Source organism: Aricia agestis, chromosome 5 (assembly GCF_905147365.1).
Source record: "Aricia agestis chromosome 5, ilAriAges1.1, whole genome shotgun sequence".
Classification (NCBI taxonomy): Eukaryota; Metazoa; Arthropoda; class Insecta; order Lepidoptera; family Lycaenidae; genus Aricia; species Aricia agestis.
In genome coordinates this window covers 19743948-19816036 of record NC_056410.1, presented here as the reverse complement: position 1 = coordinate 19816036, position 72089 = coordinate 19743948, and the positions used below count along the sequence as shown (strand labels likewise).

Below are 72089 nucleotides of genomic sequence, written 5' to 3'. Positions count from 1 at the left end.
AGACCTCTGTAAAAAAGGGATTCCTATTTTGCCAACAGAGGAGAATGATTTAAGCTTCCAAAATTTGTACATAAATTGATTCAAGCATACACTTTAATTTGCCCATAGCTTATATGAAATGTATTTATGGTTTTTAAATTACGCGACAATAACCATTTTGTGGCTTACGCCCTTTCCATTTTTTGCTGTTCCATTGCTTGTTTTCTATGAGAGGCCGGGCCGGCCACTCACAGAAAACAACCAATCTAAAACATATCCAACACTTTAGGCGGGGATTAATCTCAATCCAAAACGATAACCTTGCACACAACTAAAGACCAAGCGTATACGCATCGCAATAAGATTCATTTTAGCTTAGCATAAAACTGTAGTTACTCGGGCGGATCTTCTCTATTTTTCAATGTTTTTTTTAAATATCTTTGGAAATAAACCTTTTAATCCCCAAGCGGCCGGATCCGGCCGCCACAGATTATACTGCAGCCATTCCGTCTACACCCAAGCGGCCGGATGTGGCCGCGCTCTTTCGTTCGATTGAATTACGTATTTCGTTGACTTAGAGACTACTTTTGTATGAAGAAGTTTGGTTAGTTATGATCTACGATAAATTTGCCACATTCTGAATGCAAAATATTATACAATCTGTGGTCGACGAATATTTGTCAGTCATTTGAAAATCGTGAATTTTTCGTGTGTGTTCTGCCATGTTGTGTTGTTTGTTTGATATTATTGATGGATTTAACGAATGTAAGTAGTAAAATAGTTTAATTTATTAATTATAATTTATAAATAGTTTTAGATAATCATTTGAAAGAAATACTTACATCGTAATAACTTCTAGTTTACACGAGAAAATTTGGTTTTTATTTATGTGATTTGAACGCGATTTGTTTAATATTTTTGTAAATAATTGACGTTAAAAGCGTATATTATCGTGTACAAAACGATTTAGATCCTAGTAATAGTATATAATAGTATCGTTTTAGTAAAATAATCAAGATAAAAATTACCTATTTATAACGGCTTTTTGCCGGCCGCGGCCATTTTGAACTTTATTTGTATTGCACTAAGGACGAAGTTTGCTTGTGTATAATACCAAAACCGGTTTTTATTACTCTTATCTCTTATCTGTTTATTGATAACAAGTTAAGTTGTTTCAAAGAATTGTTTACATAAACAGTTTGTATAGCTCTGTGTTATTGAGATTATAATAATGTATTAATATATTTGTTGCGAAATAGTTAGAAACATAGATTTCAAAGTTTACAGTGATGAGACAAATATCACATCTGACTAAATACTATATTATGATGGCTTGATAGATAGAAAATTTAACATATATTATAATATTTTTCACACAAACATAAAATATGGATTAGATGTAAGGTTATTACATTATTTGTACAAAGAGGGTAGGCCGGGCGCCATTTTTTTTTTGCAAACCACGTACCCTACATTTTTGCAAAGATTTTGGCACTTACTGAAGGGTTAAGAAACAAAATTGTTCGGTTAAGGACATTTTAATATAGATTAACTAACAATTTATTCAAATAAAATGTATAATTATCCTAGTTAATACTTATATTTCGATGAAATAGATTTTTATCGTAGGTGAGTTTGTAAATTAATTACAGCCAAAGTATTACGTTTTATTAAAATGTTTATGGTTTAAGGTATTTTAAATATTGTGCTTTATATCTCATATTTTTTAACACTTCGTTATTATATCGGAACTAGGTAAACCGGGAGTCACGGAATAACAAATTGGGGTTTTATCCTCGCCTTAAGTAAAAGTTTTTTCTAGCTCATTATAATGGCTGTCGTTTACAACAATGGACTTTGTAAGCTAAAAAAAGTTATCACTTTAAAATAAAATGTTCATCATTAATTGTTTCGAACATAAATAAACTGAAAACTGTCTCTACTTTCAAGCATTTTACTGGTAAACAGCGTTGTAAAAAGTATTAAGCAGGTTAACCTCTAAGCAACATTGTACTAGTATTTCGCAGGTAAACTAATAAACTGCATAGTAAAAAAATTCCACAGCATTTATAAAATAATTCGGCATGTCAAACCCTAAGCATCATTGTACTAGAGTACTTCCCAGGTAAACCAAAAAACAGCATTGTAAATAATTCTACAGCGTTTATGAAAGAATTCAGCAGGTCAACGCCTAAACACCGTTGTAGAAGAACTCAGCGGCTCAACCCCTAATCAGCGTTGTAGAAGAACTCAGCGGCTCAACCCCTAATCAGCGATGTAGAAAAACTCAGCGGCTCAACCCCTAAACAGCGTTGTAGAAAAACTCAGCGGCTCAACCCCTAATCAGCGTTGTAGAAGAACTCTGCGGCTCAACCCCTAATAAGCGTTGTAGAAGAACTCAGCGGCTCAACCCCTAATCAGCGTTGTAGAAAAACTCAGCGGCTCAACCCCTAAACAGCGTTGTAGAACTCAGCGGCTCAACCCCTAATCAGCGTTGTAGAAGAACTCAGCGGCTCAACCCCTAATCAGCGTTGTAAAAAAACTCAGCTGCTCAACCCCTAAACAGCGTTGTAGAAGAATTTTGCAGGTCAACCCCCAAACAGCGTAGTAGAAGAACTCTGCAAGTGAACCCTCAAATCTGCAATGAAACAAGTGTATGATGAGGCCGTGGGCGGTTTATTACGCCTACCCACATTTGCGGAGTAACCTTTAACACGACATAGGAATAAGAAAAATGTTAATATTCCATTATATCTTTACTCCTACACGACAAACATATTTAGCGAGTTGATGAGGAAAAGACTGGTTTTTGCCTGCAGCTCCGTCTGCGTAAATACCCACGAGACCAGTACATTTTTTGGGATAGTTTTAATCCAGGGCATAGACTTCACGGTAGTTTGTAGTACTTACTGCTATTTCTGAAATGAGAAGAGTAACAGACCAGAGTATTATTTTTCGTTTTCAACCCTTGATAGTTCATCCCCTTTTGCGACAAACGACAATTTTCATAATCTAGGGATCCAAACCCAACTAAATTTTTGGGCTACCAACAATCTGGAAAATACTTGAAAATAGAAAATTCAAGAAGAAAGTTGGACTCGAAATATTTTGCTTTATTTAGTGGTAGAGTACAACGGTAGCGGGTTGCAGAATTGCTTTGTGGTTTTTAGTACAGTAGGCAATAGGCGAAGAGTGAAGACCACAAAGGACCTACAAGACCTGTGGGTTTAATTTTAATGGACTGTACCTTATTTCGAAATAGCAAAAAATATTAATTAATAAAAAAATATAGTTGAAATTTTACAATTAAACTACACACCTCTGTACTAGACAAGCCAATTGCATTATCTGAAATTGACCTAAACGCCCTTTACATAACAAAAAGTCCGCGCGACCTTTCGGTGTATCGGCCTAAGGGCGATCGCACACTAGTCGTCTGGTCAATATGAAATTGAAAAAAGAAATAAAATCGGCCGATCGATCTCCGGTGCCGGCGATTTTCCACTGGAAAATGAATTAGCTGAGAGCTCCGGCGAATTTACATTTTTATTGACAACCAATCTATTTTCGGCGCCGATGCCGATTGGAGGAGAGGTTCCATAGCGAAATGGTTGTACTGTTTACGTATTCAGATTGTTATTATGAATTAAGATGAATATAATATCTGAAAATCTAAAAAAACCTTAGTAGCACAGACAATTAGTGAAATAAAGGAAAGCCTTAATACTTTTAGAAGAAAGTCTTATTTAATCTAAATAGTATCATAATTTTAATATTGTTATTGTACTATTAATAAAATTAAGTATACAGTAGGTTTATTATTATATTTTAAAAATTTTATCACATCGAGTTTCACAGATAAGCCAATGAAAAATCCCTCCACTATCTCCCCAACCAATAAAAATACAGTCAAAATCGGCACCTGCAAATAATGACGCAATAACTGTCATCGCGCCGTAAACTGTACTCATCTACAAATTGAGCCAAAAACGCGCAGTAATTATTTAAACCGTCATATAAATTACGGCTCAAACTTTTCACGTGCGGCAGTGTGCGTGCCTCCCCCTGGGCGCCTGTGTGCGCGACTGAAAATGGTTCCATCATTGCTCCATCCTTTTTCAGCATTGTAACTCCTGTGTACAGGGTGCTCGCGTTGGGAATTCATATTTTGTGTGACTGTTTGAAAGCAGATTTTTTTAAAGTGAGTTGTTTTGAGTATAATGTATTTATCGTGCAGTAATAACTCTATGGCACTCTCTTGTAATTCTATTGTAGAGGCAAAGAGCTTCATTGTTTATGCTGAAGACATTAGAAGACCTAAGCTGCTATAGAAATTGACTTAACAGATATTCAGTACAGATACGCAGTCTATTGCAGACGAATGTAGCGTTCCTGTGAGATTTTCTGGGACCTAAGAAGAAACAAAAACAGAGCATCATTCACGTTATATTTATCAAAAATATTTTTGTCCCTAAAATAAAAATAAAGGGTCCCAAATCGACAGCCACAGTTAATTATGAAATCTGCACCACCCTGTATAAATTACAATTTAATCGAGCCTGTACACTTTTGCAAATTAATAATATAGAGGAGAAAATTCCGTGGTTTATTTTTTAATAGTGGGGAGCGAGGGTGTACTAAATACGCTGTTGACTGGTTACTAAATAATTGCTGAAAAAAGTGTAGTTTGGAAATGTAAAGTATATCAGGTATTTAATATACCAACGTAGTACGTACCTACCAAGCTTTCTGTAAACTAGCCTAAAGATTTTTCAGTTTTTAAGCTATTAATAATAATTGCAAAGATGACAGTGATACATAAATGTAAAAGAATGTTTGTGTATACGCCAATGTGTCTATTCCTAAAGATACGCATACACGAGCAATAATTGCGGCAATAATTGCCCGGCGACACGAATGGACCGATCTGGAGCAATATGGAGCAATTTCAATAAATTGCAGCATTGGGCTTGGAGATTCCAGGCAATAGTATTGCGCAATATTGCTGCTTGTTGCCGAAAATTTCTTGATGTAGTCCTGACGTCATAGTTGACAAGAATTGACTGGAATTGAGCAATTTTAGTTGCCCGTATAAGCCTACCTGTAGCCACTTAACGGATTTTGGTTAAAGCTTTTTAAGGTGTGAGAGATAAGTTTCAGTTTTTCTTTAGAATTAATTTTGAGTTCCACGAACGGTTAAAGATAATTCTGTTGTGTCCGAAAAATGCATGTTCTCGGGCGAAAAACGCAATTCGACATAGCTGAGCTTACAGTCGTATCTAGTATAGTATACTCTATGTTAAACCAGTAACGCTTACAGTAAATTACCACGCAAACTTGAAGGCAAGTCGCGTCGAGTTTCAGCTTGTTCTATCCCTTCTATCCCGCTCCCTCCCTTACCGAGAGAGGGGGAGGGGGGAACCCCCGGCCTGATGATGAAATATTGTACACGTGGTATGACTTTGAATGACAACGTTTCCTCGTAGGGCTATGTTTTATGAGAGGCCCCAATCTTTATCATCTTTTATCTACGCTGCCTTGATTTTAGCGATATCATCATCAGGCCACTTCTGGTGGAGTTTTAGCATGTGCAGATACTATTCTGTATTATTTAAATATTTCAGATTTGGTTGGCTCCAATAATATGAGCAATGTTATATAATAAGTATTATGTACCACTTATAACAGATTAATAGTTTGCTTAATTTATTGCAATTAACAAGAACTACAAAACCTTTACAGAACACAAATTAATTTTCTAACCACCAGCTCTATAATAAGCAGCAGATCTATCTAAAAATATAGAGTCAAAGTTAACTAAGCGAAATAAAATAAAACCTTAAAAAGCTTTATGAAATTGTAGATGATACTAACGCTACTCCATTGCGCCAAAATTTGGTTATCGCGCGGTAACCGTACTTTTTTCCGGGATAAAAAGTATCCAACATCCTAACGTCCTTTCCCTGGGCTCAAACTATTTTCATGCAAAATGTCATCAAAATCAGTTTAGTGGTTTAGGCGTGAAGACAGAGAGACAGACACACTATCGTATTTATAATATTATAGTATATGGATTATTCTAACGTTTAAAAACCTATCTACCTTTACAATAGCTGTAAACGATAGTTTACGGTACAATATTAATCACTTAATGCATTCAATTTCCCGAAGATGGCCGCGGCCTTGCTCCGTTTATTAATTCGTCGATACGCCTCAGTTTACTTAACCCTTAATATAGGGCGACCTGTAAACTCAATTTGCCCTACAATACACCTAAATTTGCAAATAAACCATTGTTAACCGTCTGACCTTAATAGACACCGAACACTTGGAAGTTAAGGCTGATGTCCTTGTCATTCTAATAAGCTAGATAGCATTTTGAGGTTTGAGGGAGTTTAAGGGCAACTCAAATCTAGATTTTAGTTAGTGCATATTTTCTGAATTTAAGGCAGTGGCCTTTATTCAGACCATCTACAAGTTAGCCTACACTACGATAAGAATTACTGTTATCATGCTCTACAATTTTTGTCATGACATTTCATGCTACTTTTGTACTCGAAAATTTTCAATATGCACATCTTTTTCTGGAGGACGAAGGCAATGAAAAGACTTAAAAAGAAATAAAGATTATGACGAACTTCGACTTTGTTGAGTGTTGACCTTAGACTATATTCATTGAAATACCATGCTGACATAAACGATGCCTAAGACATGATCTATATTCTACAGGGTGTAACAAAAATAAGTGATAATACTTTAGGGTGTGCACGTGTTCCTTGTAGAGAGTTCACTGTGAAAGTAGCAGCGCTGAAAGACGAAAATTTTTTTTCACTTTTGTATGGGCAAGGGCCCGAGCGTCACGAGTTTCCCCATACAAAAGTGAAAAAAAATGTTGGTCTTTCAGCGCTGCTACTTTCACAGTGAACTCTCTACAAAGAACACGTGCACACCCTAAAGTATTATCACTTATTTTTGTTACACACTGTATATCAAAGGCTACTTTGTTTAATACTGGCTGAAAAGACTTTATTCCCCGTCTACTTTTCTTCAGACGAAGCAAAGAAAAGAGATAAAAGTATATCAAGGAGAATTTCCAATCCGCATATAGGAGGCTGTGGATAAAATACGTTATAGGTAAAGTAATGAGCAGCCCCTAATCAAGTATGCATCCGTTTTCTTAATTTATCTCGCGCCGCTGGATCCCGAGTAATCTTAGCGGAGTATACCGAAGGTTTTACTATTTATTCACACTTCTTATTTTCACCTCCCAATCTGTAAATAAACCTCCCCAGATTCGCCTTTTTGAACTCTATCTCGGACGTATAAGGTTCAGATCGTGTCGGACCGGTCGTTCTAATCGCACGACTAGTCGGACGATTTGTGCAGTGATTAATTCGCTCCGTACCTCAAGAGTAGATTTATTGGTTCCGCCGTACGCAAAACTGCGGGCTGGTAAAAAAATCTCTATCGAAAATTGAATAGAAAAGCCATTTCGTAGGTCGCGAATCTGTTGGTTCGCTTTCACGGTTATCTTCATTTTATTTACCGGGGTGATATTATGCCCGAAAGTATTTTTGTAGCGACATTTTTCGTGTAATTGTAGTCGATACATACAAATTTTCCGGAAAAACTCGGCAAAAGGTTTTGTGATTCAATGGAAATTACTAGCTGTAACTTCCAACTGTTTAGACAAGGGAGTAAGGGAGTAGTGTAAGGGAAAGTAGAATAAAGAATGAACTGTAAGGTGCCATACATTAAGACATCCAGTTGGTGAATTAGATGCTGTAAGTGTTAAAATAGCTCCCACGCCTGCATTGTCCTAACCAAACTTGGAAATAACATGTTTCCAACGCGGGAATCGAACTCACGACCTCCGAGTCAAGAGCCGCGCTCTATACCACTAGACCACGGAGGCATTTTTTTTTGTAAGTGATGTAACATGATAGCCTAACCTACAGCTGACAATGGCAGAAAAGGTACCTTAATAACATAACACAGACACCTGATACTGAACATAATTTCATAATGAGTCCTAAAAATTTTACGCAATAACATTCAGGACCAGGCTGGACCGGTTTTTACGTATCAACCTCCATGAGGTTGATACATAAAAACCGGTCCAGCCCACGTTATTATGTAGAGATCACCTCCCTAGGGAGGGACCCTTATTTATACACATATTGTTATTGTTTTTGCCTCTTAGCTTTACAGTCTCCAGTCTACGGTAAAGAGGAATAAATAAAAAAAAATCAGTAATTTTTCAGGCGTATTTGTTGTAGATCAAATCTATAGTTTGTATGAAATGGAATTATAATTTTGGTAATTGTCGTTTTGGGTGGAATTTCAAATTTATATTTTCATAAATGTGGCATTACTTCAGAAAAAGCCGTCGTAAGACTATTTCATCTCATGTGAAAAAATTTGAAGTTTTCTTCTGACGATGCGCGCTGAGCGCGTATTAGCCAATAGTGGTGTAGTATAAGAGCGAAAATGGATATTTTGACTTCGGCGCAACCAAGTTACAGGCCGGAATCCTGGTGTAGGCTCACGCGATCCCGCGGCCCGCCCAACTCCAAAGGCGCATAGTGGAGTAGCGCCGAGTTTTTGTGGGTAAAGTCTGCGTCCACCACCATCTTCGGACGCAGCAGAGACCCACATTCTAGCGGATAGGAACCCCATCTCCCGCAAGATATTTTTTAAAGCAATTTCTTGGCGCAAAAAAAGGCAACTAGTGTTAAATATGACGACGCGTTACTCCGCCACAACACCTTAACACATAACAGTATCTGATACGTCGATACTGTCAATAGAGTGACACCTAAAAGCGAAGTCCACATGACGATGCGTTACTTTAACAGTCTACATTTGACTCGAGGCGCCAACACCTGAGCGTCTTTCAGTCAATATAATGATTAATGACACCTAAAAGCGAAGACCATCATATTAAATGACGACATGCTACTTATTAGCCACCTTCAGTATACATTTGACATGAAGCGACAACACGTGGATGCCCTTGTGTGTCAATATGACAACGAGCCGCGAAGGCCGCTGTAGGGCAATCATGTTAAATACGGAATCGCATGACGGACGTTATATAACCCTTGTTCTGTAGATCAAGGCCAGTTCAGCGACGTTAATTTCGCCTGACCTCTATTAAGGGTTCAGAATTCAGAGTATTTGGTATACTGAGCCTTATGTGCAAGAAATTTTGGGCCTTGAAGGCTTGAGGAAGCCGATCGATCTGATTGGACTGATCGCAGGCCGATCTGACTGGACTCGTGCACACACGGGAATGTACAAAAGAGCTGGTCAGGCTGCACTCAGTTTGACTGAATCGCCTCGATGTATATGGAAACCTTAAGTTACAAAGCGTTACGCTCGCTGTATATGGAAACCGTAACTTACAGATTCTTGCTGAACCGAGACCCAAAACTAGGCCTTTACATCCGTTGTGGATGATTTATACAGTACTTTTCAGAGCGAAGTAAACACTCCTCAAATAGGTACTTGGACAAGATTTTTTAAATGTCCATATGGTTGCCCAAGCGCATACGATATTCTCGCAACATAGTCGGCCTAGTCCAGAGGAAAGAACTAGTCAATACGTCTGGGACCAACCATGTGCGGGTTTCCTCACGATGTTTTCCCACCGTACGAGCGTCCGTATTATGTACTTGAGATCAGAAAATGTCTCATAGTACACGCCTCCACCCGGGTTCGAACCTGCACCGTCTAGGAGTGCGAACCGAAGGTCTACCCATTAGACCACGGACGGACCGAGACCCAATATACCTAACAAAAATAATAGAGCCCAGAACCAGATTTTATTTTATTTATTTTCGTATATTGGGGTCTCCAAACAGTCTTACATGAATATTAGTAAAGTATGCAATTATAATATTTACTAAATGTAGAACCAACAGCGGTGACCACAGATGAATAATTTAGTATAGAAAAAAAGAGATTAAGGAAGTAGGTAGAGAGTAAATTATATATATAATTAATATAAGGGTATATTTGCGTGTCAATTGCGTGTTAAGTGTATTTGTTAATAATAGTTAAAATAGTAGTAAAATTAAATTTAGTATAAAAAATTAATTTTAAAACGTTAATGGATGATTGTAATATAATTTTCAATTAAGATAAGATTGCAATATAATATTTCAATTTTCACGAAAATAGTGCACCAAACCATGAAAGCGCGCTTCCAACAGTGTATCATCGACCTCAAAAGTTATTAGTCCCCAAAAAACAAACAATAAAGGACACAGGGCTAATAAACATTTCAATCTAGAGATCACTTTTATTGAATGGGAGACACATAATCAGAAAAGGACAACTGCGTGGGCGCCCAGCCGTGGGCCGCGATTGAGCTCACCGCCTTCAGCCGAGTAGGCGAAAGTTCAAACCGAAACTGAAATGTCTAAATATTTTAACCTCTGCCCCATTCATTAGAGAGCTAATTTGATAAAATTATTCATAAAGTATCAAAATTAGTGGGTACCAATTCTCTGATATTGTGAAGGATGTGCGAGTCGAATTCGCGCTCGAAGGGTTCCCCACAGTCATTGAGCAAAAATAGGCCAAATATCGTGTTTTTGTATGGGTAAATACTTATTTTCTTTGTAATAGTGAAATTACACATTATAATTTAGGATTTTGTGCAAATTTAAGTGTTTACCTGCTGCCATTATTATATAGCAAAAAAGGCCAAAAAATCACGCTTGCTGTATGGAAGCCCCCATTAAATATTAATTTTATTTTGTTTTCAGTATTTGTTGTAATTTAATTCATCCCAACCAAACAGTCACCGGTGACCGAGACACAATAGAAATTCTATTGTGTCTCTTTTTTCCACGATCGACGGGATAAGAAGTCTAGCTATAGCCGTTCTTGAGATACAGCCTGGAGACAGACAGACCGACAGACAGACGGACAGACGCATAGACAACGAAGTCTTAGTAACAGGGTGCCGTTTTAACCCTTTGGGTACGGAACTTTTATAACGAACATTCTTTAACTGCACCTACAATCCTTTTCGTGTTTCGAGCTGCGATGCCACATATATACACATACAAACATGTCTGTTGAGTCCAGACCTGTCTAAAAATCTAGGTCCTAGATTCGATTTCAAACAAGAATGCCCATTGATTAAGACACTATATTTTATCAACTCATCATATAACCTAAATATATACATTTCAATAATGTACAAATTCCAGGCTGTACAATAATCAGGTGTTTACAGCTTATTGATGGATGTCGTAAAATTTTACGAACTTTATGAAGAGCAAGAGACCCGCTTGAGTTGTGCTTGCAATCATAGGTTCCGCAGGTTTTTGATACACATTTTAAATACACGTGTATAAAAATGCAACTTGCAATAATATTATGTCTGTCTGCCAGCTGCCTCATTTCAGGATCACTCAATCTAATTTTGGAAGGGAATTGGTCGATTCGATTGGACTGAACGCAGGCTAACCCATAAAGTTAAGGCGACGCCTTGATAATTTGGCTGTAGCGATATCGATTTATCTCAGCAATGACTAAAGCTAAGAAATTAAAGTTCATTGTCAGTAATCATCATGTCTTTGTCTTTGAATTACCCAAACAAAAATCATTTTGTCGCTTACGCCCTTTCCATTTTTTGCCCTTCTATCGCTTGTTTTCTATGAGAGGCCGGCCCGGCTGGCAATCTAAAATATATCCAACACGGTTTTTTACTTTAACGCGGCGTCACCTTAATATACCTAGCGGAATAGAGCAACAATCTCGAGCTGTCAAACGAGACCGAAATTGATTTACGTCTGTGTGTAAAAATTTTTGTTTACTTATACACTTACACAAGCATCTTTCTAAAATATTAAATTGCAAACGTGCCGATAAGTGCCAACTAGACGTCAAACAGATGAAAAAAATGGTTCTGCTGTCATGTATCACACGTCTCTTTCTAGATTTCGCTAGGTATATGTACTGTTTTGCAGCACCCTCTAAGTCAGTTTTTAAAAAAAACCCAAAAGTTCACCCTAAACTAATTTATTAACCCAAAATTAAATTAGTTACATTTAAGCTATGACTTCCCACACGTTACTTGCCCGGCTTCCAGAATCTAACTGAACGATAAATTGAAGTAGAATGAATACTAAACGAAAACTGCAACGCAAACGGAAAAATTTCGAGGAATAATAGAAATGCTTATTAAACGGAATGTACTAACTAACTAGGGATGTAACAGCTCCCCCCTTTTGACGAAGCTTTATCTCTTTAAGATAAGCGAAGTTAAAAAGATAGAGACGTAAAGTGTGCGAAGTCTACAGAACATATAAATATAAAACATTCAAAACACAAATGAAATAGGAAGTAAATATCTAAAAATAGAACATCATTGACATTGTTAAAAACATCATTAAAATATCATCATAATAAAACATCATTGTTATAAAATAGAAAAATCGTAGACTTCACAAAAATAAAGAAATTGAAAATAAAACGAGACAAAATTATTAACTGAAAACGAGACAAAATTATTAACTGAAAACGAGACAAAATTATTAAATTAAAAATTTAAATTTCTATTAGAAGAAGATTGATTTTTATCAAAAATATTTGCACGATGTTGCAATGGCAAGGATTTAATAGATTGCCTTTCTTCATCTGAAGATGAAATCTGAGTCATCTCGATAGAATTTGAAATTTTAGATTTATGTCTTATATTTTTCTTATTATTACATTGATTGAAAATCTGAATGCAACATCCTGACTCATTCATAGAATTTTTATTTTTAAAACATCTGAAAATCTTATACACAAAATACAAAAATAGAGACACAATTAAAATATAAGTAAATGTAGAATAATATTGGCCATATTTAATAAAATGAGATTCTTTTTCTAAATTATTAATTTCATTTTCTAAATTGTCCATTTGATGTGAGGCATATTTTAAAGAGTCTAAATTTATTTTGCTTAAGGAAATAGGAGATAAATGTGGTAAACTTTTATTAAATATGTCCTTCTTACAACAATCGTCCTCGGTAATATCAAAACTTATATCTAAAGGAGATTTAATCTTAAAAGAATAAGAATTGGTTGGCAACAATTGCACAGTCTTCGAATAGCCGACACAATCAGCTGTTAATTTAACAATACCAGTACCCTGGATAGAAAAATCATTAATTTCATCATCACAACGAATAGTTAATTTATTTGGTTTTGACTGTACAAAAATCCATTTATTATTTTGTAACTTTTGCCATATATCGATATTACCGTATAAAATTTTAGAATTACATTCAGAGGGTAACGAAAGTGTGACCTCGGTTAAGATTTTTGATTCACAATTTGGATTACTAACACAAGAGTAAATATTGAACAATTCACAAATAGAATAATTACTAGTTATTAATTTACAATCACTTAAGGAGCTCAGCATAGCATAATGCAGTCTGTCGTCGCTCAAGGCGATATATGAGTCAGAGGGTTGAATTAACGCGAAAGTATTATGAGCATCATCGTGAGGCGTTGGCAAAGGAATATTTTTATACACCATAAATTTTTCAGGTGTGACTAAAGGAATTTGTAAAATAAAAGTTATTTTATTATTTAAGAAATAGGAACTAAGCTTAGAAATATCGATTAAAGTATGAATATTCTCTATACTAAGAGAGATTGGAAACTCCAATTTTTTACTTATTTGATTACTATGCTTAATCAACTCATTATAGAGACTTATGGGACTAATTACACTAGGATGTAAAACATTCACTTTAGAAAATAAGATAGAATTTAAGGTAGTATCTAGTAAATTAGAAATAGTAAGCAAAGAACCTTCGATAATATTAAGTAAATTATTTAATTTAGAATTGTATAATAATTGATTATCTGTATCCGTAATTTTAGAAAGAATATTATTCATATTATTAATTTGCGTATTTAATTTCATCTCATTTTGATTGAGCTTGTAAATAGTATTATTAAAATTATTAATTGTAGACTTTATAACGTGTATATTATCACGCATTAAATGAAACATTTCAGATTCGCTTTTCTTACAAGACTCAATTGCAGCATCATATTTTCTAGCATCATCAGCATCTAACGTGCCGAAGAAAAACTTTAAAATTTCGCCACCAAATTCTAGTGACCGTTTGACTTTAGTAGTCTTATGATCGGAAATAATATGAGACAAAGATTGTAATTTAATACTGTTACTATGAATCAAGACCTCGATAGGGTTAGATATGTCTTTACAAAAATTTAAATCTTGCGATTGAATCTTGTTACAAATATCAATTGTATTGGATAAAAGATTTTGTATTTTATTTAAATAAGGCTCAAGAGAAAATAAATCGATATGCGTAACAACTTTCCAATAGTCATTATAAAAATTAACATAAGTAACAGGTTCAAAATAGATTCCTGGACTATGCGATATAGGAATGATATTCGACTCCGCGTCGCTGCGGCAAAAGCCATGACAGCATAATATTCTGAAAAGAAAGAGACGAAATATGTTTTTATAACATAGAGATAGAAATCTAAGAAGTGGCAGGCTTAATTTCATTAGTATGATGTTTGACATTTTTGCGACCTATTTGTAGAGTCACATTATGTTTATTATGAACTTTAAGAATTTTATATGGGCCTTTCCATATCGGAGATAAGGCTTTTCTTAATCTATGATGATGTTTTAAATACACCATATCACCTGACTTATAAGAAACTTCGCGAGAATTAGAATCGTAATATTGTTTTGACCTTTCTTTACTACTGATAAGGTTCTGAATTGCTTTTTCGCGACTAAAGCGCATTCTATATTGTAAAGCACGAATATATTCATTATAAGTAGTATTATTATTACTCTCGTATAAAGAGCTAGGAATAGAAGGTTTATAGCCGAACAATAGTTCATGTGGCGTAAAATTAGTAGAAGAATGCGGCGTCGTATTATAAGCTAAGATAGCAGTAAATAAATAACAATGCCAATCGTTTTGATTCTCATTGACAAAAGATTTTAAATATTCTTTTAAAGTTGCATGAGAGCGTTCTAGTGCGCCATTTGTTTGAGGATGATAAGGAGTAGTAAATAATGCTTTTACTTTTAAAATTTCAGTTAATTGTTTAAATAAATCAGACGTAAAGGGTGTACCTAAGTCTGTTAAAATAGTTTTAGGAAATCCGAAAAGAGACATAAAATGAACAAGATTTCGAGCTATTTCGTCGCTAGTAGACGAAACCATAGGATAAGCGCTAGTGAATTTAGTAAGATCATCTTGTAATGTTAAGATGAATTTAAAATTTTGGAAACCCGCGTCGGGCAAAGGGCCTACAATATCGAGAGCTAATCTCTCAAATGGCCTTGTAGAAGTAGAAGTGATCTCCATTGGAGCTTTGTTAGATTTTCGTAAAGGCTTATTGATTTGGCAAAGTTTACATTTTTTAACATAATGCTCAATATCAGAGCGCATTCCTTTCCAGTAATAACTGGCTTTAATTCTTTTATACATTCTTTGAGAACCTGGATGACCCGCAATAGGCGAATCATGATTTTCCTTTAAAATTTTAGGAACTTCTACCGGAGTAGGATAAATTAATTGATTTTTGTAAATACAAATTTTAATATTAGTATTGTGAAAAATATAGGAAATCATGTTATAAATTTTAGTATAAGATAACTTAGAAAATGGATCTGAAAAATCTGAAATAGCAAGATCCGTAATATTTTGGCAATCGACTAAAATATTTCTTAATTTAATTAAGAGATTAAAAATATCGTTATAATGAGTTTCATCAAAATGATGAACTTTAGTAAAAAGGAAATAGTAATTTTTATCTTTAAAATTATAATGTTTAATTGTGAACGGCTCACGTTCAGAATTTAGTAATTCGTCAGCATTTTCTAGCTGCGATAAAATTTCTTCGCAATGCGGAATAGAATAGTCGAAATCTAGAGAAACTGGACACGCAATATTATTTAATTTAGATAAATGTAAACCTTGAGTACATTCTTCGATAATAGTATTAGAAATAGGAAGTTGATTAGTAAATTGACTTTTAAAGTATTTTTCATAGGTTAAATTATTTAAGTTATTTATATTAAGAGCATTGACCGGACACCTAGACAGAGCGTCGGCATTAGAATTGAGACGACCTTGTTTATAAACAATCTCGTAGTCATACTCCTCGAGTTTCAAGCGCCAGCGAATGAGTCTGCTACCTGGATCTTTTACATTAAATAGCCACACAAGTGGTCTATGATCCGTGACGATTTTGAATTTATTACCATATAAGTATGGTCTAAAAGTTTTGACGGCAAATAAAATTGCTAGGAGTTCTTTTTCCGTCGTAGAATAATTGCCTTCAGGCTTATTTAAAGTTCGCGAGGCATATGCTATAGGTTTGTCCTTGCCTATAGGACCTTGAGATAGAATTGCGCCTACAGCATAATTACTAGCATCTGTAGTAACATTAAAAGGTTGAGAAAAATCGGGATACTGGAGAAGAGGAGCAGAAATTAATTTTTCTTTTAAAAATTCGAATGCTTGTTGCTGTTCCGCATTCCAGTGGAAAACAGCATCTTTTCTTAAGAGACACGTAAGAGGCTTAGTTAACTTAGCAAAATTATCAATGAAACGGCGATAATAGCCTATTAGACCTAAGAAGGATTTAATGTCTTTAGGATTTTTGGGAACTGGAAAATAGGAAACGGCCTTGACCTTATCAGGATTCGGAGTGACACCTTTATCGGTGATGATATGACCAAGATAAGCGACTTCATGTCGAAGAAATTCGCATTTATCTGGCTGAAGCTTTAAATTGCTTTGACGAAGTTTGTCGAAAATACGTTTTAATTTTTCAATGTGATCTTGTAAATTTTGGCTGAAAATAACAATGTCATCAAGATAAATAAAGCAATCTAGACCTTGTAGACCTGATAATACGGTATTCATTAACCGCTGGAACGTGGCTGGGGCATTTTTCAACCCAAAAGGCATTCTGGTGAACTCGTAATGTCCAGACATGCTTGAATTAGTACTAATTGTAAAACCCGTTTTTGGGGCGTCCTTGGGACTCATTTTAAGCTGATGGAAGCCACTTGCTAAGTCTAAGGTACTGAAATATTTTGAATGACCTAGTTGATCTAGGATGTCTGTGATAAGAGGCAGTGGATAAGACTCTGAAACAGTGGCGTCGTTAAGGCGACGATAGTCTATGACGATTCTCCACTTTTGTTTGCCAGAAGCGTCTATCTTTTTCGGGACTACCCAAACTGGGGCGCTCCAAGGCGAAGAAGAAGGCCTAATAATTTTCTGATCTAGCATTTTACGGATTTGGGAATCGACCTCTTCTTTGTGACACTCAGGAAAACGATAGGATTTAACATGGATAGGAGGAGTGTCACCCGTATTAATACTGTGTTCAAGGACACTAGTACAAGTTAAAGGCTCGCCATCTAAATGGAAAATATCAGTGTAAGACGAGACGCAGTTTAAGAGAGCTTTTCTCTCTTCATTATTTAAATGAGAACAGCGAATTAAATTTAAAACTTGACTTACGCGATTTGACTTGGAACTAGAAATAGAATTTATGCTTATACAATTTTTATAATTATTTAGACATTCATTTTCGAATGGTGTTAATTTTACGTGATAATCTTTAACTTCGATATCGGACTCAGTGGTATTTAAAATAGTAAGGTTCACTTTCCCATTAGGTTTGACCTTTACTATACAATTAGCGACATAAACACCTTGACTTAAGGTATGATCTAGAACTAGAGCTTCATTTTTATGATAAAGCTCGGGCGAGAAATTTGATACAGTACACTCAATACAGGCTTCCGCACGAGCCGGAATGATATATGTTGGCTGAGTGTAAACAATAGGAATATAATGATTATTTATAGTCATAGATTTAGAAGAATAATCAATGTTAGATTTAAAGAAATTGCAAAAATCGCTACCGATAATACCATCATAATTGGCTAAATTTATGTCGTCATTTGTCACATGAAACTTGTAATTAAATTTTTCGAAAGATATAGAAAATTCTAGTTGAAAAGTTCCTAATGTCTCGACAGGATTTTCGGAACTGTTAATGCCTTTTAGCTTAACGATTTCATGTGAAAGATCTGGAATTTGTGATAGACAGGACCCCTTAATGATACTGATGGCTGATCCCGTATCAACTAGAAAACATAGCATACCCGATCCTGGTGCATGCTTACAATGCAAATAAGTATGAGGTAATGATACCTTTTTAGAATAATTATTAATTTCGTATATAGATTTAGAAGAACTAGGATTTATGTTAGATTTAAGTGACTTATTAGAATTAGTATTTTGGACAATTTCGTCCTTAAAATTAATTTGACTCGGTTTATCTGACCGAGATGTAGATTTAGGATTATTTAAACTAGAATTAGTAGAAATTAATTTACTAGATTGAGACGATTGAGGCGATTGAGACGATTGAGACGAATTAGTATTAATTGAGTTAGAAAATGAGACATTTTTTGATTTAGAATTATTCTTACACATTTGGCAATTATTTTGGCCATTAAAATTTAAATGACTCTGCTCTTTTGACAGAGATGTATTATTTATTTGACTCGACTCCTTTGATCGAGATGAAAATTTAGTAGGACCCAAATTTTGGGATGAATTATGACTCAACATTTTATTTTGTTGAGATGGACTCAGCATCTTGGGCTGAGATGTAGATTTAGAAGAATTTGATAGACTCAACATGTTTTGTTGAGATGGACTCAGCATCTTTGGCTGAGATGTAAATTTAGAATTTGATTGACTCAACATGTTTTGTTGAGATGGACTCAGCATCTTTGGCTGAGATTAAATATTAGAAAAATTTGTTTGACTCGGCGTTGTTCGTCGAGATGGACTCAGCATCTGTGGCTGAGATGGACTCAGTAACTGTGACTGAGATGTAGATTTAGAAAAATTTGGAAAGTTAGTTTGACTCAACGTTTTTCGTTGAGGTGGACTCAGCATCTTTGGCTGAGATGGACTCAGTAACTTTGACTGAGATGGACTCAGCATCTGTGGCTGAGATGAAGATTTAGAAAAATTAGAAGATATAGAATGACTCAACACTTTTCGTTGTTGAGATGGACTCAGTAGCTTTGACTGAGATGGACTCAGCATCTGTGGCTGAGATGAAAAATTAGGAAAATTAGAATAAGATTTAGAATATATCGTGTCCTTATGATTTACGTTGGATTTTGGCAGACACGGAACCAAAATCCTTTTTAATTTAAATCATCGTGCTTGGATTGAGTCTGATGATCATTATGAACATTATATTCAAAGTCACATGTATGTGAAGGAATATGACCGTCGTCACGTTGCGCGTTGCCAGCGTTTACGCGGCGTTTCATATTAAATTGCCGCTTACGACATTCCATGATCGTGTGACCGACGTTTTTGCAATAATTACACGATTTAGCATTAAAATTAGAATTATTATTAGACATAGAAATAGAATTATTTTTTGGAAAAGAGTTAGAATTAAAATTAGAATTTGAGTTAGAATTGAAATAACTTTGAGGATTTACGTGATAAGATTTTTGCAAGACAGTCTTTTTATTTTTAAAACATTCAGAAGAGCCATGTCCGAATTTATTACAGATAGAGCACTGTTTTTGAGCCCTAGTGCTATTTTTAGATAAGTTAAATAATTTCTCCTCATCAGTGGCATATTGAATTGCATCACTGAGGGTTTTAGGATTTTTACACCTAACAATAATAGAAATAGAAGAATTTAAGCCCAATAAAAATGTATTTAAAGCGAGTTCTTCCATAGCCGCAATTCGACCGGGAAGTTCACTCTCGTCTACGCAACTATAATGAATATTAGATTGAATTCGAGTTAAAATTTGTTCAATTCTTAGTGAATATTTTATGACATCCTCATTGGACATTTGCTTACAATTTTGGAGATCGGACAGTAAATGAGTTGCGTGTTTCTTTTCGCCGAAAGTTGAGCGCAAAAATGATTTTAATTCCGCCCAATTTGAAAAACTTTTTAAACTACAGGCGACTTGTGCCTTGCCTTCTAATTGAGAAATAATAAATTTACATAAAATTAATTGTTGTTCTGGGCTAGCTAAAAGCATTGCATTTTCACAGTTTGTGAGAAATGCAGGAAGTGACTCTCTGTCACCAAAATAAGGTTTAATAAATTTAGTTAGAAATGAAAGCGTTAATTTTTCGGACATATTTTTGTCTTTAGATGACTCTCCTTTGACTGACATTATGAATTATGTTATGCTGAACTTGTATAAAAATTTGAAATATATAAAGATTTAGAAATTAAAAATAGAATAAACTAGGATTTAGAATTATTTTAGATTTAAGAGTTTATAAATTTTAGATTTAGAATTCACTTCACGATTTAGAACACTTTATAGATTTAGCACTTTTGATTTAGCACGATTTCTTGAATTTAGTAGAAACAGAGGATTTAGAAAAACTAGAAAACACTCACAGGAACACGACGAAAACCTGCATGCCGTGGAGACTGGAGTGGAGCCGGAGTCGCGTGCAGAGGCTACGCTTTACCCGGAGCTGGGGGCCGATGATGTGGCCCTGGCGAGTTAGACTGGAGCGGCTCAGACAGCACAGCACCGCTGTTGAAACTGCTGGGGCAGACCGAAGTCCTCGTGGGGTTGTAGCTGGAGCGGGCTCAGGCTAGGGCCTGAGGCTGACCGTCGTCCGAGTGTGTGAACCGGTTGGAGCAGGCTCGCGCAGAGGTGCGGAGGCTTACTGTCGTCCAAAAACGTGGTGCGGGCTCGCGCCTTCGGTGGCGGAGTCTTACCGTCGACCAAAAACTTTAAAACACGGGTGCCACGGGTTCGTGATCCCTGGTCTAATTTTCTAGACTTTTTACGGGATCAAATTACTGCACACTTCTGACACCAATTTGTTTTGCAGCACCCTCTAAGTCAGTTTTTAAAAAAAACCCAAAAGTTCACCCTAAACTAATTTATTAACCCAAAATTAAATTAGTTACATTTAAGCTATGACTTCCCACACGTTACTTGCCCGGCTTCCAGAATCTAACTGAACGATAAATTGAAGTAGAATGAATACTAAACGAAAACTGCAACGCAAACGGAAAAATATCGAGGAATAATAGAAATGCTTATTAAACGGAATGTACTAACTAGGGATGTAACAGTACTTTATGGGCTAATTACGTTAGTCAGTCTTAACTCTTATAACAACTCGAGTCAGAAAAAGCTATAGGGTAGTTTTATTACGGCGAACTTCAGGATAGCGTAAAGACGTATGCATACTATGAAGAATAAACTCGTCATATGGAACCCCATTTGCGTATCATGTGTATTAATTACTGTATTACGATAACGATTGAGATGTGATATTTAGATAAGTTGATTTAGTGTTTCCTTTGATGTACTAATTTTCATTCATGGCTACACTGCCTATAGTTCGAGCCGATAAGATATAATGGACATGTGGCTTTCATAATTAGTTATTACACCTTGCAACAAAATACAAACAAATATTATCCTTATTAATATAGCGTAACATAATGGTCGGTTTATATTATTCTGATTCAGTGATCCAATCCAGCGTTGGATTGCTCCTGGAATAATGTAAACGGGCACTGGAATGCAATTGAATGCAACTCAGTGCATTCCAGTACTTGTTTATATTATTCCAGCAGATATCCAGTGCTGAATTGGATTGGGAATGAAAACCGGCCAGTTTGTATGGATGTTAGAATAGATATACAGTACTCCCAAATTAATAATGCGCATGCAAATCTTCGCTAATTGTCGTAGTCACGAAAACACCCGAATCTATGAAACGTAAGAGCCCCAAACAATGCACTTGCATTTTGCACCTTGTCCAAAGGAAATAGAAGTAAATATCATAAGTAACCGACAGACAGATAGACAGGCAGACACCCTTTCCCATTTACAATATAAGTTTGATACAGTAACTATAACTACCTAACTGGTCAGTTAAACAATATATAATATCGATAACAATTAGCGATTAACCGTCGGCTGCACCCACCGCCGCGCATGACCACATCCGCTCCCATCAGGACTACGGTCTACGAAGGGTTAAAAGTAAAAGTGTGCAAAATGTGTTCAATATCCCTACTAAGTGGTGACGCCGCGTTAAAGTAAAAAATCGTATTAGATATATTAAGATTGCTTGTTTTCTATGAGAGGCAGGCCCGACCTGTCATAGAAAACAAGAAATGGAACAGCAAGAAATGGAAAGGGTGTAAGCGACAAAATGGTTTTTGTCACGTAATTTAAAAACCATAAATAAATTTCATATAAGCTATGTGCAAATTAACGTGTATGCTTGAACCAATCTATGTACAAATTAAGCTTAGATCACTCTCCTCTGTTGACAAAATTAAAATGCCTTTTTACAGAAGTATTTTTGATTGATTATTCTGTGTTATAAAAGTTGACCAATTGTGTTATGCTATGGGTAATTCAAAAACAAGACATGATGAATATTGACAATGAACTTTAATTTCGTAGCTTTAGTCATTGCTGAGAAAAATCGATATCGCTACAGCCAAATTATCAAGGCGTCGCCTTAAATTTATATTTGTTTGTTGCCATTCTCTCACCAAAATTATCTAACCAATAATAATTATCATGAAATTACACACATTTTTTTAGTAAAGGTACTTGTACTAAATTGTATTCTGTGGTAAAGGGGCTAATATCAACTAAAAATGTGAATCATAAAAATTTGAGTAATAAAAATCGCAAGTAGGTATATTTTTTTCTAAATTTATTTTTAATTTTTGCTTACCAGGACTTTACTAATTCACGTGGCCGTAGACACGGGATTAACCATTGTCCTCTAACCACAGCTCATTTCAAAACGTATATAATTGTAAGGAAACATTTTGCCTAATATGAGTACTTAACAAAGCTTTGTTATTTTTGGAAACTTTTCCGTGTAGTAAAATTGTTATAATACTCAAACCCTTGACTTTGAAAAGATCAATAATTCCAGCTACAAAGTACAATAACTAGGCTGGTAGTTTGCTCTAAGTCTTTTGACCGCGGTCATAGTGCCCAGTGCCCTTGTACAATCCGAATGGTGATTATTGCGACATTACAATGAAATATTCCGGTAGATCGATCACAGAAGACTGTGGCATTGTCGGCCGTTACTTCTCACGTATTGAGCCTTTCACTTACTATGATGTTAGTGGAGCAGATAGGCGAGCAGAGGGCACATTTAGGATGAGATGATGCCTAACTTCATAACTAAAAAGCAATATAAAAGCAGCTGGATACGGGAATTTTTACCCGCATCGTAGAACAAAAATTTACTTTTTAGGATAAAAGGTGTAAAAAGGACTTTTTTTATTTATTTATTTATTTATTGCAAAGATGTGGTACAAAAACAATATAAATTAAATGAATCCAACATTCTGCCTTTATGTGGCGTGCAAAATAATTTTAAAAAGTTATGGCATTAACATAATTATAAAAAGTACTAAAATTAAATAATTACTCATTACATTAAACCTCACATTATTTAAATCCATTGAATTATTATGAATTAATTAAATATAAAAGTTTTTTAAATAATATTTATTTATTGCCATACAGATACTTAAAGAAAACGGTATTTTCCACCCTGTAAATGGTAAAGTTATGTAGTCTCTATTTCTCTGTTGGTATCACAAACAAGACGAATTAGTCTCTCGTACTTCGCTACAATAATAATAAAATAGATAGACTATAATCATTGTCACAGAAACTTATTTAAATGAAGTTAAACTTCTCAAAACCAAGTCCTTCTAAAATATACTCCATCTTGTTGAAAGTGTACCCTCTATACATTTAGTTAATCAGGCAGTACATATTACCAAACTGCCAAAACAGAGTACAATAAGTGCAGTAGTAAAGAGGAACGCCAGTTTAAACCCTATGTCCTTGTGTTAAGGCTTATATTATAAGTAAGATTATGTATATTGAAATCATTTGTATGGAGATTAGAGGTCATTCCAAAACACATTGTTACACTTTCTCCTTAAATTTGTTAAGGTACATTAATAATAAATAAAAATTGCTTCATACTCTCAGCAATTTGTAGTAGTGCTAAACTGTAAAGTGTGACACCCATACAAATATGAGAAAGTGTTTATGTCTGTCCGTTACCTCGTCTCGCTTCAACCGCTAAACCGATTTTGATGAGAAAGAAGCTCGAGTAGTGAGAAAGGACAAGGGATATATAGTCCTGAAAAAATGTACTTTTCCCTTGCGATAAATGCAACGAGTTGTAAGAGTAATAGCTCAGAACACTGTGAGTAATAGTAAATATTTTATAATTTCAAATATATTCTGCTAAATACTATTAAGTATTATAATTAAGAGGAGACACTAGGGCAGTTTTTCCATACAAACGTTGTCCCCTGTTTCCTCCCTGGATAATTCCGGTAGAGTTATAATTTTTTCCTGAATATTTATGGCCACTATTAGCATGTCCCTACGTTTTCCTTCTTTTTTTAAAATTTAATTATTAAAATAGATATGAACGTTCAAAAACCCAAAAAATCGCCAGATTTTCCACTGTATTCAAACATCCAGAAAACTAAGGCTAGATTATACAAAAAAAAATGTTTCAACTTGCTTTAATTTTTAATGAAAAAAGTTAAGTACTTTAATTAATCGGTTAAGTTTTGGAGATGAAATCAAGGGACAACGAATCGTTGATTTTCTGTTCAGAATTTTCAATTCAAGCTGTAGAGCTCTATCGCGCTCTACGCCTCACCTGCTACCTCAAGCCTCCTAGGTAGGGAGATAGCAATATATTTTACAAATATGTACTTGTTTTCATTTCTCTAGCCCTTGGTGCTTGATGTATCCTCTTTAGTGGCAAATGTTAAGGGTATTACAATAAAAGGTAAAACTTATATTTTACCTGGGCACTTCCCACGATCAAGTAGTGCAAATCTGTGCAGGGCATTGATATAAAATAGCAAATAAAAGTCAAGAATGGGCATTGTCCAAAAAAAATTGCATGTACTTTTTATTTTTTTTTTCGTTAAAATAGGGTATTTTAAGAATATGAATTAAATAATTTTGAAATTCATTGGCTAGTTTTTTCTCAATAAATTTTTAAAGTTTCGCTCTGACGTCATCATCGGCGGATAATTGACCTCTGTAGTGTTTTAAATTTTCTTTCAATCCTATTTATAATGGCTGGTTCGTCAAATGCAAGTTCTCATTATGTGGAAGCTGATACGAGAAGCTTACCAAAAGTTCAAAACATAATGTTGGTCGAATTTATTGCTAATTTAACGCCATTGAAGGTCAAACTAAGTTTAAACATATTTGTTCAAAAATATAAGTAACTAATGGGTATTTTTTTCTTTTATATACAGAAAAACGATCACTGACCTTATTCCTCGAAATGTTTTTGTAATGAGCAAAATTAAAAAAAAATGGACAATCCCCATTGAGTATTCTATAAATTAATGTACTTAAAATACAAAATAAGAGCAGCATGTGAAGTTAAGAATTAAGTACATACTTAATTTAAGTCATAATTTTTGCACAACAGCAGTTGCACCAAAATAATGACAAAATTAACTATAAAATCAACAACATTCTAGACTCTAGACTCTAGACTCTAGAGCTTAATATAAAACCCCTTATTTCTATACTACCTAAAGCAAAATCGTAATCTAATATTAATTTATCATGAAACTACTTTATGTGAAAACCCTCATATTTTCTATACTGCCAAGAGCCAAATCTCAGTCTATGATTTCCCATCTATGCCAGCATCAGTAGCGCCCCGCTCAGGTACGGAGGAACACTTACAAATGTTTTTGTTCCCTCGCCGGATACGCTGGTTCCTGTGTGAACGTCGATTTTTTACCCTCCAAAAAGCGGATGTCCTTCGTCCGACCGGTTATGAAAGGTGTCGAACATATGTCCGATTCGATCACTAATTCTATTATACAAATTAGATTAATTACTCTTATCTAATCGATAAGTATCGATTGGATTTGAAGATTTTGGTTCGACGTCTTGATTCTTATGTGGACTTGTTTTAAATTGTTTTAATTGTAATTTCAATCGGAATATAGGGGGCAAACGAGCAAACGGGTCACCTTATGGTAAGCAACTACCGTCGCCCATGGACACTCGCAACATCAGAAGAGCTGCAGGTGCGTTGCCGGCCTTTTAAGAGGGAATACGCTCTTTTCTTGAAGGTTTGCAGGTCGTATAGGTCCGGAAATACTGCTGGTGACAGTTCGTTCCAGAGCTTTACAGTGCGCGGCAGAAAGTTACGCGAAAAACGCACTGTGGAAGACTGCCACTCATCAAGGTGATGAGGATGGTATGTTTTTCGCGTGGGACGATAGCGAAAAGTTGCAGGTGGTATGATTCCGAACAATTCCTCAGAGCACTCCCCGTGATACAACCGATAGAGGATGCAGAGTGAAGCTAGAAGCTACATCTCGGCGTAATTCCAAGAGGTCCAAGCTGTTTGAAACACATATTATGCGCGTGCGCTTAAGATACAGCTTTTATTTGTAGCTCACTCGTATGTCAAACGAATTTACCCACACGAAGAGCTGGAAAATCATCGGGTAAAGCTATCTTTATCACAATCTGATTAAGAACTGTTAAAGACTATTATCACGATGAAGTTGTATTTACAACTCGGCTAATTACGCTATCAGCACCCCATTAGCTTCCGTCAAAATTAGCAGAACCGGTTTAAATTTTGAAAGACGATCAAAATCATCGAACTTATTACATGTTGAAGTGAGTATAGCAATAGCAACTTCTATTATATTTTATTTTAATTAATTAATTAAATGTGTGGTTGGAAACACTTGTGGTAAAGATGTCTGCTCCACCTGTTCGTCACCTGCCATTATTTCGAAATGAAAGCTCACGATTGTCGTTGCGTACGATAACGTTTGAGTCGCCTACCTTGTACACTTTTTGGTCTTTTTATGCTCGAGACTCGAGTGCATATTTTCTGCTTATTTAATTTTAAGCAGAAAGACTACGAGATGTCTGGAATGTTTTAGTTCTTTATTACATACGTTTTATTGTTTTTCTATATTGTCAATGTAAATTTATAAAATAATTAAGTGTGCCTAAATTATGTACATATAATGAAAAATAAACAATTGAAAATTAGGAACATATACATACATAAATAATTGAATAGTTACCTTCATAAAATCAATTTTTCTTTAAGGTGGTCTATTACACTATTATATATTTTATCATATATTATAATATCCTTAAATATAATTTTATTTTTAACGTTTTGCGTAGTATTCTTAACATTTCTTATTACCTCTGTAGGTACTCCAAAATATACGCAAATATTTTCGCATTTTTATATAAACACAGAAACGTCTGGATAATGAATTTAGATCGATTAACTATCCGTTAATAAGTGGGCCAGTTATAAATAGGAGGGAAAAAACGCAGACGTTACGTAGACAAAAGGTGCGAGGGCACGTGCGCCGGCGCAGATGGCGGCACTACACACGACTCCGATATATTGAGGTTAAATATATCTATATTACACAATTTATGACAAAATAATATAAATACTAGATGAAACAGTAGTACTGCCTTTGCAAAGTAGCAAACAACGATGTGTGAAAATTAACATAAATCTGTCTGTTTGTCTGTATGTATGTCCGGGATAAACTCAGAAAGTACTGGATGAATTTACTTCAAATTTTGCACGGATATTACTTAGAGGTCGGGTCAACACATAGGCTATATATTATTACGATATCGCCTAGGGTGGGGGGGAGGGGCTCAAGTTTCATTATTTTTAGTTTTTTGATCATATCGCTAAATCGGTGCGTTGTACAGAAAAAAAGTGCGGTACGGAATGAAAGCTCATAAAATTTCCTACAAATTTCTCCTTTACACTTTGTATCTCCACTCCTTTTTTTGCTATGAGCTTTTATCTCTCTTATCTTTACAGATTTCGAGTGTCGTTTGATTTATATGCAGCGAGCTTCGGCACCGGTCGTCTCTTCGTCTCATGGGGGGGCTGCGCCCTCCTCAAACCCCCCCCCCCTCCTTAAAATTGTCCTCTACACAAAACTATTTCACGGAGTTATATTTCTCCTTTTTGAAGAACAAAGTTAAAAACTAAACTAAACATACGGTTTTCGAGTGTCATTTGATTTGGGGGGCTCCCCCCCAAACCCCCCTCCCCCACCATAGATCTGTTACTTATAACGAAATGGTATCGTGGCGTTTGTATTGCGTCTTATTTCTCCTTTTTAGGAACAAAGTAAGTCATCTATACATCTATACATATAATAAAATCGTAGGAAAGTCAATTCTGTACATTGAAAATTTTTGAAAAATAATACTTGCGACGTGATCTACTATGCTGACGCGGACGAAGTCGCAGGCACCAGCTAGTCAGAAGTTAAATCGATACTAAGAAGTAAGATACTTTTTATAGCTTTTGTTGTTAAGGCGAGGATAAACCCCAATTTGTTATTCCGCGACTTCCGGTTTACCTATTTCCAATATATAAATATGGCTGTAATTAATCTACAAACTCACCTCCGATAAAAATCTATTTCATCGAAATATAAGTATTAACTAGGATAATTATACATTTTATTTGAATAAATTGTTAGTAAATCTATATTAAAAATTCTTTAACCGAACAATTTTGTTTCTTAATGTTTATTTCCAAAGATATTTAAAAAAAAAACATGAAAAATAGAAAAAATCCGCTCGAGTGACTTCAGTTTTATGCTAAGCTAAAATGAATCTTATTGCGATGCTTGGTCTTTGGTTGTGTGCAAAGTTATCGTTTTGGATTGAGATTAATCCCCGCCTTAAGGTTAAAAGTTAAAAAGGTTAGAACTGTGATAGTACCAGGCTAAACTTGAACTTGTCACTTAAAAGTATTATTTAAAACGCATTGCTATCTGCTTAAAAAAAACTTAGAAAATCCTTAGAAAGAACAGGTAAAGCAGATATCAAAGACTGCAGTCCACGCATAATCGGAACTAACGAAAAAACCGAGGCAGCTGTTTAACTGGATTTGTCAATGACAGCTGCCCTTGTTTCCTCAACAGAAGCTCATATCATTAATAACAACAGAATACACGTTCTCACATGTTATAATGGAGTTTGCAGATCTGATAATAAGGAGAATCCGCTTGATTTTTTTGCCAATGTAGCCCAAAAAACAAATATCCTGAATGACGCCATTTCTTTTCAGGATAAAGACGAATCTAACGATACCTTTCCACTTGGACAAACCTTTAGGTGCTTCAAACAGTACAAACCTGATCCTTTTAGATCTGTTGGGTTAAACTTGCAAATGGGACATCCTTAAGGATATTAATGCCAGAGGCACAAGTGCAAGTCTTAACGGGAAACGCAGTTATTCCTAAAAAGAAATTAATGAAATTAGTAAAATACATTGTTACTTATAAAAATTGTTTCATCAATTGCTTCACCAATAAACGATAATATGTAATGTTGATGTACTCAATATCGCGTTACGTCCCGTTCATATAAAATTCTGTTGACCTATTTAATATTATTAATTTATCGATTGCTGTTAAACTATATGATACATTGCCTTTACTTCAAATATGAGTACATTATGTTGTTTACGAGTAGGTATACGAAACAGATAAAAAATTAGGTTATGGATCCACTAATCTTCATGTGTCTTATGCTAGATATGCTAAAGGCTTCATTCGCTAATCGCTAGTCAGGTCGGCCTACGATCAGTTTGATGATCGGCCTCCCCATAAATGCGGCCTTAGTAATCTCTCTACCATCTCTGGGGCTCTGAACGTCGGGGCTACACTGATGCCTACCACTGGTTCGGGTAATTTAAAAACCATAAATGTATTTCATTTAAGCTATGGGCAAATTAAAGTGTATGCTTGAAACAATCTATGTACTGGAAGCTTAAATCGCTCTTCTCTGTTGGCAAAATTAGAATACCTTTATTTAACAGAGGTCTTTTTGATTGATTATTCTGTGTTATAAAAGTTGACCAATCGTGTTATGCTATGGGTAATTCAAAGACAAAGACATGATGAATACTGACAATGAACTTTAATTTCTTAGCTTTAGTCATTGCCGAGAAAAATCGATATCGCTACAGCCAAATTATCAAGGCGTCGCCTTAAAGTGTGTAATGTGTATACTGTAAATTACAGTATTGAAATTGACTATGTTTCTATGAGAAAGGCTCGAATCAATTGAAAAAAGTTATTCTTTCAGCACTGATACTTTTAATGTGAACTCTATATAAGAGACACATACACACCCTTAAGTACTATCACTTACATACTACCATTTCTCAAATTGTCTTATTTAAAGCATACTAGCTGTTTGACCGAGCTTTGCTCGGTATTCTATAAAATACGAATAAAATGACATTTTCTAAAAATAATTCCTAGCTAGATCGATTTATCGCCCCCGAAACCCCCTATATACCAAATTTCATGACAATCGTTGGAGCCGATTCCGAGATTCCAATTATATATATATATATATATATATATATATATATATATATATATATATATATATATATATATATATATATATATATATATATATATATATATATATATATATATATATATATATATATATATGTCGCAGGGAAAAGAGGATATCAGGGATTTCACGATATCCCTAGGGATATCACGACATCCCGGCAGATACCGAATATTCTTGTTTATTACGTCTTCTTACTAAAAATATCTAGTGATATGTCATTTCACTAAACTAAATCTAGTGAAATGTCAGAAAAGCGGATACCGCCGAATAAAAATCGAGCCACGCATTTCTCTCGCTCGCTCTAGTACCCTCACGGGTACTTGTGGGAATGAAACAAATGCGCGTCGAGCTGGCGCGGCTCGTCTAGCTATAGCGGTTCTTGAGATACAGCCTGGAGTCAGACAGACAGACGGAGCGACAGTTTTACCCTTTGGGTACGGAACCGTAAAAACTAATCGAAGATCTGGAGTACCTGGAGTACTTACCTGTGTTTTCTAATCAGGGTCACTCTGATTAGAAAACACAGGTACTCCTACTAGAGCGAACGAAAGAAATGCGTGGCTTGATTTTTATTCGGCGGTATCCGCTTTTCTGACATTTCACTAGATTTCTATTCTATTCTAATTAGCCGTTTGTGTCCCACTGCTGGGCAAAGGCCTCCCCTCTTTCCTTCCACACGTCTCTATCCTTTGCTGTGTTTGGCCTAGCGTCTAGTTCGTCGCGCCACCTTTTCTTGGGTCTGCCCCTGTTTCGCCGACCTTTCGGTAGCCACTCCGTAACTAGATTTAGTTTAGTGAAATGACATATCACTAGATATTTTTAGTAAGAAGACGTAATAAACAACAATATTCGACATCTGCCGGGATGTCGTGATATCCATAGGGATATCGTGAAATCCCTGATATCCTCTTTTCCCTGCGACATATACAAGGATTGCTCGTTTAAAGATATAAGATTATGATTAGGAACGACAATATAATAGTGATGATGACCTATCCAGTCGTGTTGACTATCCTAAACTCGATAGCTTGTATTAATTATGGCTATTCCTAATTACAGTAATGGCGTTAGTTCAGGAGGTAGGGCAGAGGGGGGGGAGGGGGGGACTCACGTGCCCGATATGCAGTAAATATGGATAAGGCGAAGTGCACAAGTGTAGTAAATATTGACAATGAGGATTTGTTGGCGGAAGTGAGTGGTAAAATTACTGTTGATGATGGTGGTATGTTTAGTAAAGATCTATGGAAAATTTAGCTTTGTTTATTTAATTGAACTTAAACATTTGTTGGGTGTCATAAACAATTGAAAGAATCGTATCTGACATGTGTATTTAAATTTAAATTAGGAGTGACTTTTTTCTAAATTCTTAAGTTACATCCTTATTAAAAAATTTAAAATAGCAGTTAAAGTTTAAAAAATAGGCATAATCCAAATATCGCATAAATGCCTCAGCACTTTTTACGAAACAGTATATTTTTTTAAATAAGAATTAATATTTAGGAATGCTTTTATTTAGCGAAGTTTTGTACCTGTATAGGCTCGACTTCGCGCTTTGTCAATAATATTGTTTCGTGTGCACCTCCCCTAACCACAAGTGTAGGCATTTGGCCCATTAATTAGCTGAAAGCTGTACAATATTAAAATTTCAATAACAGCTATGATACGGCCCCAATAAACAATGCCCATAAATGTTTTACTTCTATTACCTTTGTATCATCATCAGTGACATAATTCACGTATAATAGAAAAATCTTAATTATTTTGGCTTTATTGCTACTGGCTTTAGTGTGTTCTTATTGTGAACGTTTTATACTGTATCATTTTTTTTAATAGAACTAGCTAGAAAATATTGTTTTTCGGGGCCAGTCGATTTACTATGCTCGGTATTCGATAAAACACGAATAAAATGGCATTTTCTAAAAATGATTCCTAGCTAGATCGATTTATCGCCCCCTAAACCCCCTATATACTGAATTTCATGAAAATCTAAATATATATATATATATATATATATATATATATATATATATATATATATATATATATATTGTTGTCGCGATCACCGGTGATCTTATGGGGCTTGATAGGTTAATAATAACTCAAATTAATACATAATATATTAATATTAATTCCATTTTAGGGATATTTTTTTATTTAATTTACTCCCTACTATATTTTCAAGATTCCAGAAATCATATTGTTCGAGATTGAAGGCATCGATGTTGAATTATAGACGTGATAGTAATTAAGGCAAGACGAGGGCGGGCGGGATCTCATCTCCATGCAAATGAGCGCGTGTGTCTCAGACTACTGCAGCCTGTACATGGTGGAGCACATTTTCTAATAGTATATATACCGGGGTAAAATCTGTTCATTGATGTCTTATAGCCTAGTAAACGAATGCCCAAAATGGGGGTCTGCTTGGAAAAGTCGAAAGCAGAAATTTTAACTTTGGTACTTTGTTTAGAGTAGTTAGGAGATAAACATACTAAAAGTCCTGACCCCTCCGAGGTGAGCCCGAGGGAGGGGGGGGCAAAGAAGGTCCCGTTTTTTGGTTTTTTGCTTACTCATCAAAAAAGGTGCTTCGTACGAAATTCTCTTCTACTACATAATAAAAGCTAATTAAATTTTCTATAACTTCGTCCTTTACACTTTGTATCTATCTGCAATCATTGCCTCGCTATGAGCTTCTAAAATTGGCCGAGTGTGTTTCTTAGGGTTTCGTACCCAAAGGGTAAAAACGGGACCCTATACTGAGACTTTAATGTCTGTCCGTCTTCCTGACCGTCTGTCTGTCCATCTGTCTGTCCGTCTGTTTGTCCGTCTGTCTGTCCGTCTGTCTGTCCTTCTGTCTGTCCGTCTGTCTGTCTCCGGCTATAACTCAAGAACGATAATAGCTAGAGAGTTGAAATTTTCAGACATTATGTATTTCTATTGCCGTTATAACAATAAATACGAAAAACAAAAGAAACTAAATATTTTAGAAGCTCATAGCGAGGCAATGATTGGAGATAGATACAAAGTGTAAAGGACAAAGGTGTAGAGAATTTAATTAGCTTTTTATGTAGTACAAGAGTTTATGATGAGTAAGCAAAAAACCAAAAAACCAAAAACGGGACCTTCTTTGCCCCCCCCCCGCTCCATCGGGCTCACCTAGGAGGGGTCAGGACTTTTTGTATGTTTATCTCCTAACTAGTCTAAAGAAGGTACCAAAGTCAAAATTTCTGCTTTCGACTTTTCCAAGCAGAATCATTCGTTTACTAGGGTATTAGGAATATATATTTTAGTTTGTATTATGTAGGTATAGGCAGCAAATCAAAAAAATCGTCATAATTAACCTAAAAATCAATGATTCCATATATTTTTCATTCCAGTCAGTCAGTCAGTATTATAATCTAACAAAACTAAGTGATAATCCATACGATGTGACGAGGGTATTGTGAGCGTTGTAGAGAGTTCACTATGGAAGTAGTAGGGGTGAAAGAGTTGCTACTTGCAATAGTCAGCGCTGCTACTTTTACAGTGTACTCAATACAAGGGACACATACACATTCAGTATGATCACTCATTTTTATTACACCTGTATACTACGAATAATATTATTCGCCACTAGCCTGTATATTTCATAATGTTACACTTTAGTATCAACTTTAATCTAAGTTAATACAAGTACGGTACTAGTATTTATGTATGATTAATATGTGATTTCATTTAAAATTAACTCAGCTTTAATGTTAGTTGGGAGATCAAGTTTCAAATAGGTTCCAAGTTAAGCCTTAGTTTCATTTGGTATTCATAGCTTATTACTTGACATGTAACCCTTACGAAATTGTCAAAAGGAGGCATGTCTCAACTCTCAGGAGATCTGATTTGAACTATCTTGATTCTGGATTGAAAATTAAATTCTGGATATTGTGTAACTTTTTAATTAGGGATTTAGTAGATAACATCATACATACTTTTGTTAATAGAATATATTATACTTTTAACACACATGAAGACGCCGCCAAATTTAAAAGATTATTAAATTGTAATTTTAAAACAAAATTTAGCTGCATGATAAGGCTGCGTTCACACGAATCTGTGCTTGTACCATGAAACTGTTTTGAGACTCAAATAATCGGACGAGGATGCCGCCTCCTATTCTAACAAACGTGAAATGACGTTGTTAGAGCAGGACGCGGCATTCTCATCCGATTGTTTGAGTCTCAAAACGGTTTTGTAGTAGGCCTACTGATAGTCAGCCGCCAGACCGTAATTCGTAGTTACTCACATACAGGTACACATATATACGCTTAGTACATCACCCACATAAGTAAACAGCCGCCGATATTTAAAGCATGTTAAGGCTCCGAAGAAACATTCTTCTTTGTTTAAAAGATCGGTTTTTTATATTTCTAATGTCAGCCAAACTTATCCAATTAGGAGAATTGACACAAACCCTTCAAATCCCACTTCAGATTCCAAAAAGTAAAGAATGAAGTCAAGCCGACTAGTATTAGCACCTCAGGTATATATAACACGTTTAGGAGTCCAATTAAGGTGCGTATTTCAAGTTAAGTACAATTCTAGATACATATGAGCGGCGAACCGGTTACGGGCGACGTCCTAGCTACCTTTAGTTTTGATATTCTTATTATATTATGCTTGGCTTCTAGCGTTGAATAAGCAGGATGGGAGCTGCCGTGTAAGAATACAGTTTGTATGTATGGGATTTCAAAGTTCCATAAGCTTGTTGTTTTAGATATTACTCGATTTTGGTTAAGGTCATCTGTAAGGTTCCAAATTTAAATTATCTTCCCAAGTAAAACATAGTAAAGGACAAAGAATAATCTGGTCAAACCTATCGACTCTTCTCCTTGGTAATAAGGTACATAAATAGTACACTAGATCTGACTTCGTCTATACTCTTATTGGCAGGGGTCACCAATTAGTTTTACTCGGGGTCCGTTTCACGACATGAAATGACCTTCGCGGTCCACACATTTTATATAAAAAAAATTGAACAAAGGTAACTTACGGAAATTACAAAGGTATTTTTCAGATATCAATGAGAAAAGTAGTTCCATTTTTTTGTAGCTAATTATCTCTCTGATGTTTGGAGTGAAATATTGGTGCTAGCTATAAATATTGACATTAAATCTTAGAGATGTTGAAGTCCTAAGATGAACGTAGATCATCTTCGAACATGCTTGGTCCGCACACAATAGGTCGGCGGTCCGGATGCGGACTGCGGTCCGCCATTTGGTGACCCCTGCTCTATACTGTTTAATGTGAATCAGAATACATGGGACAAATCTCTTACACGTGTCGTGCCCTTTGATATTATAACGTTACCCAATATTGTCGCTAATCCCATTGGAGTTCATATACCGACATTTTTAATAAAAAGATATTTTCATCATAATTCTACCTATGAATGCTTTACAAAAACCCAAGCTTCTTCCCAAATAAACCACAATTATGAGGTAAATCTGCGAGGCAACGTTTTCGAGCGTTACATTAAAATGATAACAAGATCCCCGACCCTCCAGATTATATATTAGGATACTACCGAGCTTTAACGTATAAATTGCAAAATTATTAAGTTTGCACATTTTCATAAAGTCGCCTCCGAAGTAATCGCTTTACTTGGTCCAGATGATTTTAGATATGCCGACACAACGGCCAACCAACAGGGATAGAAAATTTTAAATGCAACTGGTTTGAAAAAGACAACATTTTCCCCAGCCGCACTCGAAAGGACGTAAACTTTGTAACCCTGCGAGAGTTTTCCAACTCTGTTCTCTGAACGCAAAGGTTCAGTTTGGATTGAACGAATCCAGACTTACGGTTTTCTCCCTCTAAAAAGTATCACAGTACACATTTTTATCCCTTAAAAGAGCGGGAAAGAAAGCACGGAATGACCGAAAGGATGAAAGGGATGGAATGAGCATTTATATTCCGGGTACGTGTAAGTTTCAGGGAACGGTCGCCGTGAAACTCGTAAATGGGAAAAAAGCAACAACGGCGATCTCGACCGCCTTTAGTGAAGTGAAAATATCCACGACTGCGACGAGATTTAAACTCCACTGATTATTCGGATTGAATAAAGGAACACGTGGGTAGAATGGAGGGCCGATTCGAATGAGAACAACAAACTGAAATGTACCACATACCTGCTTGGATGCAACTCTCTATTCTCTATGTGTTTTGTGTTCAGACACACTATCTTTTAAATTCAATTTAATAAATAATTAAATTAAGAAATTAAAAAAAAACCCCGCCAAAACAACTTTAAAAAGTAATGAAATAATATTTACTGCCTTTAAGTTCAAATAATTCCTAACTTGTGTAAAGTAATATTTTAGTCCATAATTGTTGTCACGGTGTGTTGGGGAGGGGGGGGGGGGGTTTATATGAAGCTCGGTTCCTATAGAATCCAGGTGATGCTGCAGCAGCAGCATGTAAATATTTACTGTTTATACTTTATCTACTTCTTACTGGTTGTCGAAATTAAAATGAGCCCAAACACGAAACCTCTGCTCTAAGTTGGCGAGGAATTGGATAACCTATTGATTACCAGGTGATGCTGCAGCACCAGTTCACCTTTCCATTATTATGTGTATACGTATATTGTATATTCACCAATTTCACGAACTAGAATGAAATATAAAACCCATCAAACGACTACAAGTTGCTTGCCTTTCATGAACCAGATAAACCCTGATTGTCCAGCACTGAGCAGGCTGATGATGATGAATTATAGCTAAGAACACTCTCGATCATGTCAGCTTTCAAACAAAAAAAAACTAGATCAAAATCGGTCCACCCGTTTGGATGCTACGATGCCACGAACAGATACACACACAGACAAGCAGACAGACAGACAGACACGTCAAACTTATAACACCCCTCTTTTTTGTCGGGGGTTAAAAAGACAAAACATATTATGGAAATAGCTAGGAAATACCGGAGCGACTAACGATTGTGTCGAAAGAAACATCACATTACATTTATTACACAATATAATATTATGTACAAAATATCGTTAGTAAGCGAAACAGTTACAATGAAACATCTTCAGTCTTCATCTGTTATATAAAGCAAACTTGCTTTCTCAAAAATTATTACCAATATAAATCATATTTTTTTACAACGTGAAGGCCCAACCCTAGGCCCTCGTCATCAGAGCACGTTGATATTTCCACGTAGATTTTACTCCGTGAAACCTTTGCCGTTTATTTTTATATACATTTTCGGTTGGCACATCTCTTTTTATTCACGATCACTACAATATTGCGTCAACTTTCTCATACTTTTATGGCGTCTCGTGAAATTAAAATGCATACAGACGGCTCACATGCGGCTTATTACTCGTTTGAAAGTATGAAACATTGAGTTTGAATATCATATTTTTAGGTTTTCATCATTACTATCCGCGCTGTTAATTTTAACTACTTTGTTCCATAATAGGTTTTTAGTCAGAAGCAAGAATGTTATTATTCTTTGGAAAACTAAAGTTATTTTCATCATAATTTAACTAAAATTCTAGTACACATTATGAATAGCAACAAGCCATTAATCATACATTTTAGAACCAAGGACTCAATAATTTTATGTATCCAATTTGGTAGATTAAAAATTTCAGTACGGATTGAATATTTTGGCTCCAATATCGGGAGCTAGTGAGTCGTAGCAGCATCTGTATATTTTATATTTCGTCCTCTGTGCTCCAATTACAGAAATAAGTGCATGACCTGACACGTCCTACTTACGAATACTTCGCTAGATTAAACTGGGAGTGTTTATATAAATGATAACTACACGTTTGCGTAGAATAGGCAATAGATTTGTTATCTCAGTTATTTCTCAAACGAGCTAACAACCTATTTCCTAATGTGTACTAAATTTAATCAATGCTTGGGCAATAAAATTCCCTCAAGTTCTACAACAATTCGAAATAATTTAGTCGGATTAGTTCGAGCGGGAAAATGCTTCTAATTTTTAAAGGTGGAAACAGATATTGCGGGGAAACATCGAGGATATCCTTCAAAATGTCATCCACAGTTTCGCGAATCGCGCTTACACAATGCTCGGCTTTTTGCCTGTACCTGCCTACACAATTCGGCTTGCGACGTTTTTCCGCCGAGAGCGAGACTAGGGGTGACGAGATGATAAGGCCAAAAGATTTCCATGAAAATTTGTTTTATCAGATTTTTCAGTCGCGTAAATTTGGAGAAATACAAGTCTAAGTGATTGCGTACCTAAAATTGTCTAAGATAAGATAAAATGTTTGGAGAAGCACCGTTTGAAACATTTTGAGCTATAACAATTTAATCACCCTAAAATTTAAGTTAATCTCAGAGGCAAATCTAATTTCAAATAAAAATTTCCAAAAAGAATGATGAACTAATTCAAATTATAGTACAGCAGACACCCAAACAAAGCTTAGATGTGATAGAGCTTAGAGTAACACAACTCATAAGGAATATATTGTAGAACGATAACAATCTAACGTATGAATTGACAAACCAGTAACTCCGTCAATTCTTACCTAAGAATGTTTACATAACGTGATGCACTGATTTCGTCAACGCGACGGTAAACAATTATTGCGTAAAGAGAAAGTTCGAACGACTCAATACTTAGTCTTAGGTAAGAGATTTGTCCGAGAATTATACAAATTAATACTCTATGTGTCTTATTTTGATAAAGAAGTCATACGTTTTGTAGTTACGTATTACGAAGCGCTTAAAACTCGAAAACGACTGGACGTATTGGGCTGAATTTAGTCTTAAAATATTCGTAGAAGTCCAGGGAAGGTTTTAAAGTGACACGAAGTTCACCGGGACAGCTAGTCCCTTATAAATTGTAAATTTCTGAGCATTTAACTTTTTTTTTTAATAACAAGCACAGTGCATTCACAATTGTACAATGCATTAATTCTAATCAAACAAATTAAATACTCGACAAAATCTAACCACTGAATAGAATGAGATGCCCTTGAATCCACCTTTATTAAAGTACACTTTGTATACTAATCCACGAGATGGTCCCAACGTATCCCTAAGGTTGTTGACACTGGTCAGAGTAGTACAAACAATAGACAAATGTATATATATCACGGCATATTTGAGCGAGGGCCGGCCGCAGGCGCGGGCAGTTTATCGACGCAGCCTCGGTATGTGCGCCGATTAACCAATATTTATATAGAGGTGTTGTAATTGTTAATCTGATTAAATAATTGAAAAGTTAGGTCGTAGTATTGAAGTTGAATAATTTTGATTTTTAATAACGTGCTCAATTTTTTTCTTTGGCCATGTGTCGCCAATCCATAATATATCAGATGAAATCATTTTACACTCCGCAAGTAACGGACAATCTTAACTTTTTGCAAGAAGACGCATCTGGAAAAAGGTGTTTATTTTTTTACAAGAAACTAGAAACATTAACATAATATCTAATCATGCTTAGTTGACAAACGATAGCAAATATGTAAATAAAATTATTTTAACCCAACTCAATATCAAACTAAAAGCTATTATACATTTAAGTAAGAGTAAGCTACAAATCACAAACGGTTGCAACAGCTCCACGCAGCTCCGTGAGATGTGTGGACAGATCTCGGGCCGATAGCAGGCGAGATGTCGAATGCACTGTCGCAGCCTCTCTAACCCTCGGTGTCATTGAACGTCTTGAACCGACTCATCGCGAGATAAAAATAACTAAACAATAAGAAAATTCACTTAATACAGATTCCAGAATATTCTAGAAGACTTAATATTTATTATAAGTGAAATGAAACAATATTACTACTGAATCTAGAATGGTATCGAAATGAGAACTCTACAATGTACATGATAATCTTCTTATACAGGGTGTAACAAAAATAAGTGATAATACTTTAGGGTATGTACGTGTTCCTTGTAGAGAGTTCACTGTAAAAGTAGCAGCGCTGAAGGACAATTTTTTTTTAAACTTTTGTATGGGGAAACTCGTGACGCTTGCCCATACAAAAGTGAAAAAAAAAATCATCTTTCAGCGCTGCTACTTTCACAGTGACTTCTCTACAAGTAACACGTACACACCCTAAAGTATTATCACTTATTTTTGTTACACACTGTATATAAAATTCTCGTGTCATTATGTTAGTCCGCGTACTCTTCCGAAACTGCTTTACTGATTTTAATCAAATTTTATATGCATATATTCAGTGGGTCTGAGAATCGGCTACTGGGTACTTTTTATATTGATATGTGCATTTGTTGAATAAATAATAATAAATTAATACAACACGAGACTGACGGCGACCATTGTTTGTGCGACGGGATAGCGATGGACGTTGCCATGGTAAGATACTTAAATATTTAGTCACTTTAATAAAATAATAATATGCTCAAAATATTTTACATTATTATGGCAAACCAATATAAAAAGATACCAAAAGCAGCATATTCTCCTTTCCTCCACATTGTTATACCTTCGTAGGACGTTCAAATGCGATTTTAGGTGCCACTCAAAGAAATTGTGTTAATCATCAAAATATTGCTGAACATACAAAAATTTAAATCATAGCTTAAAAAAATTATAATTAAATATATATTATAAAAACTTTTACAAAAATAAAAATTATTATAAATCCATATGAACATAAACATTTTAATCTAACTACATAATATCTTATCAAAGTTCCTAATTTGATAGAGCTATTATCTCTAAATCCATGAGTCACTGGATCCAGATAATTCCACCTGACCCCGGTTCATTGCACGCATCTAGCCGAGCCACTTACGTATTCTAATACCATTGTAGTAGCATCAGGCTGCTGTGGTTTCTTTTAACCTTTTCCATTAACGTAACCTCTTGTTATATTCAGTATGTCTGACTGGGAATATGTTCAGAATTTATTAATTGTAACATTTGATGTTGACGCCAAAAAGCTTATATTATGATGATTTATTATAATTATTTTGATAAAAATATTGTCACAATTCTAAGGATTCATCGCATATTATAGTGTCTATAGTCTGAGGGAATTCAATTTTTATAAGTATGTACATATTTTGTTGAACTTTGTTAATGGAAACTTTATCTTAGAACCTTTTATGTTATGTTATGTTATGGCCTTCTCATTATTTGTGAGAAATTTCATTATTACCAGTCCAGTAGTTCTTAAGCCCATCCAAACTCAAAGCGAACAATAAAAATTTTAACTCCAAATTTTGACCCAGAAGAAAATACTTTAACATGAAACTGAGTAATGTTTAGATAGTTACAAATATCCATGCAATATATTAAGGTATCGAATTTCCATTGTTAATGGTTGTTTGTTGCAGCAAAACGTTTTATCTACTGATAATCTTGATAAATCCTAAAGTTATTAATATCAAATAATATTTGCTGGTATCATTTACATAAATATTAGGTTTTCGAGCTGGTATTAAGACATATTATGATTCGATTATTATTGATTAATACTTTCCTGTCCAATGTTGTCATAGTATTTCGCATTCCTCTATAACAGCATTTCCTTTGTGGGCGCTGAAGGTCTAAAGAGGGGCGGTGTGGGACCCAGAAAAAAAATGGGGGCGTTGTGTAGAGTCTTGGGGGGGTGATTTATTTCATCTGGATGCATTTTAAATTGAAACAAGGGGGGCGCTAAAACATCTTTTCTCAAAGTGGGCAGTAGACAAAATAAGTTTGGGAACTCCTGCTCTATCATTATAGATATATTACACAGATACATTGTATCATGGTGTTTTTGTTAGTAGTTTAAGAAGCACTGTTGAGTTTTACTATTTTCTGTGAAATCCCATAAAAGATAGCAATATAACTATTTAAGTACGATGGAGTCGTGGAGTCTCTCCAACGTCCTCTACTTCCAAATTTGTTTTAATTATTGGTTTATTGGTCTTTAACCATGCATTAAAAAGTTATATTATATTTCGACTATACGCAAATGTTGTTTTGCCATTAAATGAATTTCCCTGTTTTTTAATTTAACACATTTCTATAACGAAGTTATTAATTCAGTGGACACTACGTCAAGGTGTCCAATATATTATTGAGGTTGGAAGTTTAAAAAGTATAGACTGGTATGCTGCAAATCGATCGGGCACTATTTACATATTAGTTTTAAAGTAAGCGAGGCTAGCGTCTGGAGAGTTAGGAAGATCGTAGAACTGGCCTTGTAGTCAAGTTGAACTTAATAATTTCGACGGCGAAGTTAGAAATAAAAATGACATGACATGATGACATTACATGACATGGTGCTAGAAATGCGTTATGTCATATTATGTGGCACACGACGTTTTGTCCGCTACTTATTTATATGACTAAATAATATAATTAGCATTGTTGCTATTTTTTTAAATGAAATAAGGGGGCAAACGAGCAAACCGTCCAAGGGCGACGGAAGTTGCTTTCTATCAGGTGACCCATTTGCTCGTTTGCCCCCTTATTTCATAAAAAAAAAAAACGGCTCACCTGATGGGAAGCAACTTTCATCGCCCATGGACACTCGCAGCATCAGAAGAGCTGCAGGTGCGTTGTCGGCCTTTTAAGAGGGAATAGGGTAATAGGGGAGAGTAGGGATGGGAAGGGAAGGGAATAGGGGACAGTAGGGAAGGGAATAGGGGAGGATAGGGAAGGGAATAGAGTAGAGGATTGGACCTCCGGTAAACTCACTTACTCGGCAAAACACAGCGCAAGCGCTGTTTTACGCCGGTTTTCTGTGAGAACGTGATATTTATCCGGTCGAGCCGGCCCATTCGTGTCGAAGCATGGCTCTCCCACGTCTAAAATGTAAATGGACACTGGAGTGAATGAATTGCATTCCAGTGCATTCTAGTACCCGTTTACTTTATTCCAGTAGCAATCCAGCACTAGATTGCATCACTGGATTGGAATAAAGTGAACCCCCTAATTACTCTTTTATTTTAAAATGTTTATAGTTTGCAACTAACATCATGTCGCTTTTTTTCACACATCGACACAACGGAAATTCCTTACGCTTTCAATAACAATCTTTTCGATTTTATTGATTTCATAAGTACATGTAATACCGGTTATTGATTAGTATCTCTGACAATTATTCTGATAAAGCTGATTGTGTTATCAGTAGATATCATTTATATTGAGGATAAAACTTTCACTGATTATATTTTTACTATCAACAAATTCCAAATTACAAGGGTAAAGTTTATTAGTTACTTAATAATCTTTCCTTTATAATTTACTTTTTCCTAAATTGTGCATTTATTGAATATTTCCAATTTGTTCCCCCTTTTACTAACTAAAGCCATAGTAAAATCTAACTTATTCTGAATCAATGCTAAATGTGATTTTGACATGATTTATTTTTAACCCCCGACAAAAATATAGAGGGGTGATAAAAGTTTGACATGTATTTCTGTCTGTCTATCTGTGTGTGTGTCTGTCTGTGGCATCGTAGCATCCAAACGGGTAAACCGATTTTGATACAGTTTTTTTTTGTTTGAAAGCTGACGTAATCAAGAGTGTTCTTAGCTATAGTTCATCATCATCAGCCTACTCAGTGCTGGAAAATCGCGGTTCATTTGGTTCGTGCAGGGCCTATTAGCAACTTGCTGTCGTTTGGTGGGCTTTATATTTTGCATTACAGTTCGTGACATTTATGAATATGTATACATCAATGGAAAATTGACCTAGTGCTGCAACATCACCTGGTAATTGATAGGATACCCAACTCCTCACCAACTTCGAGCAATGGTGTTTGGGCTCATTTTAATTGCGACAACTAGTAAGACGTCGATAAACAGTAAATATTTGCATGCTGCTGCTGCAGCATCACCTGGATTCTTTAGGAGCCGAGCTACATATGAACCCAAAGTGGAGGTTTCATGCTTGGACTCATATTGACGGCCTCATCCAAGAGGCGACATTCATAGATGGTATTCATTGGAATATGATCCTGTTGATAGTAATCATTATGCACTAGGTACACAAGTTTAAAAAGCATGAAATAAAATTAAATTAAGAAATTAAAAAAAAAACCGCCAAACAACTTTAAAAAGTAATGAAATTATACTTACTTAAGTTTAAATAATTCCTAAGTGTAAAGTGATATTTTAGTCCATAATTGTTGTCAAGGTGTATCAGGGGAACGCTAATGTAGATGTTTAATTTCACGTAAGTAAGTCATAACATTATAGTTTAAGGGTAATATTCGGTTCACAGCGAACCGAATCGATACAATCAGTGACTTGGCGATTTAAAATGCAAAAATCGCTGTTGGAGGTCCCCCGACACACCGTGACAACTATTATGGACTAAAATATCACTTTACACTTAGGAATTATTTCAACTTAAAATCAGTAAATATTATTTCATTACTTTTTAAAGTTGTTTGGAGAGTTTTTTTTTAATTTCTTATTTATGTTCAATGATTACTCCGCCGTTTGTGAACCGATTTTCAAAATATTTCTCTTGTTGTATAGGTTATCATCCGAATTTGGTACCGTATTCATAAAAGTGGTGACGTGATGAAGGGATCTATAAGTAATCGAGGGAACTTCTCGAAATTTATATAGAAACATGATTGTGGTGATTTTGGTTTCGTGAGCAAAATTCTAAGCATTTGTACTAACAAGTAAGATTTTGCACCAATGTATACAATACAATGTATGGTTCGGGAGGTGCTGAGAGAATATCTGACTCTTTATAGATACAAGTTTGGGAGTGTCGACGTTGTTTTAAGAACGGAAAGCATAATATGCAGTACTATGCAAATTACATCCATCATCATCATCACTACCATAAACCATTTTGACCCTATTATTGGTACTTTTCATAGCCTAGGTAACACCGCGGGGCACAGCTAGTCAATAATAATTTAATGTTTGCCACCTCTATCATTCCTAGTCTGCAAAATAATAATTTGTGTTGGTGTCTTACCGGAGACTTTACGAGGTATGTTCAATCTTGCACTCCGCGCGAGATTCTGCATACAGAATATTCCTAGCACGGACACACATACACACATACATACACACAGTAAACTTGTTATTTACACCTCGCGAGCCTTGGACTAAGCCTACTTATTTGTTTGAATGCTCATTATGACAAACAAACACCGAAATTTAAGTTTTAGTTTTGACGTGTGGCTTAGTTTGTGAGTCCAGATTTGTAAATATAAATACTTCTATGAATATAGAGCTTATTTCATTAAAAAAAAAAACTAATAGGTACTTGCGTAGATAAGAGACGAAGTTGAAATTTGAAACATAGCAAGCTGCAAGGTTAGCATCAAAAGATTCGTCCAATACAATGGAATAACTAAAAAGGTCTAAACTGTAAATTACACTGCCACAAAAAGCTAATAGAGAAACAAATTATAATACAAACAGCTAAATGTCAAGCGAACACAGATCACACTGTGTTAACGGTTATATTATTCATACATAGACATATTATTGATTTTTATTGTATAATACGAATTGATAGCTTTGTGGTAACTGAGTTTTCAAAATATGTTATTATGTTGTGTTAATAGTAAATACTGGTAGTTTACGTATAGTAGGTACGTATTAAGTTTAAGTATGCGTTTTCCGCCGGCCGGGCCTTTAAAATGGATTTTCAGATGACACTAAAAGCTGTCAATAACGAAAAAAAACAAGAGAGACAGAAATCAAAGTAAATTAAACCTTTATTAGTTAAATTCTTTTATTGCTGGCGGCGCTTGGACTTAATAGGTGATATTTCATATTATAAGTAATTTAAAATTTTCCATGCATCCACGAGCGCCATCTTGCGTGCGAGCGGTGTAATGCATAAAGTTGACAACAAGTGAGTTATTCGCTGTTATCACTTATCAGCCGCAGTTGCGCATTGCGAACGCCCCGCGCGTGCCGACTGCACCCGTACCATGATAAGCGAAAGGACGACGATATCATCGTCATATTAAACATACATTGCCGCTTTTGTATGAAAATTCGTTGAGGTTTTTCGGGAAATGAGCGTAGAAACGCAGCAGTTTGCGTGAAGCATTAATGTCATCATTTAATTTAACACGTTATCTGATTCAACACACCTATCACGAGTAAATTGGGCGGGAAAATAATAACTACTGTTAATTAATAAAACAAATAAGTAATTTGTGTAACAATTATTTTTAAATATATATATAACAATGACAATAATAGAATAGGAAAATATACAAAGCTGTTTTTGGTAGGTAAACAAAACACCAACAGAAACAAAAACTTCCAAAAGAAATCTCTATCATAAATAAAAGAAAGTTTCTGAAATTAATTACTTGTTCAAAGTATTAATTGCCTTGATTAAGAAGACAAGTAGCTAAGTTAATCAGCAATGTACAGTAAACAATAATCCGCGCCACAATGTTTGGCGGCGGCCGCAACTAATTGCCCGATAAGTCGTCGATTCGCGTCTCGTTTTAATAAGGTGCCTTGTGCATGTGTGCGTCAGCTCGCATGTGTGCACGGAATGCCACGGTCAGGTGTTGTGTGTGTGCGAATGACGTCTGCTTCATCGTCCAGCCTAAGTTGAGCCGTCCGCCTCCCCCGCGCCCTCGCGTTTAGAGATTCACGCGGGTCACGTCAAACCGGTCGGTTACAGTGACTGCGACGGTTGTTGCCACGCGAGGTTTACGTGTAACCTCGACTCACACACACGCGCGTAATTCGCGAATATCATTACCCTAATGAACATACACATAAACACAATCAGCGCCGTGATCCGACTTCAAACTGATGTCGTCAGAATTCATATTTTTAGGTTGTTTGTTATATAACCTGGAACCTTCGCCTGTTTTATGGAGGCTACACTGTGATAAAATGAAGGAAGAGAGAGTAATTAGTAGTTATGAGTAGAAATTATTAAAAACAAAAAAATAAGTCATAACACAAATTGAATAATATTATGTATTCTTATTACTTCCAACGATAGTCCTCATCAAGCGAAAAGTCTAAAGCAATTGATACAGAAATTAACAAGCTGAAAATTAAGCAGTGCAACTGATACCAAAATTCCATCACCATGTCGATTTAATTCCATAACTTGTTCATTTGAGGTGTTTTCCCTTAATTGCCATTGCTACGATTATCACTTAACTATTTACACTCGCCATACAATAGTTATCCATCAGGTATAGCCCTACCGAGCGGCGGTGGTCGCCCCACGTGTAATGGTGCTTGGGGGTGTTGTGACGTTTCGCGTCGGTCGGGTTGGACGTAGTTTCCCACGGTGCCGGTGGGAGGGGGCCGTGGATGCCCCCTGCCTCACTCCCGAGCCCTTTCGGGGCCCTCCCGTCCTCCCGGTGGCCTGTGTTTGTAGTTCACTACGAGTTTAGCATTCAAAGTGCTACAATCCTCTCGTGACAATACTTTGATATTTATTACTAGAACACTTCATACAAACTTCGCTATATTATATGGGAATTATAGTTTTTATTGCTAATGAGTAATGACTATAATATTATCTATTGAAACTGCTGTAGGCACAGCCTAAGAAACGAATAACCCTGAAAATGCAAAAAAAGTCTTAAAAAACCATAACAAATTTTATTTGTTAAATGATCGTAACCAAAAAATAAAGTATATATACAAGTTCAAATTCTATTATCCTTAATACCCTGTTCTTTAAACCTGAAAACCAATACATCACCTGAAGAATAAAACACTTAAATTTTTATGCTAGATGCGAGCAAACGAGCATCTAGTATATTTGCCGTAACGGAAAATACAGAACAAGGAACTACAGACTCTCCGTCTGGACGGTTTCCAAACGACACAAGTAACATTTCGTTAAAAACAATCTATATAAAAATAAATTAATTGGAGTGGGGGAACGTTATTTTCGTCACTGTCGACAATTGGGGTTCGGAAGATCACCCTGGAGCCAGGTCGTTGATCGCTGACTCATCCTTTTGTTTCATGACTCCAGCAAGTGTTTTGACTGGTCTACGTCTAGCGATCATGCGTGGATCAAAACACAGATTTAGATTAAAATTACAGTAGTAGAAAGGTGAAACTGTTATTACCCCAGCATTACCCCATATTGCTTTCATTTACGTCAGAGACTTTTAATTTATCATTTATATAATTTCTGCACACTCTACTACTTGTATAACTGTGTGTCATTAACCAAATATGGGATATTTGATAATGACAATTGCGCTCAACTTCAAGCTTATCGAAAGCATCCCAAAAACGACAAAAATAATTTGATAAATCGAACTAAATTTGACAATTTTTAAGCAGATCCAAACATCTGTGATCGAGAACCGAAGGCAATAAGTAGCAGTAATTCGTTTGTTTAACCACTAAACTTCTGCGAAATCCAATCCACTAACGCCTTGTGGCAATTACAGGAATTTTCCTTGTCAATATCATCATCGCCTTTGATGTCACCATCAGTCTAGGGAGGCAACCTTGGCACGTATTGTTTCCACATAAAACAAATGGATTTACTTAAATTACTCTTACAAAAGTAATTGTTTACGTAAAATAATTTAGTCAAAAAGTAGTGCAGTCAAAGTTATATTAAGCCTACTCATAAGTACCTATGAGGCAGAGTAAATATAGTGGTGTGAATGCGACCGTGCGCACATAACCTTTGCATCGCTATGATGTTTTCACCTATAATATGACCAAGCAAAATTCAACAAACATAACAAGTCGGGAACGCGTCAGGAATAATTTTAAATCGATCGCCAGCGCTGGATCGACTCGTGCCGGCGCGCAATTCGGATGTGCTAATTATAGGTGCTATTGCGGTTATAATAAGATCCTCACAGCTTCCCAGAATCGAGGCCGACTGCTTTATTAATATTTATCCGATACGAGCGCAGAGAACGCCGATAGGTGACGCTCTGTGTGCGAAATACAAGCGATAACCTGGAGCAGGTTAACATTTGAAATGATGCCTTTGGATCTAACAACGTAGAGGAAGTAGACCTATGTAATGCATTTAATCACGCATGTGTACAAGAGTTTATTCAAATACAGGTCGGTAGCCAAATGATAGTGTTGTCAAATCATCATCAAAGTATCATACAAAATATACACTTGGATCTAACAAAAATGAAGACGATATTCGTGATGTTTAAACAATAATATAGACTTCAAGATGATTTTCTGTTTACGTTAAATGTACCTAACAGAACTAAATGGCACGTGCCACATTATACATCTGTAGGAATCAAGCAGACGCAAACAATACAAAAATAAAACAGTAAAGTGGCGGAACGATTCGATTCGATATATCGACTGAAATTGCACCGATTAAATAACCGTCGAGGAAAACGTTTACAGTTCATGACGAAAGTGATAATTGCACGTTTAAAACAAGAATTGATTTTGCTATAAGTTAATAGGCTTTACTAGCAATTTTTTTAGTGATTGTGTCTTACTACCGTCATAAAAAAGTATAGAGTAAGTATAAATATTTTTAGAACATAATATAATATTAGGATTATATATACCATCGTTATATTATGTACTTACTTATTTAAAATTATATAATTTTGATATTTATGTAGTGGCAAATTGGTTCATCACAAAAATCACGAAGATGAAAAATATATTCACTAGCAGATAATTATAACCACCCAACAGTAACGTATTTTCACAAGCAATTAAAGAATTTGTATGCAAATGATCATAAAAATGTTTTCGAATAAATTGATACATTGCTAGAGGGATGAATTTTATTATAATCGTCGCCCTTGGCTTCCACAGGAGCACGCATATCGCACGGAAGGTTATTCAGACGTTCATCTCGAATACCATTGAAATCTTGATTCATTATCCTGTTTTGCAAATAATATGATAAACGCATTCGAAATTCTCAAATTAAAATGCGATGGGAACGATTTCGAAAATTTTCATCCAATTTATTCAAAGTTTTGGATGAAACGAATGCAAAGTTTAAAATAAACTAAAATTTGCAAAGACGGAAAAAATATTTTTTTAAATCATTACTTAAATAAGTATAGTAGAACTCGAAAAACGTAGAAGATGCTGACAGTAAAAGTTTAACTGAACGTAAAATTTGAATTATCGTTTTTGAATTCTTTGATAAATCGCTTCGTAAACGGTAATAAATGATAAATAATATGATTGATTAAATATATTGTGTATAACGCGGTCGTGGTCGGCCTGGCCCCACGCCAATGTTCTGGCCCCAAATTGATTTTGCCGAAACTCTTTACTCCGTTGCATGCATTAGTAGTGTAAATTAATTTCGGTTGCAGTTGCGAAACGCCGTCCTTTAACAAAACAAATCCAATGTCAGTTAAAATTAGGTTTGTATACAAAACGTTTAGTGTTCTTGCCAAATATTTTAATTAATACCGGTAATCTGCGTTCGACTTGCGGGAACTCAGTTTACGTGAGTGCAGCAACAGAGGGCGTTACGAGACGTTTACAAATAAATATTGTCAACTAGATAAGAGGAAAGATAATAGGCTCTTCGCATATCTGATGTCATCTTAAGGTTTATAAGAATAAGGTTAGTAATATAAATAAATAAACATACTTAGAAAGCTAAGCATAAGAAAATTAAATAATTACTAGGGATTTGAAAAAAAAACGGTACTAATAAGCTACTCAAGTAAGTAGATTAAAAATCGGAACTACGCGTAGAGTACTATTAAGATTATATTATGTAGTTGTTTTTCCAGCGTCTACGAGAGGATAGATTATATCTGCGAGATGTTACTTTATTGCGATAATATACATAAAAGAGGAAAACAAATGACGAAAAATATGAACTAATATTAATAATGAAATACGTTTATACTCTAATAAGTAATTGTATGTCAAAGGCCGGTGCTTGGATCCCCGCCAGAACTTTTATCTAAATCCTTTTCTGTGATACAGAGCCGAGATAAATAACACGGACAAACAAATAATACGTGACAGCGTGGAAATCGTCCAAGACGAATCTCTTAATAAGTAGCATGATTTACGCGCGTTTCGATTCATTTGAACGAAGATGAATTTCGAGTTTGAGAGAGTTTAGTGTTTGAACAAAATATAAAAGATTTCATAAATTAGGCGAACGGAGTGTATGTATGTATCGGCAGTCTCACGGAGCACTAGCGAGCTTATTTCCACTGGCAGGCGGCCAGCAGTCCCCGCTCGAAATTGCTTTTACTTTACATTGTACCAATGATACCGTAACACGGCACCGGCTACAGCTTGATATGTGCGCTACACCACATATACTATATTTTCAAACAACGCCTATTTATAAAGCGTGTTCCAGGTTCCTGCTGCTATTTTTAGCCCTTGAGGTTTGAACTAATTCTTCCTTGTTTTTGCTTTTTTGTTAGGAACCCTTTTAAACATAGGATTCTCTCATCAGGTCAAAATTAGATTTTGTAAATCGTTGTTAAAACAACGATTTACAAAGGTCAGATGACATTTTTGTTGAAGTCAAAGTCATACAAGACGTACAAAACGGTCAAGGAACTAGTTCCTTGAGTAGGCTCTAGAGCCTAACTTACAAAACTAGAGTATCTGTGAAGCTCCCAAGAAGTCAAGGAAAAACATCGCAGCAAACAACAAAGAAAACGTCCTACAATGCGCAAAAACAGACGAATCCGAGTCGAGATTATTTGCCATAATAACATGCCAAGTTATCGCCTTAAAATTTTCCGAGTGCCCCTTATCCGCTGCAGCCGAAAGCCTGTGCCAAGTCCAAGATATTTTTCTCCTTTTTACCCAAACGTACTGCGGCAGATCAGAGTTAATAATGGTACCTGAATTAACAGAACTAATACGAGAAACAAAACGCTCGCCGCGCCCGATCATTACCGGCCCGATCTTAATGATCCATTTGATCCAAAACCCTTTCTTTTTTACGTCGAATTTAATCAAATTATAGGTTGAAGCGTATTTTAATATTTCAATATGGCCCAGCCGATATCGTTTGTGGAATTTTAGCTTTTTATTATTCGAATTTGTTCCAGTTCTGGTGGTAATTTCGATGGTCTAGACGAGTGGGAATCGTTTAGTTCGGGATCCTGCGGATGCGTTATAAATCATTTGATACGCGTCTTGAGTTTTTGTTTAACTTTAGCGCGTGTTATGTTTGTGTTTAGAAGTTAAATTTCCATGTCTGCAACGAGTTCGTTTTGTTTATTTACTCCTTTGTATTTATCATTATTGCGAAAATTAGGGTCCCGTAATTATAAGCTCCCAATGTCAGTGGGTGAGTAACGAAAGATAAGTAGAATTAAATTACAGAAAAAGTTAAACCTCACGATGATATATTTTGTGTACAAACCTCGAATGAACATCGAAACAAACAAAGGGGTATCTAAATTTGGCCCTGACTTTCGTGTAATATCTGCCGCCCGCCGGAATCATACGCGAAACAAGTACAAACTTTTTATGGTATTTTCATCTGTATAGGCATGATGGAACAAATACATGAATATTGTACTGAATATCCAATAAAACTGCCTGCAAAAAACAACTCAATACTCGTCAATATAAAGCTCAGATTTTTAGGTGCTCAGTGAAAATCGTTTTTGGATTCCTGAAATGGACGACCACTGCAAAGTGATCCTTGGCTCTGCACGATAAGGTGCAAGTCATCTCGTGGAGCCTACAATATGTATTTCACTGAAAATTTTCCGTCCTCGTTCGATACGATACTGCGGAGAGGGACGGCGGCGGGGTGGCACTCAACCCTCCGCTTCGGCGGGTGGTAAAAGATTAACCTAGTTTTGTTATTTGTCCACTGTCAGTTGAGTACCTTCACAATGCGGCCGAGTCTGCCGGTACATTCGACCGTTTACAGTAATTGTAAATGATTGATGTTTCTGAACTTGTAGCGACAGGCACTCTTATTATCCTTCAAAGAGTTTTTTGGTACTTCGCTGATGGCGATGAATTAGGATAAGGTAAACATCGGTTAATGATTGTCGAGGTTCGGTGATTGATTGAGATACGGAGACTTAGGAATGCGTCTAAAGGTTTCCAAATTTATCAAATAAGCTTGATATCGCAGACGATATTTATTTGCAATTCTTCTATCTTATTCATGTAAACAAACACCTAGAATCACCCTAAGCACATCAATAAGCCAACATTTTCAAATAAGCATCGCTCAAAAATATTGGTAAAAAATGTATATTTCGAGCGACGCATGATATTATTACAGCCCTGAGATATGAGGGGTGCGGTGTGCTTAATATTGATAGGGACATTATTCCGTCTCAAACACCAACACAATGCTGTAAGAAGTATGACAAAATAACGCAGAGGTGGCTAATTTTCACTTTTGCTAATAGTAACGTAACGAAAAGATGGATATAGCAAATATATATCAAAAGTGATGTTTAAAGTTACATTCAGTATTTAATCTACGGTAAACAAAAAACTAAGAATACAAAAAATACGGGATTTGGAATTTTTGAATTTAAAAGAAATAGCGGCAAAGCCAATTCTGGCTACCGACCGAAAAACGGCTCTTGAGCGTGCGACGGGGATTTTAAAAATCACCACCCCACGAAGGGTTAACCCCGGAGGGGACAAACAGAAGAAAACTGTAGCGCATGACACTAGTGTGCTTTTGATTTTACCACCCGCACTTGACGCGTATGAGTTTTGCAGACTGATCTTCAAATGTTTTTCATTTTACATATTTCCCCATGTTAGTTTTTATTTTCTTTGCGTTTTCCGTCTGTCTGATCGGTGGTAAGTGTTTTGAAACGATCACAAAGGTTTAAGCTACGTAGAAATTCTTGCATTTTCTAATAAGCGTTTTTATATTCTAACGGATGAATCAAGATCTGTTTGTATACGACCATGCTTTCACATTCCGGATACTATAAACTTTAAAAGACCATTCTTTAAACTAACAGTCTGTAACCATTGGCAAATTCAAAGTTTGCAAAAGTTTGGAAGGCAAGTGGCGAAACAAATGGTAGCGCTAATACTCCCGGCCAATACGGCTACGTAATTTAATCCCGGCCCGGCGGGGCATCGGGGAAAATCTATAAATCTGCCGCCATTACTCCCCGGGACTCCCCGGGACTCTTATTTACTCCCGCACAAATTCAGATGACAATGTTTTAGGGGAAGGAGCGGTGTAACTGCCCGATGTTTGCTTAGGGTTGCCGACGCACCTGTTTTTGTGTTGTAATCGATGCTCGGATAATATAGCGATTGTTTTTAGGATGATCGCTGTCAATGACTTCTAATGTGGCAGAAATAATCTTTTGATATTATTGATACTTACATTTTCTACTGATACGTTGAATTTCTCTCACTATTATTATTATTTATCTTTACTGATATAATATAAATTATTTTCATTTAATAATACATGCCTGAAAAGGTTTTCTACAAACTTATTTATGTAATTAACATCTTCTCTTACTTCTGTCACAAATAGAAATTAAGAAATGGCTACGTTTTATTAAAATATTGATGAACAAAGTAGTGTAGTGTCAACCCTGCATGCGTAAGATCTCCTCGCCCCCGTCAATTACTAACCCTGACCGATCCGAGGCGCAACTTATTGACGGACTGTTAGCCTCCCAGCCCGCCATCCGCCTGCACTTAGGTCACATTAGGATAGAGAATCAAATAATAGCATTTAAATCCAGTAAATTTTAGAAGTAGCACCTCCATCGTGGGTATCGCAGACACCATAGATTTTCAATTGTCATGCGGCAGCTGGCTGCCGCTTGGGGATTGATGGGTTAAATATCAATATGTACACATTAATACATTCATCTTGATATTTCGAATGAACGTTACAATAGAGGCTATAAGTTATTACTCTTTGAAAACCGAAACAATTTTATTTGGTATCATAATTTCCAAGTTTTTCTTAATTAAATCAGACAGTACCTATGCTAACAAATCTAGCAAATGAAAGAAACAAAATAAAAACACATCCAATACGAAACTTTTAAATATAATGCAATGATAAGACACAAATTAGCAAAATTGTAATCCACAACAGAATCACCGGGTATATTTGCATCGAGTCCGATGACAACCCCCGCGGGGATGACGGTGGGGGTGAATCTTAAATAAAATCCCGACAATTAATTAAAAACAATGGTTTTATACAAGTCATCCGACTAGACGCCAGCAGCTGTATAGTAAAACGGTAAATTAATGGGTTCAGTCTTGAAATTTTGCATGGAAATGGAAATTATAAAAGTGAAGCGCTGACTTTATCTTTTTCGATGAATTACTTACTTACTTTATCTTTGTCGATAAATAATTAAAATCAGATGGGATTTTTAGACAGACTAAATCTAAATACAAATGTTAAATCAGTTTACAGCACCAGGCGTTTAACGAGGAAGATGTTTTGTAAATCGGCCTGTGGGTTTGTAGATTACACGTCCATGAAACTTATTTTATTTTACAAATTAAATCATTACTCAATATTAAAGATTTAATTTGCTAATGAGCCAAATAACAAATATAAAAAATTACAGTAACAAAATATGTACAACAAATCCACCATAAACTATCGACCAACATTTAAAGGACGAATCAATCGAACATTCGCGTATCAAAGCGGAGTAAATTGACAAATATAATAAAAGATAGTGACGTCCGAGGGTGTCGAGGGAGCGCCCCTCGCAGGGCCGGAGGACGGAGGGCATAATTCCGCGAATGATACGCCAAAAGCTCAATCGAAACGATATATCGCCGATACACTATGCGCGCTGTAATCCAGTTACCTTTTATGGCAAAGAATATTTATCATTCCGGGAGGGAGATTGTACTTACCTCTGTATTATTTATCGGTAATAATATCACCCTCGTGGATTTAAAATTGCCAATAAATGGTAAGAAAAACAGCGGTCGAGTTTGAGGTTTGCTGTAAGTTCTGCTTCTTTGATTTACAAAAATCATTAAAGAAAATCCTTTTTTTATTTATTTAGTTGACATTAGTTTTTCGATTATTATTATGTTACTCGTTATTCGTATCTATTACGTGTCTTTTTGATTAAATATCTCTGATTGTTCCCACACAATTTCCATAGTTCATTTCTAGTCAAGACTTTCCATCCTCCTTTAGAATCATAATTCGATTTAACATTGACAACAATGTGAACGATATATTAATATGTATTTAGACTTGTCATATCTGCTCACTGCTCTCTGAATATTTTTTTGGTTGTATTTTTATGTATCGGAATATGGAATCAACATCGGGCGAACCTTTGCATATTAGAACTGCACAACGGTTTGATAAACTTATTTTTTTGTATATTTTTATTCGGCATTCAATTTGTTTAGTCCTGCAATATTTACATGGAATCGCTATTTTCAGCTGACTGGTTTGTATTATTCGTATGAAATTTTAAATGACCAAGTGTTTGGATAAGAGGAGTAATTAAAATTATTTTAGAGTTAATATTATTAGGCAAGGCTAGTCTCAGCATGGATTCATTTATTGAACTGTTCTTGTTTCAAACTTTTTACTAAATCAACTTTGGATACAGCAGGTACTATCGGATCCAAGGTTCAATATGAATATTACAAGTCATGCTAACAATCTATACCCGGTGCTGCTTCAATACAAAGGCGTGAATATAGTTGCAGATCCAATTCATACAGTCGTTGGAAATCCAGAAAATCCCTAAAGAAGTATAATGGGACCGCAATACGCGTGTATCACTGCCGAATGTTCCCTCTTTGTTCCCCTTTATTTATTACGATGGAGATTGAAAGGGGACGATTTCTGGACGCACAGATGATTTTGACGACCCTAACCTAGCAGATAGGTACTAAATGTGCCCTATGTACGAGGGGTTATGATATTGACGTTGATGTACGGACAAGTGTTTGTCAGGTTAGAATTATGGGATATTGTAAATACATTGTTTGTTGAGATCCTTCTATGTAGGATGAACATTCCAAGAAATTAATCAAAGACACATGACATTCTGATTTCTGATGATCGAGAATAAGAAGTCTGGCAGGGTACATCGTTTAGCGCTTAGATTTTTATGATATCAAATGCCCCACATTATGAAAGAGCACTTCACAGTCGAAATTATCGAATGCAACTTGGCAAACCTGCTTATCAAAATAATGGGACTACAAACTGCGAATTTAAAGCTTAATCCTATATACTATGACTCAAATCCGCAAAAGTAAGTACTGATGTATGCCGTACATGGGTAACTCAATCAGGAAAATCGATAAAATTGAACCTTTTCGACCGGTGCATCTCCCAATATTATGTATGGGGTGGGTCCCCATAACGCTCAGATGTGCAGCGAAAGGCCGCGATATTGCTACGATACTGCGTCACTGCCGAAGATAATTGCAGTATTATTGGATGATCATCCTACACTATATTTACATGTATAATAATGTTATTATTCATGTAAATATATTGTAGGGATAGTGGATACATAATATGGAAGCTTGTACAACAACTGACAACGCACTGAGAAATAATGGCATGGATGGATGGAATGGAATGGAAACCAGATTGAGTAATAATATGGTCGAAATGTATCAACAAAAATTATAGTATTAAATATTAATAGTATAGCTGTAGATGAAGAGTTTTTTTTAACACAGTAATCTGTATAATTTAGCACAATTAAGGAGTAGATCACCGGAAATGATATAGTTTACAATTTTGCGGGAAAATGTACGGTTCCCGTAAAATTTCTTGCATACGCTTGGGGAGCCGAGCGGAACATCTAGAAACACACAAAAATGTCCACATAAAGATCTACTAACCAAAAATTAAATAACATTCCTCGAGTCCCAACTTTCAAGTTAAAATCCCACCAGAGTACAGTCCGTAACACTAGTTCTCACGAGCGGTGATATCTGATTGACGTGGTGTAAATCGTTCATAAATATTTAACATTTATTCACATTCCTCAACATCAGTGCTTGAGGCTTTATAATCTCTCTAAAGAGGATTCGACTGTCTAAAGTTTCTCGTTAGTTTGTTAATTAAATTGTGAATAATTCCTTTTTAATGGAGCCATTTGAGTAACGACATTGATTTAGTCGCAAATATAGTTAGAGTTATTCATAATTTGTGCGTAGTTTTGATCAAAGTATATGGGTTGAAATTTTCATCACCTTGTAGTCGTAGCTAGCTACAATAAGGCGCAACGACTATCATCACACTATCTACACAGGAGTAATTTTAGTGCCCAAGTCTGTGACCAATACACAAGAGTGGGCGGATGACCGACCCAACTGGCGAGAGATCAAGCGGAGGACCGACAGATGCTCATCTGACGCATGGATCAATCCGATCCGAATCAGGTGATCAGCCCGATCCTCGATCGATATTCTCGATCTTAGCTGATCGAACCCACTACTGATGCGTACGGTTGCGTTTATCACACCATCGTCAATCTCTCTAGTAAGACTCTTCTCCAAACAATCTAGTTCAAATCTGCGGAACCCTGAATGCCGTTAAATCAATTACGTAGATTACTCGGCCTTGGTCGGACGGTAACGTTTCATATTTTTACGCGATCACGCAACTGCGCCAGGTGTGGAGACAGATTGTATGCGTGGCGACCTTCCACGCGAACGTGTACACTCATAATATATTATGCTCATAATATCATAATATTATGTTAGATTTTAGAAGCCTTATAATATATATTATAGCCTTATAATATATAGAGAGAAAATTCATTCCGTTTTGGGACTACCGAACCCACTTTTGTATTTAAGCATTTTTTTCTGACGCAGCAACTTTCCTACTGAAAATATCTGCTGTTATATACAAAAGTGCCTAAGCACCTTTACTCTATTATATGAAACACTTTGTTATCATGTAGGAACTATTAAAGCTATTGGCATAAAATCGTTGCTAATTTAACCCTCACTTACTAAAATAGTGAATTTTCGTTACATAACTAACACCGTGGAGTAAAATTTTACCCCAAATAAAAACATGATAAAATAAGGTAATGGTTGAAAAATTACAATATTTATGATTAATTTACGTTAGACTAGCAAATTATAAATCTATAAATAAACAAAAAGCAATCAACAAGTAAAGCGATGTTATGGCTTACAGACCGTATGTTACAAAAATTACAATGTCACGTATAAACTTAATATAATACAATTAATAAAAACAGGTAATAGTAACATAATTGTAAATTAAAACTTAGTAAGTACCTATTAATTTATTAAAATATATAGAAGCAACCTTGCAAGCAGCCATTCTACTCCCAGAATGTACCATCATTTATGAAATCACTGACCTTATTTAGGCTTTGGCACACAAACGTTCCTTGACTACTTTTTTAAATTGAACGTTTTCTGGGATTTTATTGTGAAGGCGTATATGTTGACCTTTAAAAGATTTACTGACTTTACTAAGTCTATTCACCGGCAAGTCTAGCTTGTGCTTGTTTCTCGTGTTCCTACTGTGAATGTCACTTTTAGCTTTAAATTCACTTATATTTTTTCTAACATTTTTTCTTGTTTTTATTTGGATATTACATTATCCAAAATGTATTGAGTTCACAGTTACAGTTACTATACCAATTTCTTTAAATTTATCTCTCAGAGATTCAAAAGGAGACATTTTATAAAAAGAACGTATGGCTCGCTTCTGCAGTACAAATATTGTATTAATACAATTTTCATAAAATTTACACGGCAGCGTTTCCCCATAAAAGGATTCTTATGATTAATCGTGCCGTGGCTTCATCAGAAATGTCTCTAATTTTTGCCTACCTGCAAGATTAGCAATATGAGGACCCTTTTGTAATTTACTATCAAGTGTAATGCCTAAGAATACAGTAGTATCTATCAAATTCATCTTCTCATCATTTAATAGTACATCGGTTTGGATTTGCCTTACATTGGGCAAGGTAAACTTTATACATTTAGTTTTATTGAAATTTAAAAGTATGTTGTTAACATTAGCCCAATATACTTGGGAGAGCACTGTTTAGTGTTTACCTCGTCATAGTTTGATTGTTGTCGCTTCACTTTAAAAATAAGTGAAGCGTCTTCAGCAAAAAGTACTATCTCATTATCATAATCCTTATCAAGGTAAGTCATTTATATAGATGAGAAAAAGAAATGGGCCCAAAATAGATCCCTGTGGGACATCTAATTCTATTTTGGTTCCATTGGACCTGTAACAGTTTACCTCAATCCTTCCCAGTCCCCGAGTTCCGTTTATAAGGTAAGAAGTCAAAAGGCTGAGAGCTGAGTCCTTTATACCATGGTGGCGCAATTTCCTGATCAATGTAGCATGATCCACACAATCGAAGGCTTTGGAGAGATCGCAAAACACTCCTAGAGCATCCTGCGACTCCTCCCAAGCTTGAAATATTCTTCTTCTATATACTTCTTATTCAAGTCTATGTACTTCTTCTATTTTTTATACTTTATCACCTTCCAGCTCCGTTTCAGTGTCAGTTTCATGATTTCTGTGGGCTGACGGCGCGTCTTATAATAATTGGGCATGAAACCCTCTGGTTCTTCTTCAAATCTGGTTCTCCTTCAAAAGCTTCGTCTTCTTGAATGCTGGCAACTTATTTGTTAGATTAAAAAATACTCATATGGCCTGAGTTATGTAAATATAGACAAAATTAATTTTTAAGGATAGCAAAACAACTACATATTTTTATATAAAAAACTACATACTTATATATTAAATAACACTGTGGGGTATATATTTACCCCATTGCATAGGTCTGTACAGCTGAAATGGGTGACCTTTTACCTGCTACGAGTCCACTACCCTTCAAAATAATAATAATAATATCTATGGACGCTTCACACGGCACACCACGATAACTCGGCGATTTCATTACAATATTCGGAAAGTGCTCTCTTCCTTCCTTTATAGATAGACTAGCTGTTGCCCGCGACTTCGTCTATAAAAATATTACAAGTGATTGTTGAATCCATACTAAAATTAAAAATGCCAAAGTGTGTCTGTCTGTCTGCATGTCTTTTTGCCTGTGTATCTCTCTCTCTGTTACCTCTTCACTCCCAAACTGCTGAACGGATTTTGTTGAAATTTGGTACAGATATACATTGAGTCCCGGGAAAGGACATAGGACTTTTTATCCCGGAAAAATGTACGGTTCCGGCGCGATAAAGTAATTTTGACGCAACGGAGTTGCGGACGTCATCTGTCACGGAATAATAGGTTGTTTCTAAAGTAATATTTTGCACCTAAATATCTAGGTTCTCGGGATACCTTCTCTTCTATCTAACTAAAAATGACCTAACCTCGCGCTAAATCCTGTTGAAGTTGTAAACAAAGGCCTATCAATAATGTTTATTGTACCCCATATTAAGATGACCCGGGAAACTATTACTGGGATCAATATCTGATACAATGAAGCCGCGAAGGGGGCCTCATTTTTATATTCACAAAAAGACCTAACTCTTCCTCGTCCCTAGAGCGCAGACGGTTGGTTTTTCGCTTTGAGATAAGAGCGAAAATTGAACAAGATATTGTAAAAAAACATAAAAAAACGTACACCTTATTCGGGGGTGGTAAGGTGGATGATCCCGTGCGCCAATCCCAAATCATACTATTGATTGAAGTGAGTGCTTTAGATTTTTACATAATATGTGTCTTTTGGCAGGGGGAGACTTTGTTGATGTGTGACTACACTTGCTGTGGATTTTTACAATATTTTTACGAAATTCTTACTTACCGCAGAGTAGACAGAATTATACCGGGTCGAATCTCATAACTAAAAATACAAAAAGTAATAATATTCAAATACGGTAGCCAAATAAGCTGATGATTTGCCTGATGAAAAGACAATAGGGTTACACGAGCGTTTTCCGTTTTTATAGACCTCCACACTTGCTTTAGCCGTTTGTCTGTTTACTTTTTACGCTTAAGGCACTAAAATTTAGTCAGAACTCAATGTGTAAATACTTTGAATTCAAAAAAAGCACATTAGTTAGTTTTTATATTCAAAATGATATGTAGAGTTCCCATGAAAAATTGATGCTGTGATATGTAACAAAGGTGCAAGAAATATCTGTCTTCACTCTTCATATTGGAATTCAAAAATTGAAAAGTCAAAACACGAGTGCAAAGTTGAGTGGAGAAGTCAATGTGGTTATTAGCAATTAATTAGCAATACAATAAATTAAAGCGCTATTAAAGTAATAAATATCACTAATAACATGCAATAATGTAGTGCTAAGTATCGCTTATCATAATAAGTATCATTATGTCATAAATTGTAACAATATATATATTAACATAATTTCTCAATTACAGTATATACCTACTTAATATCTTACGTACTAATATCAAGATTTGCATAAAAAAGCAATAAGAAGGTGTGAACAGCAAACTATTTTGTTGTTGTAATTGTACAATGAGTAGGAATGTTAATTTGTGGTGTTAGATTAATTGTTTAATTTTTATTACTTATTGCACTTAGGCTATGTATATTTAGTTCGTTATCTACAGTACATACATAACACTTTGTAATGAATACTGTTATTTTGCCTATGTTTTTATGTTAGCATCTTCACTTGCATAAAACATAGGCGGTGCACCGTGCAATGTTTTTCAATGCAGAGCTTAAAAACCAATTAACTTATAATTGCACATAAATGTAATACAATAATGATTGTTTTACTAATAATTAAGAATTGTCATAACATTTTTTTCTAAATGTAGACATCAGGTTGTATTTTGTTCTTTTTATAAAGTTAGGGCGTGAATGCTTGTCGAGCTACAAAGAAGGGGGCGGTGGATGTGTTAATGGTGATAGAAACAGGTTTAGGGGTAATGGGGGGCTGTCGATGTACTGATTATGACGGGCCTCAGGAGGATGGCCCCGGCCCTCGTCAAATTACAACGGGGCGGTAATTGCTGACGATGATGAGAATATTAGCACGAGAAGGTAGATGTATTGAAGATGGTAAAAATAGGTTTGGAGTGTAATAGGGGGAGGTCGATATGCTGACTGCTGAGTGCTTATATGGCCGAAGGATTGTCCCTTTGGCGGAAGGATGGCGGGAGGATCGCCCCAACTAATACGGTTCTGATGATGATGGCGGGAGAAACGCCCCAAATAGCACGGGGCTGATGATGTTGGCGGGAGGATCGCCCCAACTAACACGGTTCTGATGATTATGGCGGGAGAAACGCCCCAATTAGCACGGGGCTGATGATGTTGGCGGGAGAATCGCTAAATTAGCACGGTGCTGATGATGATGATGATGATGACTAGAGGATGACCCCAATTAGCACGGGGCTGTTGATGATGATGATGACGGGAGGATCGCCCCAATTAACACGGGGCTGATGATGATGGCGGGAGGATCGCCCCAATTAGCACGGAGCTGATGATGATGGCGGGAGGATCGCCCCAATTAGCACGGAGTTGATGATGATGGCGGGAGGATCGCCCCAATTAGCATGGAGCTGATGATGATGGCGGGAGGATCGCCCCAATTAGCACGGGGCTGATGATGATGGCGGGAGGATCGCCCCAATTAGCACGGGGCGGTCGCGAAAGCTCGCGTTACGTAAGGCGCGTAACGGGCCGGTCGTTGACCCGCGACCTGCGCGCGCGCCTCTCGTCGCCCTCCGCATAGAGTAGCGCAGACGCGACAATGTGACCGGAAGTAGGCGTATTGTTAGAGATCGATTATTTTAGTCGATATTTTGATTCTAAGGATACTTTTAATTATTTATTTAATGTCTACATTCGACAGATATATTGGCTTATACGCAATTTAATTTTGCTTCTTCACTTCTTCGCCCACGAGCGTTCATGAATAAGTAGAGCGATAGTCTATCATCGAAATCGATAGTGGAACGCAAAACTATAGACGGCTTCGGGAATTGGAGAGGGGCGACTTGCCTCTAGGATACTGCCAACTCCGGCGGGCCAAGTAACTATGTAATGTCACGTCTACATATTAGTCTATGACGAGGAAGCCTCGTTACGATCTCCATGGGACGGCGTCGTGACGTTATGGGTTTCGTTATGGCCTTTGTTACCTTCCAAGTAATTGACTTTATTAACGTTCGGAAATTCAAAGTAGCCGGTTACACTAACAGGTAAATAACACTATTTTTTTCATCTATTAGTTAACCTTATTAGCGTTTCGGAAGAAATTGTGTGGAAACATAGTACAGAAAAAGAGTAGTAAACTTGACATGTAAAAAGTTGAATGAAAGTGACTACAGAAAGATCCTTTGGGATCTTGGGAGAGCTAAGTGCGGCCTTGTAGACCCCTAGTATAAATTCTTGCCTTTTACTTAGTCCAGTGGTTCTTAACCGGTGGCCCACAAACCACTGGTGGTCCCTGGAGGCATTCCAAGTGGTCCGCGAAGCCATCCTAATAATATGTGAGAACTCAGAAGTTAGTAAAGAGTATGGACTATGCAGTCACGAAAATCACATTTACATAATAATTAAAATCGGTAACTATTAGATTTTTGCCAAATAAAAAAAATTGTGCTAATTTTAAAGTTGTCCTTGTTTTCTTTATCAAAAAACCCTTAGTTTAGGTAAACCAACCGGGTGGTCCCTGGCTAGATAAACATTTGGTAAAATGGTCCCTCATGACTAAACGGTTAAGAACCACTGGTTTAGTCAGATGCACAAATATATTATACAAAGCTAGAGCCTCTGCACTCTGAAACTTCTAATTCTCGTACCTTCGATGTTCATTCTATTATATCGAACTTTACTTGTTCGATCGGAAGAATTCGAAGTGCAAAATTTAGTATACTACAGAACCAGTCACTGCTACCAACAAATTATTATAGCTTAGCTCTACAATATAGAGGTACTCCTAATGTACGTTTGGTTGCACTCTACAGGAGGTAATTAAACCTGCCTGCAAAATTTTTTCAGAGCTAGATATCATTAGGAGAGTTCATTTAACCAAATTATATCACAATAAGTGTTATTTTTTTAATGACATATTTTATCCCATTTAAAATCATTGCAGAACGGACACTCGCGGCGGTGGGTATGAGCGGGGTGACCCGGGGGGAGGCTCGCGCGCGGGCGACGCGTCTTGTCCATTAATTTTGGTGTTGTGAGGACATCTTTCAGAAGCTCTTTTTCTACACTTTAGTACTGAGTGATTATAAAAAAATATGTGTATTTTTACTTTTAACAAGGATCAATATTAAAAATTTGGCAGGAAGGATTAATTGCACCCTGTACAGACAGGGTGCAATTAATCCTGTCTTTACATTTCGTTTGTTAGGCCGTTGGTATTTTTTACTATAGTTTTTGCATCTTATTCCATAAGTGATACGGGTCAGGATGGCCATGTAATATATGTTATCAGTTATCACATAATGGAGTGCACATATGGCGAACCCTTATATCGATCCTCCGTACGAAGCTTGAATTCAGATTTTTCTGACCTATTTCTCTCAAGGATTTTATGTAACTGGTATTTTTTCCTTATTATCGACATCGAGTAGAGTATTAGCATGCTTGTATATTTAAGCAAATTTGTAGGCATGATATATAATGCAATTTAACAAAAAACATAGAAAAGAAATATTAAAACAAGTATAAATAAATTATAAGCAAAAATTTTTTTGAAAAAAAGCTTTTATTTAAATACTTTACAAAGAAGAAAATAAATTCCCCCTTAAACATTCTAACTATTAAGTTATAACCTCAATATATTATACAATTTGCATGATAATAAAAGCTTGTCGCGTGATTTGTTAATAATAAACTAGGAAGTGCCAATTTAACTGAGTCAACTGATATTATATTTTTTATTTTATTAAAGAAATTAAATGTTAAGTCTCGCGACAAGCTTTTATAATAATGCAAATTGTATAATATATTGAGGTTATAACTTAATAGTTAGAATGTTTAAGGGGGAATTTATTTTCTTCTTTGTAAAGTATTTAAATAAAAGCTTTTTTTCAAAAAATTTTTTGCTTATAACTTATTTTTGGTTTTTTAGTTAAATCTCTGACTAGATTTCTTAAGTTTACTTGATTGTAGTTTGTTTTGTTTCAAGAATTTGTTAAAATCTGATTAACTTAATTTAAGTCTTTAAGAAATCGTCCTTAATTTTATGACAAAAAAATTTAATATAACTTAACAAAAATGACCGAATTCAACCAGGCATTTTCTAATGCACTACTGGTTTTGACTTGACATAACAAGACGACACGACACGACACGACATGACACGACACGACACGACACGACGCGACGCGACGCGACGCTACACGACACGACGCGACGCGACGCGACACGACACGACACGACACGACACGACACGACACGACACGACACGACACGACACGACACGACACGACACGACACGACACGACACGACACGACACGACACGACACGACACGACACGACACGACACGACCTTCCATTTAATATCTATATTGTAGAACTGCATACAAAATAACTATTTCGCCATCTTGGATGGTCGGCCATATTGGATTTAGAGTGATGTCACATACAATATCATGTATTGTCATTCAAACTAAACGTGCCTGCAAAATTTCAGCTCGATCGGTTAAATATATCTACTCCAAAATTGAGTTCCAAGATTTCACCCGAACATACATACATACATACATACAGAGCAAGTTAAATAAAAGCTTTTAAAAATACAGTTCTAGTTACATTTTGATAGTAATTTTTGTACGCTTTAAGGTCTCCTGTATACTCCAGAGATAAAGTGGGCAAAAAAGTCTATCCTTATGAAGTTCAGAAAACAGACGTCTAGAGGTATTTTCTTAACAGCTGCATAATATACTTAGCTTGAAGTAGTGTGACGTGTTAGGCTGCGTTCGATCCAAGAGAACTCTGACATTGTTTATGTAGATTACCGTTTCACCAGCCATTCTCTTGACCTCACTGATGTACCATACTTGGACATCGTATTTAGCCCCGAAATCTACGTAAAGTCTCTATCTACGTAAGGCAACAAAAAACGTGACCCAGAGGATGATAGCAGTGGCGAAGCTCTTATTTGGTAAACTTGCATTATTTTGACAACTTCTAAACTGAAACAAGCAAAAAACAATGTATGTCACTGAACGATTCCTCGCGGCATACTATGCAATGGTGATTTAAAGCAAATAGAGCTGTATGGCACTGGTTTAATTAATATGCCCTGATTTTTCAGGATGTAACAATAAAAATTCCATTTTTATAGGTATTTTTGCATAACCAATTTTTGTGGTCCTTAACTGGCATAATAATTGGGCTTCCAAACAAAAGCATCTAAGTTCAAATCACCGGGCACCACTGCTCTATTGCTACGCGACATCCTCACTTCTTATACGTCGCTCATACCTGATAAGTGGCAGTAAATAAGGCTGTACAAAGTAGGCGAGCCGTGACGCCGCGGGCTGGACGTCAATTGATTCCTGGTCATCTGATTCCGATAAATTATGAGCTTTTACTATAACTTATGGAGTTATAAACGGCTTGACAGAAGTGGTCCTTCCAGAATCTAGATGTTTGTGACAAGAAAAATTGTCCTTCTAGGTTTCAGTAAGAAGAATCTACGCAAACAGGATGTAGTTTGATCGTACTCCCTTTAAGATGGTTAGCTGCTCTACTTTTGATATAGCTTTTTTCAATTTATTATAATTAATATCCGAAATAACTTAAAAGAGGGTAGTGTCTCAAATTTTGACAGCATCTTTCGTTAAAAAAAACTCTCGTATTAACGAAAGCTGGAAACTTATTAAGAGTTTCCAATTTATGTCCTCCACTTGTTTTTCGTCTAGTCCAATAAAAATAATCATACATCTAAATGTAATTGAAACTTCAACGGTTTTTTCTAGTCTGGCCCCTACTTTATGTCTGCAATCTGCAGCTACGGACTTTTCAGTTTTATTTTACCTCTGAATTTCTATGACATTGAACCTTATGTCTATGGAATAAAGGGGTTTTAGGGGTAATATAACCCCGAAGGCTGCGTAGACGACGCGTCACTTTTACGACAACTTCGACCTTCCAGATTCCACACTCGGGCGAAAACCTTTCAACTTTGTATAATTCCAATCTTTGTCATGGGAATTTGACGCGACTGAAAGAAGATAGTTGTTATTAAATTAATTAAACCGATTTTGATCATTTGCTTTAATTTTTTTACTTATGGAATGAGGGAACGAGTAGATGGATGACAGGTGGTTGGTGGTAAGTGGTAACTCATAGATGGTAAGCGAATGCCGGCAACAGCAATCACTCAATCCTATACTGGTCGCTGTTAAGCATATTTTGTGTACCCACAAAAAAATCTTATTCTAAAATCTAAATAATTCATAGTTAATTTATTACATACCATAATTACATAATCAGACTTAGTTTCTACTTTGGGTCCTTGGGTTATAATCAAAAGAACATGAATGCATTCATAACTCAATACGTATTTTTTTTTTGTGGAAATTGCCTAACAGCATCCAACTAATCTTAGTTAAGGCAGTTGATAAATGGTTCGTCCAGTATAATATTATTTTACTCCACAACTATTTAATGCCTGCATTGGATAGTAGATTGCAAACTGTTGTCATGGTGATGTTAATCATCACAGTAATATGCAATTTCAGGCATGCAATCAGCAATAGATAATTATTTTCATAGTAACGTAGTTCTACACAAACAAAATGATACATTAACTTCCTCCTCGCAATTCGTGGAACTTTAAACATAACAAATAACCGAACAGTGAACAAGTCAAACAACTCATCTGCTTTTGTTAACGGTACAAAATAATTGATCGACTGAAAAAATGATGGTATTGTAACCGCAGTTACAAAATTTGATTAGCAGAATGGTCACGTCGGAATTCGACTATACGCTCACGACTAATGTGCTATGCATGGAGTCTGTCTGGATGTGGCATCTATTTATTTAGCTTGTTGTACCACGAGTCGCTTTTCTTGTTGAATTGTTGTTGAATACAAATGATATATCTCAAGTTCAAGCGGCGAATCGTGGCACAATGCTCATTTTTTTAGGGTTCCGTAGCCAAATGGCAAAAAACGGAAACCTTACAGATTCATCATGTTTGTCTGTCTGTCTGTCTGTCCGTCCGTATGTCACAGCCACTTTTCTCCGAAATCATTAGCTATACTATTAAAACTTGGTAAGTAGATATAGTCTGTGAGCTGCTTTAAGATTTTGATACAAAAATGGAAAATTATTAAAAATTTTAGGGGTCCCCAAAGATACAACTGTAACAAAAAAATATTTTTTTTCATCTAACCTATGCGTGTGGGGTATCTATGGATAGGTCTTCAAAAATCATATTGAGGTTTTTAATATCATATTTTCTAACCTGAATAGTTTGCGAGAGACAAATAATAGGTAAACCATAATTTAACTTTGATTAAATCAACTGAAATATGAAATAAATCAAAAACCCCTTAATTTAGTAAAAGTAAACCTTATTACTGCTGCGGAACCCTTCATGGGCGAGTCCAACTCGCACTTGCCGGTTTTTTAAATCGTTTATTTAAAAAAAACACACTATTAACAATATCTTTCTGAAAGTATTTTCCTAAAATCTACTCAGAAATAAAACAATTTTTATTTTATTAATTTTTATTTTACAAAAGTAGCTTACATTAATATCCTGCCAAACTATAAAGTTTAATAATAGGTACGCGCTTTTAAGAAAATATTCCTTAATCTACTTAGCTATATGATTATAAACTAGGTTACACGTAAGTACAACCACATTTATATGTTTCTTAAGTAGGTCTGTTTCTCTATAATAATAATAAAAATTTAAAATAATATAAAACGTCAAAATTTGTATGAAATTCTGCGCCTCGTTATTTTGATGTATTATTAGATTAGAAGAGCTCAAAGGATTTTGGTAATTTTGAAATTGAGAAATTGTTTTTGTTAACATTAATTTATGGTACGAATGACCATTAATTATTTTATAGCGAGCTCGGCTTTAAGTCTTTGATCAAAAATATCATAGAAGCAAATATGAAAAATATGGACGATGAAAATTTTGAGGACAAAGCATGTCACGAAATTCAGACATACTGGAATTTGATTTAAATATTTAGGTTTATTATTTTGACAAATGTGCTATTAATGCGAAATTTTCAAAGCTCAATAATAAGCAGTAGACTTCGTGCGTCAGTCTCATCCTTGAATTACCAAAAGTAATATAAAACGTTAATTGTTATGCGAATTCAAAATATTTGCTCTAATATGATAAAACGAGGCTTTGCGTCTTGAAGCTCGTATGACATCATACAGTATAACACCGTATTTAAGTATCGGTAATTAATTACCAAAACTAGTAAGCCTTTTTTGTGCCATTATATAAATTACCGTAATTTATAAAATATAAATTGTAGGACTAAAACAGGATGTCTCGTGACTCACAAATCACAATTAAACCTGATTTTTCCTTATTATTGAAATTTTTAAAACATTATTTTAACATGAAAGTGTATCTTAAAATTTCAATAATTCATACTCAAAATTTTACCTCAGTAAAGCTGCCTTATATCATATCGAGCTTCCGTTCGTGATACCTTCTCCAAATATCTAAGCACAGTATTTCTGACATCCGCGTTGTTTAGTTTCGTCGCGTTCAGGGGCAGGAACGGTACCGAGGGCGACGACCCGCGCCGATAGCTCATCGTATTTGTTCACTATCTAATGGTGAGAGAATTGCTCATCATCATCTCTATTGGCCTCTTAGATATGCCTCCGTGGTCCAGTGGTTAAGAGCAAGCTCGATGGATGATGGGGTTCGGAAAAATCATTATCTCTTTTAGCCGATAGCTCATTGTATTTGTTCACTATCTAATGGTGAGAGAATTGCTCATCATCATCTCTAACATCATCTCTATTGGCATCTTATATGCCTCTGTGGCCCAGTGGTTCAGAAGAATTCGTGGGTTTTATTCTCAAGTCGGAAAAATATTCATCATTATCGCTATCAACTATGGAAAAATGTTGTTTCCAAGCTTGGTTCAGGAAATGCAATCTTGTTGAAGCCGACTGTAACGAAAATGATCCACCACACACCGTTTGGGGAATTTAAAATCAATCTTGCTTGGCCTGCCAATAAATAGCAGCCTTCATTAAGCCATCACATATGACAATCACCATTCGTTGTTACCATATTTTGCACTAGGGTTCATAAATCATATCATTACTACTCTACCCTTAGAGAATTCTTATTCTTTTGTTGCTTATCAGTCTAAAACTCTAAGAGAAATTGAAGAATTCTTATTCTTTTGTTGCTTATCAGTCTAAAACTCTAAGAGAAATTGAAGAATTCTTATTCTTTTGTTGCTTATCAGTCTAAAACTCTAAGAGAAATTGAAGAATTCTTATTCTTTTGTTGCTTATCAGTCTAAAACTCTAAGAGAAATTGAAGAATTCTTATTCTTTTGTTGCTTATCAGTCTAAAACTCTAAGAGAAATTGAAGAATTCTTATTCTTTTGTTGCTTATCAGTCTAAAACTCTAAGAGAAATTAAAGAATTCTTATTCTTTTGTTGCTTATAATTCTAAGACTCTAAATCACAAATGTTCCTAATTTTACGATCT

The 72089-nt window shown here is 35.6% G+C and overlaps 1 long non-coding RNA gene across 1 annotated transcript; it reads right to left on the bottom strand.

The window, feature by feature from the left end:
• Nucleotides 1-41525: 41525 nt before the first annotated feature.
• On the bottom strand, nt 41526-65135 carry LOC121727197. Its single transcript, XR_006035623.1, has 3 exons — nt 64805-65135; nt 57986-57991; nt 41526-41540 (listed from the first exon to the last, which is right to left on the bottom strand). It is a non-coding gene; the product is annotated as an uncharacterized LOC121727197 (long non-coding RNA).
• Between the last annotated feature and the right edge of the window lie 6954 nt (nt 65136-72089).